This window comes from Diabrotica virgifera, chromosome 7 (assembly GCF_917563875.1).
Source record: "Diabrotica virgifera virgifera chromosome 7, PGI_DIABVI_V3a".
Classification (NCBI taxonomy): Eukaryota; Metazoa; Arthropoda; class Insecta; order Coleoptera; family Chrysomelidae; genus Diabrotica; species Diabrotica virgifera.
This window is the reverse complement of record NC_065449.1, coordinates 13,782,138-13,854,226: the sequence shown is the minus strand read 5'-3', so window position 1 is coordinate 13,854,226 and position 72,089 is coordinate 13,782,138. Positions and strand designations below refer to the sequence as shown.

Genomic DNA, 72,089 nt, shown 5'->3' with positions numbered 1-72,089 from the left:
ATACCTTGGACACGAAATAAAGATCACAAGAGACAACAAAACATGCGAATTACGAAGAAGAAAAACCTAGCATGGGCAGCCTATGGAAAACTCAAAGACATCTGAAGAGTGGATATATATAACGGGCCAAGTGACAAAAAAATCAATATTTCTGTTTTTCCATTGTAATGGTCTATGCAACAATGCCGTTAATCTGTATTATGGGCCAAGTAACAGTTGCATTGGAAACAGCTCTAAATAAAGTCAACAAATAGCGCCCGCCGTTAAGTATAGTGTTCCGTTTCCTGATAAAAACTAATTTTTCTCGATTGTGTATTTTTGTCACTTGTCCCATATATATCTCCACTCTTCATCTTTAAAAGCGATATACATACCAATTTCTTTAAAACGTAAAACATTTGACCAATGTTTGTTGCCTGTGATGACTTACGGTGCCGAAACTTTGACATTGACAGCTACAACTTCTAAAATGCTGCAAATAGACCAGAGAAAAATGGAAAGGTCAATGCTAAGTTACCGGTGTAATTTCCCGAATTGCCACCCTCAAATGGAACTGGGCCGGACACGTCGCTCGAATCAGTGATGGGAGGTGGAGGCCGAGATTAGACAAAAGAAGTAGAGGAAACCACCTACTCGTTGGACTGACGATCTCAAGAAAATGTCAAGAAATTATACGCAAAGTGCACAAAATAGGGCACAATAGACAAAAATGAGGGAGGCCTATGTCCAGCAGTGGACGCAAAGGGCTGGAGGAGGAGGATGATGATGATGAAAACTTAGGATATAAAGGTCTTCGTTTTTTACTGGTACTTATGTCCATACCTTCGTATTTTCCCCATGGTTTCAGGGTTTTTTCGAGGAATATTTTGAACAGGGTAGGAGATGTGGAACAGCCCTGTAGTAGTCCTTTTTTGTTGTCTTAAATGGGTTGCATATTCTATTGCCAGTTTAGATAGCTAATTTCTTATTTTTGTAGAGTACTTTTATTAATATTCGTGGAATTTGATGATTTCCATTGCTTCCCATATCTTGGTTCTAGGTATCGAGTCATAGGCGTTCTTAAGATCTACAAAAGCTCGATGGACGAACCTATTTTGGCCATTCTTTTTTCTATTAGTTGTTTGACCATGTAGATATGATCTAAGCATGCTTTTCCTGCTATGAACCCTGCCTAGTCTTCTTCGTATTCAAATGGATTATGTACAACATTGAATAGATTACAGAAATAAATGCTGTAAAACTGAATAGACATTAAATAGCAACTGAAATGGCGTAAATACACTGTCGAAGAAAAAAAAAGTAAATATTGGCAGCAATTTTGTACTGATAAATCTTTCATTCAATGATAAAATCAGTAGCTGCGCGCCACTGGTTCTTGACAAACTCGAATGGTAATTAGGCTTTGGAAGTCCTCAGCAGCAGCGTCAGAATCTGCCTAATCGCTAATCAAGTTAGCCTACCTGGTCAATCAACCCCTGCAAATATTGGCGGCTTTGCACTCGTGTAATGAATCGATTTTTATACCTTTTTACTCCCATTTTAGTTACGTGTTTGTTCTGATGCTGCTGTGCTGACGGACCTCAGAGACGTAACGAAAACAGAAGACAGATTTTTATCACGTTATCTATTACTTTTTTTACCTCTACATTATTAAACCCATGATTTTACGGCCAACTTTGCTGTGTATTGTTGGGTATTATCTAACCTTTTATTTGCGTTTTGAAGTTAGGTATACTTCTTTAGGCGCGTTGAGAGTAAATTTATATGTGCGCGAATTCATCAAAAGTCTTGGTTCTGGGCGCAGCTCAAACGTTATACGTGCTCTGATTGGGTAATTACAATGACCTGTCAATAATTGTTCAATATGTCGGTATAAACAAATGTAGTGTATATTAGTTTTTATTGTTGTGAGGGCAGAGAAAAAAGCAAGATTATAATTGTAGTGATTTTTTAAATAGTTTTTAAAAGCAACAGGTAAGTACGTAATTGTAAATGTTTCAGTATAGTAATAAAAAATTACATAGGTACCTACCTATTTGGAAAGTGTAAAATAAACCTACCTAGTATGTATAGCTTTGATTTACATAATTTGATTACCAACAAAATTTCTACCAATATTCATCTAATATTGTTTTCTTACTCTATGTTTTGTTGTATTTTAATATTTCAATTCCACAAAAATCAAACTAATTTGGCTAAATTCAGAACTGTCAAAAGTTTAAAACGTTCAGTTAGTCTACCTTCCAACATGATGTCGCCGTAGCCAAAATCTAAAGATGCTTGAATTTCAAAACTAACCGCGCCAATGTACGCTAGTTCAATCCCCAATACAAACTTTTATTTTCTATTTTTTTTATACATTTTAATATTATTTTTAAGTACATTACTTATTATATAATTTTTTTTTCAGAAAATACGTATTTAGTTAAAATTTTTCCAACAATTATTGTTCAGAAATCATTTGTGGCATGTTTCAATGTGTTTGTGTGTGTTTTATTCTTTTATTTTTTAATTTTTGGTGTTGTTTTAATAAAAAATTTTGAAAAGTAGTAAGTATTAAAATTAGTTTAATATTTAAATAAAATATAAATAAACTGTTTAAAGTATATTAATTTCGTTGAAATCGTAATAATAGAAGTATAACTTCTTACGTGCGTACAAAGTACACACACATTCTTTCTTTATTTTAACACAAACGTCTAAAAGCAAATTATCGTTTATAATTTTGCTTAGTTTTGTTTTCTTTATGATTCAGAACAGACCATAAGCCTCTCTGAAGAGCCCAAAATGGTGAAACGTAAGAAGATGATGGTCGTCTCTGACACAGAATGAAATATTAACTATCTTTAGATGAATTGTCAAGTTATGGAATCCAATATTAGATTCCCCAAGTCTGCTTTGTTTATCGTTCGTTTGCTTTGAAAATTTTAGAATGATGAAAGAGGCAACAAGAGCTTGAAAAACTATGTAGATATTAACGGATATAGACCAAGAAAAATTTAATGAAGAACAAAATATGGACGATTATTCACAAAATTCAATAAACGATGACGAACAAGAACAAGCAATAAAAACGATGACATATGGAGCACCTGGAGTGCCTAGAATAACAACATAAATTAAAAAAAAACATGAAAAAATAAAGAACAAATATTACTAAAAATAATGAATAAAATACAGATAATAATAAAAATGAATATATCCCAGAAGATAGTATCACTAAGAAGTGTCACTAATAACTAATAGTATCCATATACAAAAAGGAGATAGGAGAGAATGTAATAATTACCAAGGATTGAAGTTGCTATGGAAATGTGTGAATCTACAAAAAATAGACAAACGTTTAAGAATAATGATAGAACCTACATTAAACGAAATACAGACTGGATTTAGAAGTGGTAGGAGTACCTATAGACTAAGAGCCGCTATAGGTGAAATTTCTTAATCATTTTAGGCACGACGGGACCCTATAACTTAAATAGTAGAACCTAAAAGAAAAGGTTTGAACACTGTGCCGTCACTTTTCAGTGGCACATGCGTCGACAGTGGCGCATCAAACTTTCCACTTATGGACGGGATACATAAATTAAAAAATACCTTCCCTCACTACCAGGATTAAATTTTTTTCATTTATTTAAGTTCTATGTGATTGAGACATAAGATTCATCGTAATTTTAACCCACCACCCCCTTCTCCCTGCCCCCACCATCAAAAACTTTATTTTTCGATTTTATTTTTTTTGGTGGGATGCAATCAATTTTAAAATTTCAAAAAATTCACACGCATAGTTAAGGCTTTTATAAAACACGTCTATTTTTTATAGACCTGTAGGTTATGTTTACATAACCTCAAAAAAATTTAAAAATTTTTTTTTGGAAAAAAATATATAACTTTTTTTGGGGATAGCTACAGATCTAATTTTTTCTTAGTCTTGTGTATTTTATCAAACACTATATTTTTAAAATTTTTCAGATTTTTCTGTAACGCTGGTCACCTTCAAAAATCCAAAAAACTGTTTTTTAAGGGGGTTTTGGGGGGTTTGAACGTGTTTCTCCCAATTTTAAATATTTTAAAGGACTCACTTACTTCAAGTTACATATATCCTATAAAATCGAAATTGATTTGATATATTATGAAGTCTATAAAATAGGGAAAATCCCCCAAAACCCCCCAAAAAGCAGTTTTTCGGATTCTTGAAGGTGGCGAGCATTACGGAAAAATCTAAAAAAAATTAGAAATATAGTGTTTGATAAAACACACAAGATTAAGAAAAAATTAGACCTGCAGCTATTTCCCAAAAAAAGTTAAACGCTTTTTTCAAAAAAAATTTTTTTTAAATTTTTTGTGGTTATGTACACTCTACCTACGTGGGGGCAGGGGGAAGGGGGTGGTGGGTTAAAATTACGCTGAATCTTATGTGTTAATCACATAGAACTTAAAAAAATAAAAAAAATTGAATTCTGTTATTAAGGGAGGGTACCTTTAAATTTATTTATCCCGTCCATAAGTGGAAAGTTTGATGCGCCACTGTCGACGCATGTGCTACTGAAAAGTGACGGCACAGTGTTCAAACCTTTTGTTTTAGGTTCTACTATTTAAGTTATAGGGTTCATCGTGCCTAAAATGATTAAGAAATTTCACCTATAGCGGCTCTTAGTCTACTACTTACACAGGATCATAATATATATGTATTTACTTTAAAACATTTCATTACCTACAAAAAGTCTTCGAAGTACAAAGACAGAAATAAAGAAAGGAATGGAAAACAAGTTACTAAGAATGATACAAAGAATATACAACAATATCAATAATGCGGTAATCGGTAATTAGTATAATAATTGAACGTCAGTAACGTTTACAATAAATGACAGTTTAGTGCGATGTCCCATTGTGCGTTTTGACTGGATGCGGTGGAAACCATGATAAATACTACGACAACCAGTATGTCAACTACGACAACCTGGTTGTCGTAGTATCATGGGTGGAAACGCATCCGGTCAAAACGCATAATGTGACATCGCACTTAGACGGGAGGAGCCCTTAGCCCAACACTATTTCTAATATTTGTCGAAGAAATTATTAAGAAATTCACAACAAGGATTGAAAAATTGAAGTAGAGTACCTATAAAAATCTGCAAGGACTATAAATCTCGGAAGGAGTATTTGGTGCTAATAGCAGAGTAATTTGGAAATATGGAAAGAAGTACTTACTGGAAAAGGAATGAAGGTTAATATTAATTAAATAAAAGTAATCCAAATAGGATAGGAGAAATAAAAGAAGAACTTAGTAGAGAAATTAAAGGAACAAAAAGAGAAAAAGTTAAAGATTTTGCATGGGAGTATTAATAGAAGAAACAGGATCTCTAGACGCAGAAATCTCTAATAGAGTATAGAAAACGTTACAACTGTTTCATACTATGAAAAAACAATTTATATGCAGAAAAGAAATATCATTGTTATGATACAACAAACCCAACAACAATATAACCAGAAATACTTCTTCGTTCTCTCCATTCTTCATGTCTTAAAAATTCAAACCATAGCCTGCGTTTTTTATGAATGAAATCAAAAGTTAAAAAGCCCAGCTACACACCACATAAGCTCCCGAATATTGGACAAAGAAACTAATAAATCAAAACGTATGATACTGCTGAAGTAGAATAGCCTTATGTGTTCCGCAAAACATAAAAATTTTCTAAAAAGTTATAGAAACGTCCAAAACTGAGGTACTACCACTACCCAATTCTTCAATATAAATATTTGAGGTAGAAAAGTAAATGCTAAGCTCGTATAAATATATATTTGACTTGTCTGGTCAATGTGATTTAGATCCATCCGGTCTTTTAGTTTGCTGCTCCTCATTATTGTGATTTTCACATAATAAAGTTGGTTAGAATGTTTATATTTATCACGGTCACAAAACACAATAGAAGAATAATAGGCGAATCCGCTAAAATTTTTGTAGAACTTTTGTCTGATACAGATAGCAGATTCTGTTGAGTTTACATTTTTGTTTTGTATTGAACATAAGAAATTAAAAACTTAAACAATATCTTTTGAAATCTCTGCATGCTTTTAATAATGTTACAACAAATATAATTTTGGAAAATCAGATTACCTTACCTAGAAATCAAAGAAATGGTTGCCGATAAAATACAATGCGGAAGAGCAATCTTCCGATTGAGGAAAGGAAGAAGAAGGAAGAAAGACACCCAAAGGTTACAAAGTAAAATACAAAAACACATAGAATAATCTATAAACAGATACTTAACAGAGTTGTCGAATGACAAAAAACTGAATGTACTTTGACTACCCATCTATTAGAAAAACATTCCAATTACAAGGAAACCTACACCTACAAAGTTCTTTTATCCTGCAAGAAAGAACCAAAACATACACAGAAGACATCATGGAATTATCAATCCAGATTTAGAACGGGATGCTCTACTATTGACCAGAGGTTTACAATAAATCAGATATCGGAAAAATGCTAGGAGTTTGATAGTGAGTTTCATCAGATGTCTATAGATTTCAAATAGCCATTTGATAGAGTGTCTATTATAAGTAGCAGGATTAGATTGTGGACAGCGACGCAAGAGCTTGGCTGTCCAAAAAAACTAAACAATTTTACACAGACATTCCAGTCAAAGGTCAAACCAGCAAACAGGTGAATGTTCTCAAAAAAATTGATAGTGTGTAAAAAATGTTTATTAAAATTAGCTGAGTACTTTCATCACATCACGTATCGTCATCAGAGCTTTGTCCTATAGTTATAAATCCTTCATAGAAGAGTAATTGCCAAACAACATATTAAAAATGGATACCTACTGGGCTAAGCCTCAGAGCTAGGGTGTAAAAACCCTTTACAATTATTAAAATCACATCTAAATTCTTTTTAAAGACAATATGGCTGCGCTACACCATTGTCCATCAAAATAGAAAATGAGATATTAAAAGCAATAGAAATACGTAGAGGAGTACGACAGGGATGCATTTTGTCACCACTGCTATTTAATGTATATAGTGAAAGCATCTGCCAGGAAGCCCTTTTGCAAGCAAATGAAGGAATCGTAATCAATGGAGAGGTTGTAAATAATAATCGATTACGCGGACGACACTGTACTAGTTGCAAGCATAGTAGAAGAGTTACAACGATTACTTACAAACATAAATATTGCTTGCAACAATTATGGCATAAACAATAATATAAAAAAAAACCAAGTATAATCTTCAGTAAAATAATGACACAACCAGCACATATTAGTATAAACGGTATTCAAATTGAAAAAGTATCAAGTTACAAATACTTGAGAACTTTATTAAACGAAACTGGAGACCAAAACAATGAAATAAAAAGACGTATCGAAATTGCCAGGGCCACCTTCATAAAGATGAGAAAATTCTTCTGCAACAGAGATATAAGCATCCCTCTACGATTAAGAATGCTAAGAGGCTACGTATTTAACATACTATTATACGGTGTAGAGGCCTGGACTCTCAAACAGAACAACATAAAAAATATTGAAAGTTTCGAGATGTGGTGCTACCGTCGAATGCTGAAGATAACTTGGGTTGAAAGAATCACAAACCTTGAAGTAATACGAAGGATAGGAAGAGACCCAGAAATTTTGTTAACGATAAAACGAAGAAAACTCGAATATTTGGGTCACTTAATGAGAGGTCATAAATACGCATTAGTTCAAAATATAATGCAAGGAAAAATAGAAGAAATCGGAATCCAGGCCGTAGAAGAATGTCATGGTTGCGGAATTTGAGAGAGTGGTTTGGCTGCACCACTAATGAACTTTTTAGGTCAGCTGTAAACAAGGTCAGAATAGCCTTGATGATTTCCAATCTCCGATAGGAGTGGCACAAGAAGAAGAAGGCACCATTGTATATTCAAGTGAACACTGCTGTTAGAGGACCCCGACTCCGGTGGTGAGATAATATAGCAGGAGACGTTAAAGCTATGGGAGTGAATAATTGGATGGAGATTGCTCAAGACACAGAGGAATGGAGGCATGTTGTCAATTGCCTAATAAGTGAAATTTGTTTATTTATTTAGAAAGTACCAATTTTTTCCATAAATTTAGTTTAATAATATTTTTAAACGCTTTTATTTAGTTCAATAGATTGCGTCAAATCTTTGGATGTTAATTTGACTACCTTTTCTTCCATGCAAATGAATGAAAATTTGCAGACATATGCATTCGCGGGAACAATACACGAATAGACAACAAAAAATTTTTGTTTATGTTTATTAATTGTTTAAATAAAAAAGAACGATTATAATGGAAAACGGCTTAAATTCTCTTGTTTTTTACAATGTAGAAACTTGAAACTTTTACGGATTGTAGGTAATGATATAACCTATTCATAATTTCACTTTTTAAGTTAACTGTTTACGTTATGCGTCATAAATAAACAATAAAGTTTTAAATTTTGAACACTCATATATTAGTTTATACAGTACGATGCAAATGAAAGGAATAAATTCGTTATTTCGTAAAAAGGCGACTTTAAGGAAAAATCCCGAAAGAGGTCGATTTTTATTTTTAAATTACGATATTTTGGCATATATGTCATACTAGTGACGTCATCCATTTGGGCGCGATGACGTAATGGATGATTTTTTTAAATGAGAATAGGGGACATGCGATAGCTCATTTGAAAGGTCATTCAATTCTTTATTCAGTATTATAAAAATTTATATAATTATTTTTACAGAGTGTCCAAAAATAATTTTTTAATTAAATTATTTGACTAAAAAGAAGAATATATGTAATTTATTAACCCAGAATACATTTTACAGTTGCCCGTAAACAGAAAAAAATGTGTATTTCAGAAATAAACATTGCTTTTCGATTAAATTAAATATTCAAGCCAGCTCCCGCCAGCCACCTGCCTCTTGGAAGTTTTAACATTCAATTTAAGCGAAAAGCAATTATTATTTGTGATATAAACATTTTTGTCTGGTTTCTGACAGCAGTAAAATGTATTTTAATTTAAATTTAATAAGTTACACACATTCTTCTTCTTTTTAAACGCTTTTCTTTAGTTCAATAGTTTGCGTCAAATCTTTAGAGGTTAATTTGACTGCCTTTTCTTTAATGCAAATGAGTGAAAATTTGCAGACATATGCATTCGCGGGAACAATATAGGAATAGTCAATAAAAATTATTTTTTTATGTTTATTAATTGTTTAAATAAAAATAAACGATTTTAATGGAAATTGCTTAAATTCTCTTGTTTTTTACAATGTAGAAACTAAAAACTTTTACGGATTGTAGCTAATGATATGAACTATACATAATTTTACTTTTTACGTTAATTGTTTACGTTGTGCTTCATAAATAAACAATAAAGGTTCAAATTTTGAACGCTTATAACGAAATATTGAACGAAAATATATTTGTTTATATAAAAATCGGCGGTTATTCGTGTCAAATTTGAATACAATACAAAACAGAACCTCACCCAAAACTCGAATTCAAAAAATTCGTGTTTTTATCGTAGTCTTAGAAAAACCACCGGTAGAGACGTTTTGTGCTACAATTAACATTAGAATTCGTTTTGGCGTATTAATTAAACGCTTTTCTTTAGTTCAATCGTTTGGGTCAAATCTTTGGACGTTAATTTTACTGCCTTTTCTTCAATACAAATGACTAAAAATTTGCAGACATATGCATTCGCGGGAACAATACACGCATAGTCAATCATTTTTTTATGTTTGTTAATTGTTTAACTATAAAAACGATTTTACCAGAAAATGCTTAAATTTTCTTGTTTTTTACAATGAAGAAACTTGAAACTTTTACAGATTGTAGCTAATTATATGAACTATACATAATTTCACTTTTTACGTTAATTGTTTACGTTATGTTTCATAAATAAACAATACAGATTGTAGCTAATTATATGAACTATACATAATTTCACTTTTTACGTTAATTGTTTACGTTATGTTTCATAAATAAACAATAGAGTTTCAAATTTTTTGCCGATTCCGACTACTTTTCATGTTTGTACATCATATGTTTTATACATATTTTAATAAACATGACGATATATTTTAATGTTTGAAAAGTGTAAGACTAAAAAGTAAAAAATAAAAAAATATGAAAAAAAAATTTTAGGAAACGCTTTTCTTTAGTTCCGAGTGACTAAAATTAAAAATATTAAAAAATCAACTAAAAAGCAAAAAATAAATAAAATTGAAAAAATCCAACACATTCGTCAAAGAAAAGCGTGCGGCGAAAACCATTTATTCGATGAAGACTTGCCACGCTTTTCTTTGACGAATGTGTTGGATTTTTTCAATTTTATTTATTTTTTGCTTTTTAGTTGATTTTTTAATATTTTTAATTTTAGTCACTCGGAACTAAAGAAAAGCGTTTCCTAAAATTTTTTTTTCATATTTTTTTATTCTTTTAACTGAGAAAAAGATATTCTAAATGTCTTAGGAAAAATATGTAAATTCTCTTAAACTATTGTTTTTTAAATGCCAATTATTCATAATATTCATTATACTGATCCTACAAATTGAGCATTGATCCTCTTAGTCATATGGATTGTATAAACTGTTTCTACCTTCCCTCAATTTTGTCCAAGCGAAAACTATAGAAAAATCTTGTGAATGGTCGCTGGAATCCAACCACAAGTGTAATGAGATTTATTATCGAATATCCTCAAATATTTATTTTAAGGATGACATCTCTAACAATTCAGGTGTGCTTCGAGCCTCTCGCCAAAGAAAGATGTGAAATTTTTGTTTATTCGAACCATTTAGTTTGAGCAAAAGGCGTTACCGACACATTATAGAGCTTTTTTGTCAACGGAAGAGAAGAATACAAAGCGAAATTTATAGTCTTGGAGGATTGTAAGGATATTGTACATGGTCGTTTTGATAAAGTCGTTAGAAAGTCTAACATGTTTGGCTTTTGAACGGATTTCAATGGTTTTCGTCTTTTGCAACTAAGATAATGAAAACGGTAGGTTCACATGGGTTTAAAAGTCTTTAGAAGAAATAAAAGTGGGCACAATGTGTTTGTTTATAATGAAAGAATCGTAAATATTTTTCTTAGGTCTTTCTTTTTCTGTGATGCTAATATTAGTTCAAGTCAAAATGTTTGGTGGAACTACTTACATGCCTGAAAAGAGCAATGTTGTTTCATTTAAGACTACATATTTTTATCTTTTTTCTAAAAAGATTTTTTTTCAACGCAGTAAAATATGTATAAGCCAAAGCAAAGAAAAAAGAAGATATTCTAATTGGAGATTTTAACAGCTACGTAAAAAAGGAAGATGAGGATATAGTGGGACGATGAAGACGGCAAAAAGACAATATTCAGAGAGATGAGAAGATGCAAAAAATCGTAAATACGAGTTATAAAGTAAAAGGGGGGGTGGGTTACAACTTCAAATTGAATATCCATAATGGTGTTAAGCGTATAGAGCTCATAATACATCCCCCCCCTATGTGTTATAACCCCCTATGGACAAAGCATTATAGAATATTATTGCAAGAGAATAGACCGGAGTATTTCTAACAAGACTCTGTGACATTAATGACGGAGGAAGTCGAAATTACAGAGGAAGGTATAACTAAAGCACTAAAGAAAACCATAAACAAGAAAGCACCATGACCAGGTAACATAAAATGGAACTGCAGTAATATTGAGGCGGAAAGATTGTATCCTTTATACGATACGAGTGTAGTTCAATAAAATTAAAGCAGGAGAGGAAATTGCAGATAAGTAGAATCATACATATCCTTAATTTTCAAAAGAGCTGAAAAAAAGAGCACGAAATAACTATAATGGGATCAGTGTAATGCCTCCAATACACGAATTTTTCCACAGTTATAAAAGAATAAAAAAAATATAAAAAAAAATTTTTAGGAAACGCTTTTCTTTAGTTACGAGTGACTCAAATTAAAAATATAAAAAAATCAACTAAAAAGCAAAAAATAAAAAAAAACGAAAAAATCTCAATTTTTTTTTATTTTTTGCTTTTTAGTTGATTTTTTTATATTTTTAATTTTAGTCACTCGTAACTAAAGAAAAGCGTTTCCTAAAATTTTTTTTATATTTTTTTATTTTTTACTTTTTAGTCTTACACTTTTCAAACATTAAAATATATCGTCATGTTTATTAAAATATGTATAAAACATATGATGTACTAACATGAAAAGTAGTCGGAATCGGCAAAAATTTGAAACTTTATTGTTTATTTATGAAGCATAACGTAAACAATTAACGTAAAAAGTGAAATTATGTATAGTTCATATCATTAGCTACAATCCGTAAAAGTTTCAAGTTTTTACATTGTAAAAAACAAGAGAATTTGAGCATTTTCCATTAAAATCGTATTTTTTTTATTTTAACAATTATTAAACATAAAAAAAAAATTTTTAATGACTATTCGTGTATTGTTCCCGCGAATGCATATGTCTGCAAATTTTCATTCATTTGCATTGGAGAAAAGGCAGTCAAATTAACGTCAGAAGATTTGACGCAAACTATTGAACTAAATAAAAGCGTTTAAAAATAGAACAGCACTCGGACCATTATAGTTTACAAGCCAGATTCGAAAAAGCCAGATCATGTCTAGATAATATATTCATCATGGTGTTAAGCGTATAGAGCTCAAAGTACATCCCAAAGGGGGGTGTTATTAGCCCCTATAGACAAATGATAGAAAAGAACAAAGAGAAAAATATTAAAACACAATATGACCTTTATAGACTTGGAGAAGGCATACGAAGCAGGAAACAACTGTGGGAAGCAATGAAAATAATGCACATAATTAGAGAAAAATGGGTGAATATAACACAAAGACTGTATAAAGAAAAACAGATCCAAATGAAGTTAAAGTTAATTCAATGAAATAAAATAACAAAATAATCATTGCAAAAAAAGCCTCATTACATTAACTATTTTTTGCAGATGACTAAGTCATCTTTTTGCACAAGACAGGGAATCAATAGGGCTCAAAATAAATATGTGTACCTAAGACCGAGTATTTATGTATTAGATCAGAGGTTGCAGATTTCAACTTAAAGGACATCGCACACATCTTATGGAAAATATAATGTCACTCAAATTCAATAAAATTTATACGAATAGATTCGTTTTAAATTAACGGTCAAATCTTATCATTGCGCCAACTCTTAATTATGATTAATTACGGCGCAAATTGCAATTAAAGTTTATCGAAATCAAATTTTTTAGTCAGTAAAAGTGTCAGTTACAATCACTATTGCTTTGGGTACTATTTAAAAGAGCTTAAACCCCGCTGGTCCTAAGCGGATTAGTGAAACTAATCCGCTGATTTATGGAGTACCGACAATTTGGGTATTATAAAATATTTTTTCTCTCTCTAACTTATGTACGTATCCATTTGATTTCAGATTTATTTATATCAATTTCTGCTCTTATTATTGAAAATATGGAGTTGACGCAATGATAAGATTTGACCGTTAATTTAAAACGAATCTATTCGTATAAATTTTATTGAATTCGAGTGACATTAAATTTTCCATAAGATGTGTGCGATGTCCTTTACAAAGAGAGTATTAGGATTTGTAGACTTTTAATTATTTAGGCTCACTGATAAGCCGAGATGCTACTTGTCTTGAAAGATATATAAATGAAAATAACACGGAGAAAATAAGCCACAAAAACATTCCATGGACTGATATGGAACAACACTCTAGCCAAAGAAAACAAAAAAAGATCTTTTAGAGTTTAGAGCATAGTTCTGAATATTACCCTATTTGGAGCGGAAGTATGGCAAATTATAACAATACGGAATAAAATAAGGAGAGATTAACTGGATTTTATGAGAAGATGTCTACAAATCACTAGAAAAGATAGAAAAAGAACGGAAGAAATATGGAACAGAGCCTTGCTGTGGTACGGGCATGTACAAAGAATGCCAGAGCACAAGTGGCGGAAAAGAATATTGGACTGGGACTCACCTGGAAGAATATGCAGAGGTAGGCCTACTACAAGATGGAAAATGCACATAGAAAACACTATGATAGATAAATACGAGTCATAATGGGAAAAAGTCGAAGAAGAAGAAGAAGGATATAGCTCAGCCCAAGCATTTTCATAGTATTTTTTCTTCAATAAGAAGTTTCTACGTATAATTTCTGTATGTCCTTTCCCTATATTATTATTGCCTTTGTATTAAATACTAACACTTGTTTGTGTCCCTTAGATTTTCTGTCCTTTACAGTTTATATCAACGTCATAAATTTTCAGCAACGTTCCGAATCAAGTTATTTTCTATTTTTCCGTAGTGTAATATAGAATAACATCGATTCCAAAATAATTATTGGAAAAGTAATTTGAACCTTACTTCAAAGTTTGCATTATTCACTGTCAACCCTATTTTTCGATGCCATTCAAATCCATCTCATAACAAAAATCAAACTATCCCGACTAATACTCGAACAATACCGCATAATCTCAAATCTCCAAATGTTGGAATCACTTTTTTAACTACACCCCTCTTTTGCTGTGTAGAGGTGGTCTGCGAAGGGTGAAATTGCCTTCGCCTTCAGTAACCCACAGACTGAAACAGGAACAAATATTTTATACAAATATTTTTTAGAAGTATCTGTTGTATTTTTTAGAGGTATGAGTCCACGAAAAAAGTTTGAAAGTTTTATTGTTAAATATTGTTACCCTTCTTTAAAATCATTTTTATTGAACCATATCTTGATGCGATGTTGTTACGAATACTTCTGTAGTTGCTTCTTGATAAGAAAGTGGTGCAATTTTAGGCAATTTTGAAAAATATTTCATTGAGACCATTACGAACTTGTTTGCTCTCTCTGTTTTCCGAAGTGGACCGAGAATATCCACTGCAAGTCGGCTATCAGGAAAAATATTATGCCATTTTATCACGACTTCTTGTTCTAGAATCTTTCCTACCACTATATAATTCGCCTGATCGCAGACTTCTACATTTCTGTAAAAATACATCAAATAAAATCTGTCTCAAACTCTGGCAAGTATTCTTTTGATTCCAAAATATCCTCCAAAATGTATGATTTTGACAGTAAAAATTTTTGAACGGTACGTACGTAGGTACTTCATCGATACTTTCCCACTTCTGATATAACAGAACATTGGAAAGATACAGAGATTCCCATTAAGCCCAGTACGCCTTTATAGTTCCACTATAATTTGTTATTTCCTATCAAACACCAAATAGGTCTTCCTCCATTTTTAAGCGATTCTCGTATGACTTTTAAGTCATTATCTTCCCTTTGGTTATTTTTAAGGATTTCTAAGAAAGTCTGGTCATTATCTTCTTCCCATTTGTGGTCATCTGGAGACTTTTTCTGTTACATTCTCCTTTTCCTCAAGCTGACACTAGCTTTGAACCTGTAATTCGTATAAAATATCTACGAGTTCTTGTAATAATTATTCATTTAACGCATTCTTCTCCTTCATGTTACATTTATATAACAGATTGGACAGTATAGTCTTTACATTATTTGCATGTTATTCTGTAGTCCATCTATGACTATATACCATCTAGGACGAAATAATAAAAAAGTAAGAACTAAAAAAGGATACCAAATGGGAGAAAAAATCTCTCAAAGTGAAGATGATTTACAACGTATGCTGCACCAATTTTACATAACCGCCAGAAAATTTAACACGTTAGTTTCCTCAAAAAGGCAAAATGCATGGTTATAACAGCAGATCCAATAAGATGTAAATTGGAGCTGGAAAGTCAGATAATAGAACAAGTGATGGAGTTTAAATACCTAGGCATCACACTATCTAGCAACGGGAGGCTCTAAACAGAAGTGGAAGATCAAGTGAATAGAGCAAACAGAGCCACAGGTTGCCTGAATGACACAATTTGGAGAAATGAAAATATCGGAAAAGAAATGAAAGACAGAATTTACAAAACAGTCATCAGACCAATATATAATGACATACGCGGCAGAAACACGACCCAACACAGAGAGGACAAAAAGATTGCTCGAAACAACGGAGATGGAAACCCTTCGAAAAATTGTTGGTAGGACTCTATGGAAGAGAGCTAGAAGTACAGATATACGACGGAGATGCAAGGTAGATAACAATAATAACTGGGTAAGAAACAGGAGAATAGAATGGAATGGCCACATAAGCCGAATGACAACAAATAAGGTAGTAAGGACAGCGAGAAACGGTTCCCCAATGGGAAGACGATCAGTGGGAAGACCACGAAAACGATGGAATGACAACTTACTGGAGGCACATTGAAAAAACAGACAGAGTCATGTATATATAAAAAGAAGAAGAAGAAGAAGATCTTTGAATTCCTGTATACAAATTTGTTCCAGAAACTCTTTAGGTGACTGAGGTACACCAAATGCAATAATCTTTTAATATTGCCTTAAATTCATGCAGGTTCACTTTATGTTCTGATATCGAACTTTTCGCTAACTTTGAAAAATCTTCTTTAAATGCTGGTGGCTACATCTTGTCGATAAAGCTTGAATGAGAGATAAACAGCTAGATGCATCCTGAGAAAGAAATTGCAAGACGGTTGCTGGCTGTCGTCGAAGCGAATCTACTAAAGAAGCTGCCATTTCTTACTAAGTTCAGATATTGGGTCTAGCTGCAGCTTCGAATCAAGAACGTTGTGTTTCCCATGCTTTTTGGCAATCGAATGTGGGCGGTTTTAAAATGTTGCTGGTTCTAATTGCACCTAGTTTAACTATGGAAAATTATGATGTTTGTTCAGATTCGACAATAGTTACGGAAAGAATATTAGATACAGAAGCTTGGGCACCAATTTTTCTTTATAACTCAACTATTGGTCTTTCTAAATTTTCACCGGTGTTTTTCTACCAATTTTGATAGATTGTTGATAGTTTTTGTTGTTTTCGTGGAAAATCTACAGTTTATCTTAACTCTAGATTTAGGCTTAAAAACAAATCAGAAATAAAGATTTTTAAACGAAGAATAAAATGACCCTTTTGCATGGTGCCTAGATGTGAAGAATTAATGAGAAAAACAATAAACGAGAGAAAACAGTGAATATGGATCCAACGAGAAGATTTTTAAGTATTTTCTGACGAGACATAATAAGAAATGACGTAATAAAATAATTTAAAAGTATATAAATAACTATATTACAAGACAAACATAGGAACCAGTTAATATGATAAAACCATGTTGAACGTATAGTAGAAAGAAGACTTTCCTAACAAGTATTAGCAATAGCAACACATAGTACCTAGTATGATCGTAACAGAACAAATTGATATAAAGTTAGGAAAAGTAGGGCAATAACCTGATAACTGTTATCAATGGATTTAACTGAATAGCGAAGAAGACATAACAAAACAAAACAATATTTCAACTGAAAATAATGTATTTAGAAAACCGCATATGGAATCATGTGGAAACCCAAACGTGCGTCCATAAATAACTAATTCATAGTATATTTAACTAATATCATCACAACATCCGAATTTCCATCTCTCCCATCTCTACTTATTCTTTTTTGATAATTCCCGATTCTGCGACCCCTGTTCACATGTAAACGGGGGCAAGTCGCCTTTTGTGAATGTGTGCATCCTTCGTCCATGGGGTTTTCTCGCACATGACTCACCCCGTGAGAGCTAACTAGCAGCATCAACTGAGGCTGTGTTGTAAATCAAAAGGACCGGACTTTGACGAAAACAACAATAGCAGGCCGAAACAAAAGCAATAGTGAATGACATACACAATTAATTAAGTATCTCCATGATATTATGTTTAAGAGAAAAATCAATATATAAAAACAAGTCCAAATTCTTATAAAAAATTTGATTTGACTCTCCTAAAAGTCCACACACAAATAAAAATAATCTTGCGATCATCATTTTCTTTATCTTACTTGTTTGGAAAACTTCTTTCTTGCGACGTCTAACAGTATTTCAATTTTAGTATCTTTAAAAGTCTAAACTATGTTTTTCTAAATAGTATTAGAACTTCCTTTCATGTTGCAAATAACTTTTCTACCATTTTTATCCCGAATAAACATTCTTTGTCATTCTTTACCATCCAATATTAGACTGATTGGACCGTGCTGAACATAGATGTACGAAACAAAAAGAAAAGTAATATAGATAAAATGTAATTAAACATCAAAATAGTGTATGAGAAAAACCAATCTCAACAGAACAGAAGAGGGACGAGGATAAAACGAAAACCAGGATGAAAACAGGAAAAGGCAATAAAAATCATTCACTTAGAATTTATTCAAAATAAAAGAAAAAGTATATGACAAAGTAAATTAAATTCCCACAAGTCAATCTTATAGGCAAGGTCCTCAAAACTTTACGGAGATGGTATGTCCGTAATAATAAATTGACAGGCAGAATAGGACACAAATAGTCAGGCTTCAAAGCAGGTTATAACACAAATGACCACTTGCATACCATAAAGATATTATAGGGGAGTGCATATAGATTTTCACTTCGGAAAAAATCAAACAAGATAGAACTTTTTGTAATTTCATTAAGAATGTTTATAGGTCTGGATCCCGCGTATGAAAAAAAGTTTATTACTAGCAAGCTGAAAATTTGTTAATACCTTAAGGGTGTCTAGTCGGACAAACTTTGATATATGGGAACACTGGAACAGGGGCAGTTTTAATTGTGGAACAGGTTAAAAATTTGGAACGGTCAGACCACGAAAACAGCACATGTATTTTGTCCGACAGAACAGACTTAAACTCTCTGAACAGAGATTAAACTCTCATGCAAAAATCAGACTGCTATTTATCACCAAATGGGCGTTTTAATGAGTGGAACATGTAGAATATGTCAAATGACAGGATTTATGACAGGTAATAAATAGAAGTCTGATTTTTGCATGAGAGTTTAATCTCTGTTCGGAGAGTTTAAGTCTGTTCTGTCGGACAAAATAAATGTGCCGTTTTCGTGGTCTGACCGTTCCAAATTTATAACCTGTTCCAAAATTAAAACTCCCCTGTTCCAGTGTTCCCATATATCAAAGTTTATCCGACTAGACACCCTTAAGCTATTAACAAATTTTCAGCTTGCTATTAATCAACTTTTTTTTCATACGCTGGATCCAGACCTATTAATAAACAACATATGAAAAAGTTCTACTCGAGAAGTGGTTGCTTCATTTTTTATTAAACAAATTAACTGCGAAATTAGATGTTTTTTAAATTACTCCGAAAATATCAATTTTAGAAAAAAATTATCGTTATAGTTTACGAAAAAAAGTTATTCTTTATAAAATACTCTGCATTCTATATAATCTAAGATGCAATCATCAAAAATTTTATTAATTTTATACTAGGTATGTCAAAAAATATAAATTTCACTTACGAGTAAAGTACCTTTATATTTCACAATATCGAAAATTGTTAATAAGAAAAGTTGTTTGGAATTAAAAAATATGTTTCAGTGTTCAATTACATCCTTCTAATTAAAATATTGTGAATAATAAAGGAAGGCACTTGACTCTTAAGAAAAATTCATATTTTTGAAGTTATACTTCTTTACCGGCGATAGAGGGTGAATGTTTATATGGTAAAACCTAGCGACCGGGCGCATGCTCATTATAACTTTGTTCTGATTGGATGTTCAAATGACATGTCAAAAATTATTCAATATGGCGGCTGTGGCACAGCTGTAGTTAGATTATTTATGGTTGTTGCGTTTTAAAATTTGTGTGAAAAGAAACAACAAACAAAAGTTAGTTAATAGTTATACTGCCTTTTTAAATAGTTTTCATATACCTATATTTTTGGACTTTTGGACTATTTTGGACAAGGAAAACTCATTCTAATTTGGTAAGTAGTTTTTATTATAATCATATTGTAATTATACATTTGGATTAGGTTGAAATACATACATTTATTTTCTCAAGAATGCGGATTTTAGAGAGAAATCCCAAATTAGGTTCGATTTTTATTTTTAAATTATGATTTTTTGGCGTAGATTTATTTATCTAGTAGGTATGTAATGCTTTGATTTACATACTTAATTAGATAACCAACAAAAGTTCTACCAATCTTCATCTAATATATTGTTTTCTTACTGTTTTGTTATATTTTTATATTTTCTTCCACAAAATTTAAACTACATAATTTAATTTTCAAAACAACTGTCAAACAGTAAAACGTTCAGTTACCGTATTTTTCCACATGATAAAAATAATGTGGGATTGGACGAGTTAGTCTACGCTTCGATTACGAATCAAAGCGCCACGAAATTCACGGGTTCAATTCCCGATGCAAGTTTTATTTTTTTTATTTTTTTATGCATGTTATGATTGTAAGTATATTTGTTATATAATTTTTTTTTTCAGAAAATGCGTATTTAAAATTTTTGCCAACAATTATTATCGTTCAGAAATCATTTTTTCTTTGTGGCATTTTTCAATGTGTTTGTGTGCGTTTTATTCTTTTATTTTATTAAATTTTTGGTATTGTCTTAAAAATCACATAATATGTAGTAGAAGTGTAACTTATTACGTGCGTACAAAGTACACACACATTCTTTTTTACATACCTCGTATAAAATTGAAAAAAGTTTGATATATGATGGTTGTATCTTAGATTGTAGACCAGTTAAGGCATTTTATGAACAATAACTATTTTCGTAAAATTGATAATAAAAAAGTTTTCCATGTGGTACCTAGCTACGCAAACATACTGTATAAGAATTTTTAAATTGTAATGCCATATTCGGATTCAGCATAACCAAAAACAAAATAGAAACATATTTGTCAAAGTAAAATGATGAATTCAACGATATTTTTAAAATTATTTATACAAAACAATTGTTATTGTTTAAACAATTAATAAACAATTAGCGGCCAAATCTTCGTGTAGAACTTTTTACTTTAACATGTATATAAACTAACAAAAGGTTTTAGAAAAATATAAGCTAGTTTGAATTTTTTCGAAACAATGCATGTTTTCGTTCTAATTGCACTCCACTAAATAATAAAAATATAAGTTAACTATTCCCATTAATATTATTAGTACAAAATGTCAGTAACCAAGTAACCTTGAACTTACCTAGGACCTAAAATGAAAATGTTACAAATTTATTGCATTGTCAAGAAAACGGTTAATAAGAAAAACCGTAAAATCATCAAAAGCAAATGAACAAATCAGAAAAAAATATTAATATTTAACTATGTGTTTTTAAATCATACATTAATTGTATTATGTCCTCTGGAATAGTTACATTTAGAGACTTGTTGAAGATGTTAATCCCAGCAAGTCCATCCCTGATCGTATGGAAAAGCGGACGCGTGGCGTCCATCGCCTTGGGGTATCCCACAACGTTCCCACTGAGCAACCACCCTGCTGGCCAAAAGCTCCGAGAGTGCGGTGCTACGGCTCGACCCAAAATTCACCCCATTCGAAGGGGGTAGTCGACGTACAGGGGTGAGTTTCGTCCTCTTTGTCACCGGACTTGATTTGACGAATGTGTTTGGGTTTCAGTTTGATTTTGAGCTAATCATCAATTCTCATGTTACAATAAAAAAAATAAGGGCTCTCCTTTGGATCGGGGAAAAATATTCAATTCGAGACATTTGATGCATGAAGCTACAAAAAATGACATTTTTTCGAAAATAAACCATGTAAAGTAGAAAAAGTTCAAAGAAGTTATGAAATAGCAAATCCGAAATGAAAACAAAAAATAAATAAATAAAAGTGTATAAGAATATTTAAATACCTCAATTTAATAGCAAAGAGAAGAAAAGTTTGTAAAATAAATGGCAAAATAAAATTACAATTTCACTTTAAAAGCCCAAAATTTATAATTTATTGCTCCAATCAGTCAAATAAAAATTTATAAATTAGCCTCTTAATAGTCTAGGACAGAGGTTCCCAACCAGTGTGCCGAGCCACACTGGTGTGCCCTGAAGTCCCTGTAGGTGTGCCGCGAAATTTGATTATAGTCACTATCATTATAGTGATTATTTACCCAAGTGTGCCGTGGCTGAACCAGTTTTTAAGTTAGTGTGCCTCAAGCTAAAAAAGGTTGGAAACCGCTGGTCTAGGAGCTAGAACTTCTTCGTAGCCGATCAAAATCTAATACAGTTTATTCCATAAGCTATGCAGGAGATGTAAACATTGATTTACAGCGATGACGTCATAAGCAACACGAAGATGGCTATTTTTGAAAACTTTCAGTTTTTTAATATTTTTGGATAACAGTTACTTTTATAATTGCATAAATTATTCTTTAATTTAATTAATAGGAATATATTTCACCCATTTTTGTTTATAATTGTAGATTCATCCTTTCTCAGGTTTTATGTAAAGTTTTTAATTTGTCGTTGTCTCAAGGTGTTTTTCCTGATTAATGGAAAGATAGTTATTTTACCCCGATACACAAAAATAACGATAAGAAATCTATTGAGAACTACAGAACAGTTTCAAAAATCTCTATTTTTGCCAAAATCTTTGAAATGTTAATAACTGAAAAAATATATCCAAAAATAAAATCCATACTAATAAATGAACAACATGGTTTTATGTCAGGTAGATCTACATCTACAAACCTACTTGTATTGGAGGAATTCATTTTAGAGGCCTTGGAGAGCCGGTGGCAGGTGGATGTGATCTACACCGATTTCTCGGTGTAGATCATTTGACAGAGTGAATAAGGATATACTAGTTAAAAAATTATCTGCATTAGGAATTCATGGATCATTATTATCATGGCTTGAAAGTTACTTAACAAATAGAAGACAATTTGTCAAAATTCATGATTGCTTATGATCAGAAATTAAAGTCTTATCAGGAGTTCCTCAAGGAAGACATCTCTCTCCAATGCTTTTTAATTGTTTTGTCAACGATGTTTTAAACTGTTTTTTCCGATTGTAAAATATTACTGTATGCTGATGATTTAAAGATATTTAGGGTAGTTAAAGATGTAAATGACTGTCTTCTAATACAACAGAATCTTGATAATTTTTTCAGGTGGTGTTGTGACAATAAACTGAATTTAAATATTGATAAATGTAAAATAATGAGATATCACAGAATCTTACAACCTACACTCTTTAACTATTCTGTTGACAACAAAAACTTAGAAATTTTAACATCCATTAAAGATTTAGGCATTATTTTTGACTCATCTTTGAGTTTTACTAAGCACTTTGAGTTTGTTGTTAATAGAGCTTTGAAGATGCTTGGTTTTGTAAAACGTAGTCTTTCTGATTTTAATAATATAAATTGTCTTAAATCTGTCTATTGTGCATTAGTTAGATCAATATTAGAATATTCAAGCTGCATATGGACACCCTACTACAGATGCCACATCGATAATATAGAGAAAGTCCAAAAAAAAATTCTAAGATTCATTGCATATAAACTAAATATACCATCTGAAAATATCAATTATAGTGAAATTCTCAACTTATTAGATTTATCATCACTGGAAAATAGAAGATCATTTCTTGATCTAGTTTTCTTATATAAGATTGCTAATGGATTGGTTGATTGCTCAACACTTCTTGAGAAGATAAAATATAGAGTTCCTCAATGTAATACTCGTAGTAAAGAACTATTTTTTGTAGACTTTCATTGCACCAATTATGCACAGAACAAAGCAATTGGAAGAATGTCTAAGGGGGCCAATAATATCGATATTGACTTTTTGACTGTTCATTGACTAGTTTTAAGAAAAAATTGAAAAAAAATGCTAAATTGTATTTAAAATATATGTATATTTTTAATTTTTCAGTTTATATAGTGATATTGTTCTATATTTTAATATGTATTTATGATTGTGATACTACCTATACCTATTGTGATATCTGGTATTTTTGTAAATGGTATTTTTGGCCGTAAATAAACTATTTAATTTAATTTTTTAATTTAATTTCATTCATAGGAGATTCTGACCAATAGAAAGCTACAGAAATAAAAAGTGATACTATTTGATAATATCCCGACGCGTCGTCAAGTATATTACGTCAGATGCCCCTCGTTGCTACGAAAAAATACATTCAGTGACATTAATGACAATTAATGTTTTAAAAATTATAAAAGTGATGACTTTAAACCGTCAAATATTTATAACAACTGTGTGTTAAATTGTGCTAATTTGTACTTACATAAATAAATTACAATAGAATTTTGGTTTTGAACAGTTTTATTCATGAAATAATCGCAGCAAATTGCACTCGATCTCTAAAATTATTATCGAATTTTTGCCCTCGTGGCACTTTGACATAATTTCACTCCCCTTCGGGTCGTGAAATGAAAACTGTAAAAATATCACTCAGGAAAAATTCGATAATATTAGAGCTGTTGTGCAATTACTACTGATTATTTATTCACTGTTTATGTATTCAGTGATTACAATAATTTATATACTATAGAATAAAAACTAATAATCGAGAAAAGAGAAAAAGTGATAAAGTGATTTTAATAATATACTGTTACTAAGGAACGAGTAGATACATTTTGGACATATTTAACAACAGAAACCGTTGTTTACATACATGCACTGCACCTCTCATTATTAATAGTCTGTTCACTCACGGTAAAATGTTATAAAACCTCCAGATTTTAAATAACCTCTTGGATTGACATGAAATTTGGCACACACATAGATAACATGTCAATGAAAAAAAGTGATATTGTGTCGATGTGTGATTTTGCCCTGGGGATAAATTTCACCCCTTCTTGGAGGTGAAGAAACACGTTCAAAAAAGTCCGGAAATGGATAAACTGACTATCCTAAGCAACTTTTGTTGTTACAGAGTGTTTGACTAAATCAATACTTTCTGAGTTATTTTTTAGTAAAAATGTTCATTTTTCAACAAAAATACCGCGCTTTTAGACAATTTTTTGCAAATACATAGCTCAAAAAGTATTTTATCCAAAAAAATATTCTTAACGAAAATATATCTCATAAAAAAATTTTCCCCGAACAGTGCTTCATTTTTTGGTTATTTCACGTTGAAATATTCGATCTGGAATTTGACGAATAAGAACCTACTTTCATAAGCTATAATTCTGCTTATGGGTACTGGGTCTACAGACTTCATGTATACACCATTTTTTTTGTAAACTGTATTTTTGCTAACAATATTTTTTTCGATAAAATACTTACGTTTTAAGTAATTTGCGAAAAAGTGTCTAAAAACGTGTTTTTTTTTAATGAGCGTACTCACTCGCAAATAACTCAAAGAGTATTGACTTAAATTAAAGACAAGAATATTATAATATAAGACAAATTACTATTAGATGATTCGTATAATTTTATGACAAGAAACAGAGACAATCTTGCATAGTGTTAGTTAGGTTAATCTTCTTAGTAGAGAAGAGGCTAAAACAAGGGGTAGAAAAAAACTGCGAGAAGAATCACCAGCGTTTAGACCAGAATGACAGAGAAGCGATAACATTTACATCATTAGAAATATAGTCCAGGGCGCATCTGTTTTGAGATGGACGTTGAGAGGTGACTCAATTTTTTTTGCAGAAATTGCTTGAAAATAACTCAAATAATAATATTTGAGTTATCCTCTAATTCAAAAAGGTCCAGAACATTGTTTAAATATTCAAAATGTCAAAAATTGAACGAAAAATTCGATTTTTTCCTTCGTTTTTTGATTATAACTTTAAAAGTATTCATTTCCGAGAAAAGTTGTACTAACATAAAAGTTGCGTAATTAAATTTCCTACAATATAGAATTGGTTAAAAATTTAAAAAATAGTCACCCTAGTTGCAAAATAGCAATAATTGCGAAAAAAACATACAAAAACAAGTATTCGCATTTTACGTTTTTCAACCATTTATGCTACACTTAGGACCTTCATATTTCACCCAGTAAAACTTTATGATACAATAAAACAATACTGTGAATTTCTTTAAGATCGGTTTAAGAGATTTTGCAAAATAAATTTTGCAATCCAGCTTTCGCAAAAAAAATTCATTTTTTCAAAATGTTACAGGACTGAAAATAAAGCAGATAGCAAGTTGAATTTTTTTTGCTTATAGAAGTTTACTGTACCTTTTATCTGCAATTTTCAAAATTAAAATCGATTAATTATCACGGCGTCAGAAAATTTTTGAAATAAACAATAATTTTTGGTGCTACGCGCAGGACAGCGGTGTTCGATTCACACAGGTTGATTTCCACCAAAATTTCTTCCAATCTTTATCTAATATATTATTTTCTTACTCTATATTTTGTTGTATTTTAATTTTTTAATTCCACAAAAATCAAACTAATTTTATTATTGTTTGTGAAATATTGTTTAAACAATTGCATATGTTTAAAAATAATAAACTTTTATTATTTAAGTTAAAATATATGAACAAAGAAAGTTTTTGCTAATAAAAGTGTTATTTGAAAGGATAGAGTATGTGTTTTTATTTTGCAATAAACAAATTTATTTATTTATATCGAAATGTCATAAAAATTAAAATGTATCAATCATTATCAAAGGTCATTGGAATGCCCAATCATAGCAACCTATCCGCTGTCCTGCGCGTAGCACCAATAATTATTGTTTATTTAAAAAAATTCCTGACGCCGTGGTGTTAAGCGATTTTAATTTTGCAAAGTTGAAAATGAAAGGTACAGTTCACTTCTATATGCAAAAAAATTTTCAACTTGCTATCTGCTTTATTTTCAGTCCTGTAACATTTTGAAAAAATGCATATTTGGAAAAGGTATTTAGTGACTTTTCTCTAAAAATGATAGTTTTTGACATATAAGCGATTAAAAATTGAAAAATTGAGAAATCGGCCATTTTTAACCCTCAAAAACTATGTGAAAAACTGAAAATTTTAATGTTTCCAAGGTAGGTAGATATTCTTTAAACATCGATTGATGAAATCTCGAAGAGTTTTTTGCAATACAATATTCAAAACTCCTTTGTTTTTGAATTGCTAATCAAGCGTGCGCGACACTATTTTCCACCGACGACAGTATGGTGCAAATGAAAGGAATAAATTCGTTATTTCGTAAACCGGCGACTGTAAGGAAAAATTCAGAAACAGGTCAATTTTTATTTTTAAGTTATGATATTGTGGCATATATGGTATACTAGTGACGTCATCCGTCTGGGCGTGATGACGTAGTCGATGATTTTTTTAAATGAGAATAGGGGTCGTGTGTTAGCTCATTTGAAAGGTTCTTCAATTCTCTATTCAGTAATGTAAACATTTACATAATTATTTATACAGGGTGTCGTTCTACTTCTTTTTTTGTAAAATAATTTAATTTAATAAAAATTGTTTGGACACCCTGTATAAATAATTATGTAAATGTTTATATTACTGAATAGAGAATTGAAGAACCTTTCAAATGAGCTAGCACACGACCCCTATTCTCGTTTAAAAAAATCATCGATTACGTCATCACGTCCAGATGGATGACGTCTCTAGTATACCATATATGCCACAATATCATAACTTAAAAATAAAAATCGACCTGTTTCGGGATTTTTCCTTAAAGTCGCCGGTTTACGAAATATCGAATTTATTCCTTTCATTTGCACCATACTGTCGGTGGAAAATAGTGTCGCGCACGCTTGATTAGCAATTAAAAAACAAAGGAGTTTTGAATATTGTATTGCAAAAAAACTTCGGGATTTCAACAATCGATGTTTAAAGAATATCTACCTACCTCGGCAACATTAAAATTTTTAGTTTTTCACATATTTAGTTTTTGAGGGTTAAAAATGGCCGATTTCGCAATGTTTCAATTTTTAATCGCTTATATGTCAAAAACTATCATTTTTAGAGAAAAGTTACTAAAGACCTTTTCTGTTTAAAATAATCCAAAAAATCTAAAAAAACTTTTTTCCATGCAAAAAAAATAATTTTAGGAAAAAAACAAAAAAAAACGTTTAAAAAATTTTTGACCACCTTTTGGTCCTGGCAACATGCAAATTTGTTAAAAGGAGTCCTTTTCGAGTAAGATTGCGCAAAAAATCCGAATTAGAATATTTTTCCTAGCGGATGCGCAATGCGCAGTGGCTTTCTGGACTATTACAATTTATTTTACGTTAGGCACATCAGGGTTTTAAAACTACATAAGTCTTTCCAAAGATATATGTAGAGCATTTGGTTTAAACAGGGTGCCAGTCATGAACTGAGCTCTACATGTTCAAGCACCCCGTTCGATTTTTATCGGTAAAAACGAAATTTCAAAGCAAAAAACCCAAAAAACGCGAAGGTTACAACAACTGAATCTTTTGGGAGTAAGCAACAAATGATGCATACTGTAATTAAACAGTTGAGATAACTTTTTGTCGGCTACTATTGGGTATACCAGTAAGTACCAGTTGGTGCATACCTTAATGTAATACATAATAAATATACCTATAGTGTTTAAATGGAATATTTTTCAAGTAAACGGTACATAAAAAATATATTAGTAATATAAAACCCATGACTCATTCCCTACTCACCGGCCACATTGTACCATTTGTACTGTAAAAGAAACAAAATGACATTAATTTTACTCTATGGGCATTTAAGGGCGTAGTCGCAAAATTTCCGAGGGCCGAAAGTCTTTTAGCATAAACAAAAAGTTTATTTTAAATGAATTTTGAAATTAAAAATCACACTAAGTTGTCTCTTTTTCTTTCACCCATGTAACTTATTAAAATAAACACTATAAAAAGTTTTCAGGGACTTTTGGACCTCGGTAATAACGTAATATTTCATTCCGCTTTTAAATTTTTCAAAAATACTTACTAGTTTTCTCAGGATTCGAAAAAAAATTAATGCATTTAAAAGGCATTGAAGCCAAAATTTTGCACCCACCCCCGTAATATATTTTAATACAAAAAATTAAAGTTAAGAAACGCAAACGTGAAGAAACGACCAATCAAATTAGATACAAAAAAGTAACTATGCTTTTAGTAATAGGAATATATTAATTAGAAATCCACAAAGAAAATAGCTACAAATATTAACTAATTAACTTTTCCTATATTTTCGTAAGGTTACTTAAATGGTTAAGGGCAGGCTAAGTCCAAAAATTGAATATTTTAAGTTTTTTGGTTTATGATTGAAAATTATTCTCTGAAATCTTCTCTTTTCAACGATATATACAGGGTGGTTCATCTTATTCGCCTCGGTCTCTGTACGGAAAACCACTTGATATTTTAAAAAAATTTCTTCACAGAAATATACTGGGCCTTTAATACTATAACCTAAAAATAATGTGAATTATACAGGGTGTTCCAAAAAAGAGTGGTATATCAAAGTTATATTTGTTCTTATGGAATGCCCTAAATCTGATGACATTATTAAATTGACCTTAAAAAATAAGCTATACTTTCATAAGGGTTCCCTATACCTAAATACAGAGTGTTTTGATTTATTTCGATTTTTATAAAAATGTAAGGTTTTAGAAAAAAATAAATATCTACGCATCTAAGAAGCAGTAACAAATTCTTTCTTGGATCTTAATAATAGACTATTTAGCATACTGAAACAGATGCTTATTGCAACAAAATTTTATACAGGGTGGTCAAAATATGAGATTGTTCTATTAACAAATTCAAGCTGTAATAACTTACTTATTTTAAATGGAACACCCGGTATCTTACTAGTCTATCGCGTAGAAAATTTGCTTAGCTTTAAATTTGTATTAGGGTTTCCTATACCTATCTTTTTACAGGGTGGTCAAAATATTAGATTTTTCTGTTAACAAATTCAAGCTGTAATAACTTACTTATTTTAAATGGAACACCCTGTAGCTTACTAGTCTATCGAGTAGAAAGTTTACTTAGCTTTCAATTCTTATTAGGGTTTCTTATACCTATCTCCCTTCATTTTTTAAATATTTAAAGATTTCCTAATTTGTAAGCTTTAAAAATTAGAATTACATAAGTACCTATGTCGTGTTTATTTTATGTACAACACATCACCAACACCGGCAATATACTTAGACAAGATACTGTCATTAATAATAAAATTTTCATTGTTATCATGTAATCACACAGAGTGTTGTATTATTTTAGTTGATTTTGGCCTACATGTGAAATTGAATAATATGTTTATTTTAAACCGCATACCCTATATTAGATGCCGTATTCTGGAAGATATTTAAATTATATTTCATTCCGTATAAGTATTTTCCATATCTTAACCCAACGGTTATTAAGTAAATTTAAGAACGCCACTTTTTGTTTGAATCTTTAAATCGCAATTATAAACAATTAAATGCAATGGCTACTTTGACGAAAACGAGGCTATTGTACAAAAATATGTAAAAATGGGTATTTACAGAATAACATGAGAATTTATATTTACAGAATAACATGTGTATTGAGAATGTTAACATGGAATTGAAGAGATTTTAAATATCTTCCATTATAAAGAATAGAATATCGAGTATGTCATTTAAAATAAGAACACTCTGTGTGATTAAATGATAAAAATGTGAATTTTATTAATGAAACTATCTTGACTAAGATATTTAAGTATATTGCCGGTGTTGGTGATGTGTTGTACATAACCACGACATAGGTACTTAATTCTAATTTTTAAAGCTTACAAATTAGGAAATCTTTAAATATTTAAAAAATGAAGCTAGATAGGTATAGGAAACTCTAATAAGAATTAAAAGCTAAGTAAATTTTCTACTCGATAGACTAGTAAGATACAGGGTGTTCCATTTAAAATAAGTAAGTTATTACAGCTTGAATTTGTTAATAGAACAATCTCATATTTTGACCACCCTGTAAGAAATTTTGTTGCAATAATCATCTGTTTAAGTATGCTAAATAGTCTATTATTAAGATCCAAGAAATAATTTGTTACTGCTTCTTAGATTCTTAGATATTTATTTTTTTCTAAAACCTTACATTTTTATAAAAATCGAAATAAATCAAAACAATCTGTATTTAGGTATAGGTAACCTTTATGAAAGTATAGCTTATTTTTTAAGGTCAATTCAATAATGTCATCAGATATAGGGCATTCCATAAGAAAAAATATAACTTTGATATACCACTCTTTTTTGGAACACCCTGTATAATTCACATTATTTTTAGGTTGTAGTATGAAAGGCCCTGTATATTTCTGTGAAGAAAATTTTTTAAAATATCAAGTGGTTTTCCGTACAGAGACCGAGGCGAATAAGATGAACCACCCTGTATAACACGTTATAGCAGAAAATATTCATGGTTACAAAATTATTTGTTTTTTAAACATCAGGGCCTCGATTTTTGACAATTCGCTTCGTTATCGAACGTATTCGCTTCGTATCCTGTTTTGTATACGTAGCGAATGCGTTCGATAACGAAGCGAATGGTCAAAAATCGAGGCCCTGGCACTCAGCTTATCGTGTACCGGTAGCTTTTTTATATTAGAGTGTTTTATGTTTTTGCTATTTCCCCGATACTAGGTTTTTAACACTTGATGTCAAATATCTCTGGATCCTTAGATGATAGATAGTCTAAATTTTTACAATAGTTGTAGATAAAACGTTTAAAAGTTTTATTGAAAACTTTACAAAAACAAGTAAAATAAAAAATAAAATCTAAATTTTTTCAGTTTTTTTTGTAAAGGTATTTTAAATTTTTTTTAAATAAACGTTATTTCATTCGCGGACCTATACATTACATCTAGTTTGAAAATAAAAAAAAATGAGGTCTCTAAGTGCTTTTGTTACAGAGATATGTAACATAATGTTACCATTGTCGTTAAATGGGACTTCGGGTGCCCTTAACAGAAAACTACGTGATATAGAAAAGTAAATATGCAAATGTAGGAAGGTAGCAAAACTTGATTGCTAAGTAGGTACTTACCAATGCGCCTTAAGAATTATTTTTGTCGAAACTGGAAGACAGCAACTATACTATTCATGGAACTTCATACAAAGGGATGGCACATTATGTTTAGCCTTACGATTATTCATTATCTTCGTCTTCGACAAATACCACATATACGCAATTTATGTATATTATTACATGTTTAAGCAATAAAATAAATAATTTATAATTGTTTTACAATAAAATGGTCTAAATGACTTCAAAACGTGTTATATTGTTAGATATTTTCTAATTTAGGGAATTTCTTTAACTTGATTAACCTGTTAATATTAGAGAATTGTTACTAATTATATAATTCATAATGTAAATAGAAACACTACACAACCGTCACGAACCATTGTTAATAAATACCCAAAAGACCATACACCGACGATAGTCAAAGATTCACTAACTAAAGAATAAAGAATTAAAATCAGGTGATAAATACCTACTGGTGATTTGGCTTGACAAAAAATATGTTACTGATAAGTTGATATAAGTCATGAATCATTTATTTTGATGGGTCTGGTTTATTAGGCCTGTCCGTGAATATTTTAATATTATGTTGATGCAATAACTATTAGATCCGGAGATATTGCCAAATTAGGCAAATTTAAGCGACTTTGAACCTTTAACTCGGCTTGTTTTTTTTTAAGTAAAATAACTATATAGAGTATTGAAATTGAAAAATTATTACTTACTAATAAGTACGGGTACTAATTATTATGTATTTTAAAAGAAAAAATTATTTACACACTTCATTTTATAATATAAAAGCTATAGGTACTTACTGAAATGGAAGGTTGTAAGTAGGACATGATAATATCTATTATATGAAAGTAAACTTGAATTCAGGATTTGATTATAGGTACATATATTATTGGACTATATATTAACAAAAAAAAAATAATTTAATTCATATACCCATGTTAGAAATTTTATTTAGAAAATTAGTTCATATTAAAAAATGGTAAATACTTTTGTTTAGTAACACAAAATAAAAACAGATGGCCGTAAACAAAAAACAAGAAATAAATATAATTATAATATGTTAAAAAGAAACTTATCAAACCTGTCGGGATTCTGGCCTGTCGGGATTTTGGCCTGCCGGGATTCTGGCGTGTCGGGATTTTGGCCGTCGGGATTGTGGCTGACGGGATTTTGGCTGTCGGGATTTTGAGGTTGACCCAGAAAAAAATTATGGGGCAAAAAACAAAATTGCTTTCCATCGTGTTTTTTTTTGCTTGTTTTATATATTTTTGTAACAAAAAATATTTTTGACTTTAAAAGGCATCTTTCGATATAATAGTAAAATTAATTTTGAACAATTTTCCTGTATACGAATATGTACGAAAACTGCATAGAACTCACCCTGTTCACCCTAGTGCATAGAGGATAATTCACCCCTTTCTTAAAAACGCATTCCTTTAAATGGTAGCACTTAGGGGTTTTTTTGATATTTAGATGTCCAGTATGACCATATAAAACAATAAAATCTTTTGAACGTTGTAGTTGCTTTCTTCTTCTTCTTCTTTTACTTCTTGGAGATCTTTCGATCCGTTTAATTCTGAAGCTGCCTCTGGACAATTTCCTGGGAGGTAGATTGTCAACTATCCCTCCATGTTTTAGGTGGTCTTCCAGTAGGTCTTAAACCGGGCGAGTCGTTCTCTAGTCTATTCTCATCCATTCGCCTTACATTGTTGTACCACATCCTCTTGCGCTGTTTTCCTCTTCTTCTTCTTCTTCTTCTTCGTCTAGCCATTCACGTCCACATCTGAACATAAGCCTCTTCAAGTCTTCCTTTCCATTGTTTTTTGTTGTACGCTACTTGTAGCCAATTTTTCCCGGCAGTTCGTTTCAGATCATCTGTCCATCTCATAGGAGGTCTGCCTCTGGGTCTTTTGTGTTCGTATGGTCTCCAGGTTAGAATTGTTCTGTGCCATTTGTTAAGATCGCTCCTAGCTACATGTCCAGCGTATTCCCATTTCAATTTTAGTGATCTTTGTACCACATCGGTGACTTTGGTTTTCTGTCTTATCGATGTGTTTGTTTTTCTGTCCTTAAGTGATATGCCAAGCATTGCTCTTTCCATCGCGTGTTGAGTGACTCTGAGTATGTTCATATTCTTTTTTGTGATTGTCCATGTTTGTGCCCCATATGTTAATATCGGAATAATGCATGCATCAAAGACTTTAGATCTAAGATGTACTTGAATTAGCTGATTTCTGAGTATATAGTTCAGTTTGCCGAATGCTGCCCATGCTAACTTTCTTCTTCTTTTTATTTCTTCCGTTTGAATTTCCCTATTTAGTATTATTTTTTGTCCTAAGTATATATATTCTTCAACTTTTTCTATAACTTTGTTGTTTATTATTGTCATCGTTTCTTCGGAGTGCATGACTTTTGTTTTGTTTAAATTAATTTTCAGTCCTATTTTAGAAGATTCTGTGTGTAGTTCTGAAAGCATGGTTTGCAGTTCTTGTAGGTCAGTAGCTATCAGGATTATGTCATTCGCAAATCGTAGATTACTGAGATAGCGGCCATTGATGTTTATTCCCTTATATTTCCAATTTAGATTTTTAAAAACGTCCTCCAAAACTAAGGTGAACAGTTTGGGTGATATAGTGTCTCCCTGTTTGACTCCCCAGTTTAATGGTACAGGGTTCGAGTATTCATTTTCATTTAGGTAGTATGTAGCTGTAGCTTGGTTAATAGTTTCTTTTATTAAGTTAATATTTCTGCTGTCTATTCTACAATTTTGCATTGCGTTTATTACGGCCGTGTGTTCTATAGTGTCGAAAGCTTTTTCGTAGTCTACAAATGCTATAAAAACGGGAAGCTTGTATTCGTTACATTTTTTCTATTAATATTTTTGTGGTTAACAGGTGATCGGAAGTTGAATAGCCTTTTCTAAAACCTGCCTGTTCATATGGTTGGTATTCATCTAATTATCTTGTTAGTCGGGTAGTTATGACTTTGGTGAGTATTTTAAATAGGTGTGACAATAGACTGATGGGCCTGTAGTTTTCTAACTTTCGATTATCACTTTTCTTGTGTAATAAGATTACTTTAGAGTTGTTCCAGCTCTTAGGGACTTTGCCCTGGTGTAAACAACTGTCTATAAGCTTAGTTACAATTGCAATGAGTTCCTTACCTCCTTCTAATATCATATCTGTAATAATACTATCTTCTCCTGCAGCTTTATTTCTCTTCATGTTTCCCAATGCTGTAGTTACCTCTGAAATTGTTACTTTTGGCATTATTTCCGATCCAACATTTTTTATTAATTTCCGTGCTGGTCTCATTTCATCGTCTTGTTGATGTGTTCTGTAGAGTTCCGTGTAAAATTCTTCTATTCGTTTCAGTATGTACTCTTCTTACAATATTTTTCCTTCTTACAATATTCGTTTCCTTTTCTTACAATATCTTAAATTTTGAATTGCTCTCTAATGTTTGTATTTCTCACCCTGTCTCTTCTTGTTTTCCCCTTATTCTTCTAAGGGTTTTCATTTCGGGTCAATACATTCGCCTTACATTGTTGTACCACATCCTCTTGCGCTGCTTTCCCCTTCTTACAATATCTTAAATTTTTGAATTGCTTTCTAATGTTTGTATTTCTCACCCTGTCTCTTCTTGTTTTCCCCATTATTCTTCTAAGGGTTTTCATTTCGGCATCCCTGAGCATCTGTTTCGTTTTGTTGGTGTCTTCGCCTACTTCTATGCCATATGTCATGATCGGTCGTATGCAAGTCTTATAGATTCTTGTAGTTCCTTTCTTAAGTACATAATCAACAGCCTATTAGTCCATTAGATGTTTAATACAATCCAAAAAAATGACTTAGAAAGAAGAAAACCACTAAAAATGTCAATTATTCTTAGATAGTGACGTTTATTGACGTCATTATAATATATTTTATAAAAATATTGGGTTTATATCAAAATTTATAGTACCTACCAATATGGACTGCTTAAGAAATTGTCCAAAACTACCATGGATGATAGATTTTAACAGCAACGAAGCAAAAGATGTTTTAAATAACCAGTACGAGGCAGCGTTCTGTACAAGTAACATCGATTATTGTTCGAAACTCAACATAAGATCAATCCCAGCAAGATTCAAATCAACTCAAATTGTTTGCAGCATCAACCAGAATGTGTCTCTCAATGGCATCGAAGAATTGCTAGCTGGAGGAATGCGGGTAGCTGTATTAGTAGCTCCAAATCTTGAAAAATTAAAGGAAGTACTAGTGAAGGTGCGAACAATGGTTGATATCTTCAGCAGAAAAATTAGAAGGGTAGTTCCGTTGGGTATTGGACTAGAAATAAAAGGACCTGAAATAAGAATCGGTTCGCTGAAAGGAAATAAAAAACAAATATATATGGAAGAAGGGAAAGAGACTAAACTAACCATACAACCAGATTTGGAAGAATTCGTCAATGAAGATATGATATACGTAGACTACGATAATTTGCCCAATGTTGTTCAACCTGGGGATCAAGTTATTCTGGATAATGGATCTGTTACATTGGTAGCTCTGGATTGTGTAGAGAGTATTATTAGATGTATTGTAGAGAGAGCGGGTATGAACTATATGTTTTTCTCTAATTATTCTTTTTTATTTACTACATTAGAAGCATCTTCTTTCAGTACCCTATCCGATTATTGGACGTTGGCGATCATATTGGCAATAATAACTTTTGTCTCTTGATACCACTCTTTGAAATTTTGGAGCCAGGATATTTTTCTTTAGGCTGGGCCCCTTCTTCTGGCGATCTTTCCCTGTATTATGAAATGTAGAACCCAACATAATAATATCTAGCTCTTTATGTCATAGGGGCCGTAAGGGTTCACCTCTATATGCCAAACAGCAATGCGGAGAATATGTAGCAGTGTATTAATCTAATTTTAAGATTCAATCTAATATCTCTATTAATAAATTACAAGTATATCAGTAGATTTTTTAAAGTAGACTTTCTGGTGTTTTAGTCCAGGAACTGAAGCTTTTCACCTCGCAATTTTTACAGAATGGATCGATTTGCTTGAAAATTTGAGAATAAGTAGTGGATAGTTCAAAAATAAAAATCTATACGATGCCTAAAGGCGCTTTTACCATGGGGGTGGTTGCCACCCCATCTCGAGGGTGGAAATTTTTTATTATATTTTGACTGCAAAAGTTGATAAACACATTCATTCTAAGCAAAAAATGTTCAATACATTTTTTTGATAAAATTAATAGTTTTCGATTTATTCGCTATCGAAAATGTTAGTTTTATATCGAGAAAATCAATGTTTTCCATATACTCAATTACAATTCACTCAATTTTTGCCGTAGAAAAATTTTTTTCAAACCAAGCTCTTGAGAATTAAATAACCTACAATTTCATGATTAAACATTTTTCGTATCTCTGATGCTAATCTTGCTATTCTGAAGAAAATGGCATTTTTTACCAAAACTACAAAAACTCGTTATTCGCTTTTAACTTTAGTTTTTTAAAAACTAATCATTCTAAGCCAGTTAAACTTCTAGAATATATTAATAATACATAAATAAAGAAAAATGAATAAGGCCAATGACTAAAAACACCGCTAACTTACATTATTATGCTACAATTAGATTTCTCCATTTTTTTTTTTCAAAAAAATATATTGATTTTTTATCCGTAACTTTTTACTTTTTATCTTAGAACGTTTGGTAAAAAAGAATTTTGTAGGCTTTTACAAGATCCATAAGCTTTTTAATATTAAATCTTTTTAAAATTATCAGTCGCAAAAAGAGGAGGGTTGGTTAAGGTGATTTTTGATTTTTGCATGTTATTACAAGTTTTAATTATCAATAGCTCACTCATTTTTTGCCGTAGAAAACATTTTTGCAAACCAGGTTCTTGGGAATTAAATAAGCTACAATTTTATATTTAAACATTTTTTCGTATCGTTGATGCTAATCTTTTCATTCTGAAGAAAAAACCATTTTTTCCAAACTACAAAAATTCGTTATTTGCTTTTAACTCCATTTTTTTAAACTAATCATTCTACTCCAGTCAAACTTCTAGAACCTATTAATAATATATAAATAAAGAAGACCAAATAAGATCAATGATTAATTTTAATTGGGGTGGTGATAAGGGGGTTACTTCCGATCACTTTTTCGATGAAAAAAATAGGGACTGACATTCTTTTCATTATAAGTCACTTAATTTTTGAGCTAGAGACATTTTTTATTTCTGGAGATAGATATTTTTAAATACTTAAATTAGTTTAAACAAATTTTCCTCGAAAAATGCATAGCTTTTTCGTCTTTTGACTTTGAAACTACAATATTTAGCATTTGACGAAGAAGAACTAACATATAATAAAGTATAACTCGATTACTGTTGGTCTTAAAGAAAATTGAAAAAATCGGTTTTGTATATTTTCTCAAAAGGTACATTTTTGTTAAGTAAAGTTGTTTTGATAAAATGAAAACTTTTTGAGTTATTAGCAGAAAATTATTAAAAACATTGATTTATATTTCTTCGATATAAAACTAACATTTTCGATAGCGAATAAATCGAAAACTATTAATTTCCTCAAAAAAATCTATAAAACGTTTTTTTGCTCAGAATGAATGTTTTTACGAATTTTTGCGGTCAAACTATAATAAAAAATTTCCACCCCCGGGATGGGGTGGTAACCACCTCCATGGTAAAAGCGCCGTTCGGCATCATATAGATTTATCCACTACTTATTCTCAAATTTTCAAGCAAGTTTTGTCCTATTTTAAGCTTCATTACTTGGACTATTTCTTAATCTTTTGATTTTAGTATTTTAATATTCTTATGATTAATTATTTATATGGGAAATAAGCCACAATTAAAATGAAAAAATAATTTTATTAACGTTTCGACGCCCAAATCGGGTGCCGTTGTCAAAATACAAAATATTACTAAAATAAACAAAATTGTTGTTGCTAAGCAAAAAAATTCTTCTAATAATTTATTTAATCTCACTCATTTATATTGGCAATTCAGACATATATTTTACATTTTAAAGTAGAAGACTTTAAAATGATATTGCCAATATTTATGAGTTGCGTTCCTGGGACGACTTACTGAAAGATAGTTCATTCGATTACATGAAATTAACCCCAACTCAAGAATATCCGTCATAAAAAATTATAGCATGTGATATGTCTTTAAAAAGACATCCAAATGCAACGACAGTAAAATTCTAAGTCGCTAACGCGAGAATTTTACTGTCGTTGCATTTGGTTGTCTTTTTAAAGACAGATCACATGCTATAATTTTTTATGACGGATATTCTTGAGTTGGGGTTAATTTCATGTAATCGAATGAACTATCTTTCAGTAAGTCGTCCCAGGAACGCAACTCATAAATATTGGCAATATCATTTTAAAGTCTTCTACTTTAAAATGTATAATATATGTCTGAATTGCCAACAACACTTTTGTTTATTTTAGTAATATTTTGTATTTTGACAACGGCACCCGATTTGGGCGTCGAAACGTTATTAAAATTATTTTTTCATTTTAATTGTGGCTTATTTGCCATATAAATAATTATTCATAAAAATGCCACAAGGAAATAGCTTCAGAACAACTTTAATATTCTTGTCTTTATTTTTGAACACCTGCTTTTTATATATTGCACAACCTGCCATATCCGGACCTGTTATATCCGGACCTCCCCATATCCGGACGGTTCTGCGCCGTCCGGATCTACCGAAACCTACCGAGAAAGGCAATCCTGCTGTTGGACAATGCACTAAAAAAAGAACTAAAATATGACGAAATAATGTATTATAGGATCTATAAAACGTGTCTATCGACGAAAGTTATTGATGGCGTTGATTACTGGAATGTATGAAGGAGAAAACGTTTCAGAGACTGTAAAAGAAGTAGTGGTCTTGATATCCAGATTTTTTCATATCCGGATCGGTCTGTCGCCACATTGATCCGGATATGGCAGGTTTGACTGTAATTCAAATTTGATTTGCTCATTTTCTCTTCGTCTTTCAGGAATGCTTATTAGTAACGCCTCAGTAACAGTACCTAATGCTACCATACCTTTACCAGCGATATCGGCCAGTGACAAAGAACTTTTAAAAATGGCTGTTGGAGAATGTGTTGAGTACCTTTTTGTATCCGGTATTCAGAACAAACAAGGTGAGTGAAAATTTTTTAAACATTTTTTGAAAATTTTGAAGGTCATCTTAAAATATCTTTGAATAATTATATCTATATCTAATCAAACAACAAAAACTGCAATTCTTTTCTGCAATAAATTCTATTTTAAACATTTCAGGTGTTCTCGATGTGAAAGATATTCTAGGTCCTCGTGGTAACACTATCCTAATCGTAGTCAAAATTGACACTGAAATTGCCGTGGAAAATATTGATGAAATAATCAAAACTGCAGATGGAATACTAATCGATGCAGATAGACTTGTTATTGAGTTGCCCAAGGAAAAAGTGTTTTTGATTCAGAAATCTATAGCAGCGAAATGCAATTTGGCAGGTACGCAATCATTTTAAATAGTTTTTTTGTAAAATATATAATTCATGATTTTTTTCAACACGCATCTAAAGGTTTTGTTGAAAGTTTCATTATCAAATTTTTTTTCTGCTTTTATCTTTGCTTTTAATAGCCTTAATGCATTTGATTGCCTTACCCAAGTTATCCTTTTGACACAAAAGCATGTGGAAATTTGCTATGACCACTTCTTCTGTAACCCTCTAATATATAACACCACCTTAGAGGACCTTGACTTCGATAGTCTTGACTAGATTTTTCCACCTTTACGGTGCTTCAATTGTTATCTCCGGTCCATTGTTCTCATTTCTTGTGTCAGGCCAGACGGCATAGAAGCACTTCCTTCGCGGTTTTCCCCTTATTTTCTTCCCTGGTTCTCCTGATTGCAGAACTCTCGAGATGTTTCTTTCCTGCGGCACTCGTGAAACATGTCCTAACCTTCTGACTCTCTGCGTCCTGATTTTCTGTGTTATTTTAAGTCTCTTTTACATCTCTATTAGCTCCTGGCTTGTTCTTCTGCGCTATTCCAAGTCAGCCTTCTTTACACCACCAAAAACTTTTCTTAAGATTTCAAGATTTTTCTCTTCTATATAGTATTTTTCTTCTTTCTGATTCAATGTTCAAGTTTCACATGCATACAACATAGTTGGTCTCGGTCTCACTATTGGCTTATATGTTCGAATCTTGTCTGCCCTGAACACGTTTTTTGCCTTCAATAATGCGTTTAAGACGTTCAGTGCTGATGACACACCGGTGCGTCAAACTAGTTCGTGTAGAGGGACAGATGACGCACCGGTGCGTCATATACCATATCGAATATAATGTTTAGTTAGTTATATATGCTAGCACTTGTAGTGTTTGTATCGTAGGAGTGATAGCACTTGTGGTAATGTGTGTACTTATTTTGTCTTGTTTTTAAATCTTATAATAACACACATATTTACAATAATAGGGAGCCAAAAATTTAAAAAATATGTACAAGGCTGGCAGCAATGTTATACTAATATAAGAGTAGCACTGAACGTGTTAATGATTCTACAGCTTTATTACCTTTCAACAACCGTTTATCTATTTCTCTCTCTCATATCTCTCTCTTCTCTTCGTCTCCTCTATTTATAACTGTCACTCCAAGGTACCCAAATTCCAGTGGCGGCCCGTGAGGTAGTGCCATAGAGACATGGCACTACCTTGTTAACTATGCAGAAACATATTTTTTATCTTCAAAACTTTTTAATTCCTATTAACTTTTTTTTGTGTGTATTTCTTTTGATCTTCATAAATTATATAAAATATGGCAACTATGGGCGTAATACAATCCCTGCCGACAGCGGAGAGTATTCGACAGGAGAATATCCTTCGTGCCGAAGTCAGTACTGGCACGACTAAAGAGAGAAAGATTTTACGAGCATTCTATGTAAGTGACAGAGAAAGAGCCATATTGGACTATTAGTATACCTTAAAATTAGAATCTCTGGGCCAGGCACGAGGGTATGATGCCAGGTCTATTTATTTTGAGTTCCTTTGCATGCTGGTTTGTCGCTTTTATTATGTATATTTTCTGTTAAAAAGTTTTTGTATTTATAATTAAACTTTTAGTGCATCATGATCGTGGGTATTTTGATAATATTTTGATTATTTCTTAAGTTTAATTTATTAATTCACAATGAAGATTAGTATCTTAAAAAATTTTTTGGTGGTTTTTTGCTAGAAAAAAAAACTATAAATGTTATAAGGTGTTGTGGAGCTGTCGAGTTAGCTTTAAGAGGTCACGACGAAAAAGAAAATTCAGAAAATAGAGACATATTTAAGGAGCTGGTCAATTTTAGCGCCGAATTAGACGACTTAAAGGTTCATATTATTCAAAGTACCAGATCTTTCAAAGGTCTACCTTCTCCGGACATTTAGTTGCTTCTAATTTATTTATGTAGGAGAAGTTTTCTGCTTATAAGCATCAGTTTTTCGAATCATTTCTTAATGAAACATGGAGACAATTTTAATTTTTAAGCAAAACTCGGTTTAAAACTGAATAAGAAGTAAGTACTGTATTAGCGAGACGAATTAAGTACTACCTCTGGGGCTGTTTCGCTATCGGTTTTATTGTAGAGGGAAGGTTTAAAAAGCACATTTGAAGAAACTATTAAACTTTTAAAAAGTTTAGTTACCATTCCTATATCAACATCTGAAGCAGAACGCTGTTTTTCCATGTTAAAACATAGTGCTTTAGGTATGCTATCTGCAGAAAAGCATTTTGTAAATTGTATTGATAATTTTAATTATAAAGTCATTGAAAACTTGGCAACCAAAGAATAGAAGAATGAACTTCATATATCGTAAACTTTAAAAGTGACATTACAAAAATGTGTGCATATGTGTGAATAATGAAATGGTATTATTTTTATAAATTGGTAAATAGAGACTAAATCGTAATAACAATTTTCAAGCACTATCACTATCAGCAGTAAATGCTGGTAGTAGGTTAAGAGGTTTTTATTATTAATTCATTTACGGAACTGTTTTGATCAATGTTGACAATTGCTTGGCATCTCAGATCAATAAACTTAAGATACATAAGATAAAAGTATCCGCGCATATTTTTTACTTTATCGTACTATATACGTAGTATAGTATAATAGATAAAGTTATAGGATCGTGCAAAAAAAATTTTTTCAGATTTCACTTTTTTTCGACGTTTTGAGTCCCCCTGAGTCTAAAAAGCAAATAAAAAAAACATGTCGGAAGTATGTACGTACGTACGTATGTCGCCACCGCCCAGCAAAAACTACTGGACCGATTTTGATGAAATTCGGTATGAGTAAGTTTAAGAGAATTTTGTCGAGAAACTAAGCTTTTAAAAAAAACCTCTCAAAGGGGGGCCGAAATAGGGGGGTTATTTTGGGCCCATTTTTGCAAATTTTGACCGAAATGAATGAAATTCAACTCAAAGTAAGCTCATCGATAGGTAAATAAAAATACGGAATTTGACATTTCCAAATTCAAAATGGCGGCCAAAATGGCCTACCGTCCACCCGACACATTTCCCTATCTATCTAAAAACTTGTTGAAAAGTTGATAAGTTTAATTTGAAAAAGTCGTTATATAGTCTAAAGATGGGGCTATAAGAAGGATGTTATCGTTTTTCAGAAAAAGTTACGGGTTGCCTATATTTAAGGGGTCACATTTTGACATAAATTTGAACTAGATTTTCTCAAAAATGGCTCCAAGGAATTTTTTTATTTTTTGATATATCTTTGATATCCTATCAGTAAATTGAATGACATTAGTCATATATCTTAACTCCCCATAGGAGGGGAGTTATGAATTTTTTATAAAAAAATATTCGAGTGCCCGTAACTTCCTTCTTAATAGAAACTAAAATTTGAAATTTTGCAAACATATATGGTACTTTATTATCTATTATCACAATAAATTTTACCAAAAATATGGCTTCCGGTTAAACCGGAAATGAATAAAAAATCTTATTTTTTTTTTAGATATGCCCTGTATATTTTAACATATTTTGAAAGAATGCAAAATTACCTTTCCAATGACATAAAATTCATTGCTGTAGCTCAAAAACTCGAAAAGTTACGGTAAATAGAAATTTTGCTATAATCTTATGTGTGTCCTCTCTCACGCGTTCATAGCAGAGCATTATTGTAGGGCAGTCAATGAGGGTATTTGGCTCCGAATTCCATCCTACTACATTGATGTACTTGATATTTTCACAGTAAGTAGGGAATAGCTCAAGAAACAAAATCTACCCTATATACTATGGCGCTTTTATCTTGGGGCGGTTCCCACTTCTTCAAGGGGGTGGAAAATTTGTTGGTCAAAATAAGCACGAAAGTGGCTAAAGAACCTATTTCTAAGCAAAAACTGGTCTATACTTTTTTTTTGGAACTCAATACTTTTTGAGTTATGCGTAGTTGAAAATTGGCCATTTTCATTGAAAAATGACACCTTTTCGGACGGATTTTTTGTGAATACCTTAAAAACTATGCATCTAACTAAAAACACTATATAAAACATTTTTTAGATTATAAATAATAAAGAGATTCGTTCCTTCGTAAATGTTCTATTTATAATACAAAAAGAGATATGGTAGGTGAAAATAGTTTGTTTTTTGGTGCATGCTCAAATTGGTGTATTCAACTTGAAATAACAGAGGAACGGTAGGTTTTAGGTGTATAATGCTACCAACACCTTTTGTAGTGTTTGAAAAGGCCTTTAAAACGAGCACCGTTAAATGTCGGTTACTTACAAACTAAGCGAGATATGGTGCAAAAAAATATATGACTAATGTACTTTAAGGAAAAATGAAAAGTATATACATTTAACTCCCCATCTACCATAATTTAAATGCATTGTTTTCCTTCTACAATACCTTTTAATATATATATAGTGTTATTTCTACTTTCAAAATGTTGAACGGGTTTAAAATGAATGGTTTTTGTAAAAAATGTGATCAAATTATAGAATGAATTTTTAGATTTTCTTAAAAATCTTCCTTTTTCTCCATGTAATTCGAAAATAAAAATATTTCACCCCTGAGAAGTGGTGGGAACTTCCCCCATGATAAAAGCGCCATAGTATATAGGATAGACTTTGAATTAGGAGATTGGGCTACTCCCAAAATTTCATTAAAATCCATGCAGTAGGATAGAATTTGGAGATAATATCTTGTTCTTAATCTCGCGCATTGACTGGCGTAATCGAAATAGAATGAAATGCAAATATTGTAAACTATTAATTTCTCAGAAAAATGAACTAATTTGAAATGAAAGTATGACTATAATATTCTATTGATTTATGCAATAATCTACACATCTATAGTGTGTCCCCGAAATATGGCATCGAACATTTTCTCAAATGCAGGAATTAATGATGCGTAGAACCATAAAATACTTTTAAGTACAGTAGGTGTTTCTAAAATATCAAAATAACGAGTAACTTTGTTATTTTTATAGAATTCCAGTATCTAGTACCATAACGATAATAGATCGGTACGACAAAGTTCTCGGGCGGCCCTTCCGTCCAGCGTTTTTTTAGTTTTTGTTGTCAGTATACCTTTTTTGACAATATCGTGAATCTGTCACTAAAAATTTTGGCGGCTGCCCGAGTTCTGGCACTACCTTCTTAAAGTGGTACGAGCCGCCACTGCCAAATTCTAGTACCTTCTCAAATTTATTCTCTCTGTTATTCGTTCTTAGAGTGATCCATTTTTTTCTCCTCTTATTTCCATATATTTGTTTTTTTCTTGATTTATAGTCAGACCGTCATTTACAGCTTCTTCAAATTTTGTAAACATGTTTCGAAGTTCTATTCTTGAACGTGTCAGAAACACCAGAATCGTGCCGCTTGTCTGGATCTTGGCTTCTCTAATTATCTTTTCTTCTTCTTCTTGTGCCACTCCTATCGGAGATTGGAAATCATCAAGGCTACCCTGACCTTGTTTACAGCTCACCTAAAAAGTTCATTGGCACGTGGTCCGCATGCATGAGAATAGAATCCCCAGAAAATTGCTAAATGCAAGAATGCAAGAAAAAAGACCTGTTGAAAGACCTAAAAAGAGATGGGAAGACGAAGTCGATGAGGATGCCAGGAACTTCCTGGGAACGCGTTCATGTAAAAGAACAGAGGTAACTCGAAACGATTGGAGAAGCCTGCTGAAGGAGGCCAAGGCTCGATTTGGGCTGTAGTGCCATTGGATGGATGGAAAAAGTTCATTAGTGGTGCAGCCAAACCACTCTCTCAAATTCCGCAACCATGACATTCTTCTACGGCCTGGATTCCGTTTTCCTTCCATTTTTCCTTGCATTAGTACTCATAAGTAATGCGTATTTATGACCTCTCATCAGGTGACCCAAATACTCGAGTTTTCTTCGTTTTATCGTTAACAAAATTTCTGGGTCTCTTCCTATCCTTCGTAATACTTCAAGGTTTGTGATTCTTTCAACCCAACTTATCTACAACATTCGACGGTAGCACAACATCTCGAAACTTTCAATAATTTTTATGTTGTTCTGTTTGAGAGTCCAGGCCTCTACACCGTATAATAGCGTGTTAAATACGTAGCCTCTTAGCATTCTTAATCGTAGAGGGATGCTTATATCTCTGTTTCTCATCTCATCTTTATGAAGGTGGCCCTGGCAATTTCGATACGTCTTTTTAATGCATTGTTTTGGTCTCCAGTTTCGTGTAAGTTCTTTTACTTTTTTATGTATATTGAATGTGTCATACTTTCTTTCATAGTCTTCCATTTCTACACATTATTCTTTAATCCATGATTCTTTGGCCATCTTTATTATTTGCTTTATGTTCTTATTAACCTCTCTGTATTTTTCTGAATTATTCTTCAATTTACGTCTTTCATCCATTAGTTCTAGTATGTCTGGTGTCATCCACACCTTATGTTTCTTTGTAGATTTGGTTCAGTATTTCTTTCCCGTAGTTCTTATTATAGTGTTTATATACTTCAGTTTTTCATCTATGTTGTCTGTTCTGCGGATTTGGTTTTCTGCTACACTGAGGCTGGTGTTGATTTATTCTCGCACTGTTTGTCGTCGGTGTTAACTTTTAAGCTGGCTTAAATCTAACGCTGGAATTATGGTTTTTCTCATTTTCTTTGGTCTAGCTTCTAACACAGATACTACTGGATTATGATCCGAACCGATATCAGTTCCAGGGTAAGTTTTAGTAGATTTCACGACAGGGATGGGAAAAACCTACCGGTTTAAACCTAAAACCGGTTTTTTTACTTCGCAATAACCGGTTTTACCGGTTGTTTTTTTTCCCGGTTATAACCGGTTTTTTCTTTTTAAAGTAAAAACCGGTTATTAGGTTTTTACGGTGATTAGGATTAGGTTAGGTATTATTTTGGATCCCAATCATAATTATTATTCTCAAGTAATTATTCCAAACAAAACCATAATTCAAATTTTATTTTATTTTATAAAATACAGAAGCAAACTGAAAGTGCAATCTCACATCAGCCAGAAACAATTATTAAGTTTTATTATAATATTTCCTTGAAAAGGTATTTGTAATCATAATATTTACATAAGAAGTGATCTGGTTGAATTAGAGGCAAACATCATCTATTTTTCACACTTAACTCTTGACATTCAAAGGGGGTGAATGACTTTTTCTGATTACCAAAAATAATGCTCTGACTATGAATATCGAATTACTGATTACGAATACGAATCTCCAAGAATTTCGCTACGTTTTCAAAACGATACACTCATACAGGAAGTATTAAATGAGTAAAAATGTACCTATTCTACAAATATACAAACGTGTTACATGTTCTTTCGATAGTACTAATTTTGATCATATTGATATCGAGTCGAATGGAGTATCGCAAACTAAAGTGTATTTTAAATGTAACTTTGTAACCTATTGGATTAAAATAACCAAAAACCGGTTTTTCCAAAAACTGGTTTTTTGGCCGGTTATAACCGCCAGGTTAAACCGTAAGCAAAAAAACCGGTATACCCGAAAACCGGTGTTTTGTCAAAAACCGCCATCCCTATTTCACGGCATTACGGTATCTTTTTGTCACCATTATGTACCTATTTGGTTTCTGATTACTTTTTCTTGTGTGTGTTGAGGTGACGTCCACGTATACAGTCGCCTTGGGGGCAATTTAAGAATGTATTAGTTATTATTAAAACTTCGCTTTGACAAAACTGAACTAAACAATCACCCCTTTCATTTCTATTACCTAAGCCGTATTCACCGACATTTTCTCTAACTTTACCCTGACCTACCTTGGCTTTCAGATCACCCATTACTATGTTAATGTGTTGTCTCTTTTTTGTTCTCATCACCTCTTCTAAGTTATTATAGAATTGAGAGTACGTCTGTCTTTTACTTCATTTATTATAGAATTGTTCTATTTCCTCTTCGTCTTTGTCTGCTGTAGGAGCGTACACTATCTTTTCTAGCAATCCCCTAATACCAAGTAATGCTTTCTAGGAAAACCAATAATTAGCTCCTTATCTGTAGCAAACTGTACAGAAATTTCAAAATCAGAAATAATAGATATCACAAACTCAGTGCTTAGTGGTACCGATGCTCTACTCTTACCCAGAAATACAAACAATAGAGATATTATTAAATTTGTTAGTATCATTTGTAAAGAAGCGGAACCAGCAATTCATCAAAAGCAACTGTTTTCCGACCTAGTGAGTCATTTTCCCGCTCCAATGGAACCTATATACAGCCTTGGAATTTCTGTTGTGGAGGCGGCTTCAGGTAGCAATGCAGCTGCTATCGTGTGCCTGACGTCGTCGGGCAGAACTGCGAGAATTATATCCAGGTATATAGATTTATTCAGACTCTACTTATTCTGCTTTAGATTAATCTTGAATTAGATTATGTGGCCAACTTCTGTCTTCTATTGACTGGACCATTTTTGTATAGATCCATAACTATTTCTTCTTCGTGGTGTTGTAACGGAACGTTACTTAATGAAAATAATTTTATTAAAATCATAATTAAATTTAATGCTTATAAAATGCTACTTTTCTATCTGGCAACATCGCCAACACCGCATATTAGTTCCACGAGTAGCCACTGTCGCTAGTACCAAGGACTGTCAAAATTTTTAAAAAGTTACTGTTAGCACAGAATAACTAACCATACAGAAGCGAAACTCAGGCCCAAAATGGTAACATAATTTTCATGCTCATGTGTCAACGTAACTGGTATAACCTCACTTTTAGACTGACAGTGACAGTTGTTTTTAGTTAAATTTTATATTTATATATGTTTTATTTTATAGTTTATTTATATTTTATAGTTAAATTTTATATTTCAAAATTAATTAATAACTACTTGTCAAAAATATCACATCATATGAATTGGTCTATTCCTTAGAACATCAAGTTCCATTCTGTAACTAGGGCTCAAGGTCAAATATTTCGGTTCCCACACAATCAATGGAAACGACAGTCAGTTTCGCTTCTGTATGGTTAGTTATTCTGTGCTGTTAGCTTAATCTTCAAAGAAGAAAGACTTAATTTCCAAGTGGCCGATGGCTGTTTGAAAAAAAAAAAGGAAATCTGATTTTAGTTATTACTTTAATGAAAAATATATGTGAATTTAGTTGAAGGAGGAAAAAGTGTTGTTTTGGTTATTGGTTTTAAGAAGAAAAGTATATTAATTTGGTAGAATTTCGACAATCGCTGTCGGGTGAGTTATCTTAGAGTTCATTCATGTAGGAAGGCATATTGATGACCGGAAAATTTATAATTTTCATAAATTCTTTTCATTTCTTCTTGTCATTATTATATATTTCGACTAACTATTTATAGATAAAACTTCTAATATCATTCTCAGCTTCAAATAGACATGTTTCTATATATACCTCGTCCAATTTACTTACCGTTGCACGTCATCCGCGCCATAGCCTGTGACACGATACCAACACGAAATATCTAGGCGGTAGGTGTGTTCCCCTTTAGAATCATTTTGATTCTAAAAAAGAACACACCCACCGCCTAAATATTTCGTGTTGGTATCGTGTCACAGGCTATGGCGCGGATGACGTGCAACGGTAAGTAAATTGGACGAGGTATACAATTCCATAAAGTTATTCAAGGTCAAGTTGTACCAATTTTTTGCACAAGAAAAAAACAATACTTCTTTTAATCGATCCTGACCAGTTTTTATTGGAGGTTTAACTCCCAACTTATTTCCTGTTTTCATAAGATTGATTACCCAAATTAACAATGGGTTTGTATATTTTAACCACTTGGAAACACTTACATATCTTCATCCCAAGACCATCAGGGGATGAATAAGGGGATCTAGCAGCAGTCTGTTACTTGCCATAAAGTCATCGAAATGTAAACAACTCAATTTTTTGCATCCCACATGTTGGGAATTTAAATACCTTACCTTAGGGCATTATTCCTGTTGCCATTTGCCCATCACAAGGCATTTTAAGTAAATATGCATCTGTAAAGCATAAATTTTATATTTGAAGGGTTATTACCCTTATATTTCTTTTGTGGCTCAGCTAGCATCCAGACTGTCTTACACTGATGATGATTTTGTAATAAAATCGAAAACGTTTTGTTCTGATGTAGCCCTTTAGGGATTTTAATAAATTTTATACCTTTTACAAAGGATTTATTCCAATTTTTATAAATAATTAACCTTGGCTTTCCTCCCCCTCAGGGTAGATTGACCATTTAACTTGCTTTTATTATTGTAACCGCACGTGAAGATCAGGAGTTCTATCTCGAGTAGCGTGTCGGTTCATTTTTATATCATAAATTGGATTTGCCATTTCAAACCAATTTTTAGGGCTGGACTTTTTTCTCTTGTGTTTAAACTTTATTCTAGCTGTAGGCTGTACATACTATATTAGTAAAATATTTTTTCTTTTTTATTAATTTTAGGGTATACATTATTGGTGTATTAATTTATTGTACATAGATAAAAGTTAAATATACTATTGATTGGGTTGTATAATATTTCTTTTGTTACCTAGTTGTTGTCATATTTTACTATATTTACTAATTTTATTCTCCTAGCAACCAATTAGTACTAGTGCAGCAGTATAGGATAGAGCCATCGTCTACGCTCTACTGGCGCCCACGAGTTATTGTTATTCTTCTATATTTTCTAGCCTCTGTTCATCTTAATATTCTCCTTATAGACATCATCTATATTCTGCATATTTACTGTCTTTGACGGCATGAAAATTGGCCGAAACCATCCTTGAGTATCAAGTGCTCATTCTCTTCTATACCCTGCTAGCCTAACTACATTTAGTTTCATCCTTCTACTTCTGTTTCTGTCAATAGTTCATGAGCTGACTCTTTTCAATTCACATTCCCATACAAGTACTACTGCAAGGGTAGTATTTTGTTACATCAGCTTCCCAACGTAGAAGCCCCTTCATTCTAATACACTTGCTTTCCCTTTCTTTTCCTACTTCTGTTGGAGTTTATATATTTCAATATTTCAACCAACTTTTATTCCAACAGAAGTTTATCATATTTGTTACAGTACACCAGGCCTCACGTTGGGCGCCACTGTAACAAATATGATGAACTTCTGTTGGAGTTTATATATTTCAACCAACTTTTATTCCAACAGATGTTCATCATATTTGTTACAGTGTATGATTCACTTATTTTATGTCTTCGTAGCTCGCTGAATTTCTCTCTCATGAATATAGTCTTAAAAGATAAATCTACAAAATTCATATACAAGATAATACTGGTTGCAAAGCTAGAAACTGATGATGAACTAGAAACAGCAGAGAAGTACCAGTTATAGTCGATTCGCTAATCTGAGACACAACTGTCTACACTACAATCACAAAAAAGATGCACTAGAAATAAACAAGCACGAAGAGCACTCCCAAATCATGATATGGGAGTGCTCCTCGAACATTCAACGTGTCTTGGTTTGTTTATTTCTATATAGTCGAAGAAATGAAGCATTTTGGCTCGCAATTTTTTCGTCCAGCATGGATTTACTTGAAATTTTCACAGAAGGTAGGGAATAGTCCAAGGATCATTTTCTATATCATGCCGCTGTACGCTAAAACCTTGGGGGTGGTTGCCACCCCATCTCGGGGGCGGGAATTTTTTATGACATTTTAACCCTTAAAATCGATGTAAAAAGTAATTCTAAGAAAAAAATGTTTTTTACATTTTCTTCGTAAAACTAATATTTTTCGAGTTATTCGCGCTTGAAAGTAACAGTTTTTCGACAAAAACATCGACTTTTTAAGAGGAAACAGTAGCGATCAACAGGTAGCGAAAACGCGTTCCAAGATTGCGGCTGTAATTTTAAATATTTTTTCGAGATATTTGGCACACGTATTCGTAATATAATAAAGAATGGCGGTACAGAGCCCAATTTGAAAAATATATTAATATGTGGAAATTACTCTGTAATTAAATACAACATTAAAAAAACGAGCCTGTACCGCCATTAAGAAGAACAAAAAAATACACTTTCTTCAAATAAACTTTTTTATCCGATGCCTAGATTTTGTGTCATTTTGGAACTACTAAAAATTTTAATTTCATTAGTAGTTCCAAAATGACACAAAATCTAGGCATCGGATAAAAAAGTTTATTTGAAGAAAGTGTATTTTTTTGTTCTTCTTAATGGCGGTACAGGCTCGTTTTTTTAATATTGTACTTAATTACAGAGTAATTTCCACATATTAATATATTTTTCAAATTGGGCTCTGTATCGCCATTCTTTATTATATTACGAATATGTGTGCCAAATATCTCGAAAAAATATTCAAAATTACAGCCGCAATCTTGGAACGCGTTTTGGCTACCTGTTGATCGCTACTATATCACCTTAAGAGGGTTTTTTGAGAATACCTCGAAAAATATGCATTTAATCAAAAAAACTGCAGGTATCAAAATTGTATCTTTTAGTAATACAGACCAAATTCTTTTTCTCTAATATCTTTAAGACCAATACAAACCGATATACGGCATGTTAAAAGTTAGCTTTTTTCGTCAAATGCATAACTTGAAATATTCAAAGCCAGAAAACCGGAAAACTTTGCATTTTTCGGGGAAAACTTAAACAATATTTTTTTAAGCATACAGTTAGAACTTTTAAAAAATAATAATGAAAAGTTTCTAGCCTGACAATTAAGCGACTTATGATCAAAAAAAAGTCGGTACCTGCTTTTCTCTATGAAAAAATCAGTGAAAACAACCCCCTAACTACCCTCCTAATTAAAAATTTGTCTTCACCTTTCTGTAGTTCCTTTTATATTTGTATTATCAATACAGCCAAGAAGTTTGACCTATATAAAAGGCCTAATTTTAGAAAAATTTGAGTTTAAAGAAAAAATTATTTTTTGCAATTTCCCATTTTTCGCTTTTACTTCAAAATATCTCCGAAAATACTGGAGACACGAAAAAAATGATTAATTAGGAAATTGTAGCTTTTTTAATGACTAACATTTTATTGTGCATATATTTTCATCACAGTGAACAGTTAGCGAGATATAGCTGTTTAAATCCTCTATTTACGAGCAAACACCCTCTTATTCGAGCCCTTCAAACCCACCCTAATTAAAAACTAAGGGATCTTACGAAATTTAGTTTACACAGTCTTATAACCCTTCAAAAATCCTACAAAGTCATGTTTAAAAACACTTTTTATCGAAAAAAAAACAAGGAGCTATGTTTATAAGACGAATTTTTTTTTTTCGAAAAATTCGAATAGTCCGCTCATGGATAATTTTCAATGTATGTATAATACCACAAAACCGGTTCGTATACTGGAAGATGACTAAAAAACTATTTGTATTTGTATTTTTACATATTTGTAAATTCGTATTTTTGTGCAAATAAATGTTTTTGTAATTCCTCAATTATACTTTTTTTCTGTATAGATCTACAGTGGAACCCCGATAAGTCGGCCTCCGATAACCCGGAAGTCCGGTTAACCCGGACCGATTTTCATCAGAGAAAACAAACATTTTTTCACTTTGTCCTAGTTTTTTACCAAGAAATAAACAATACTGTATACAACTGTACGTAATTTAGATGTATTGGCCATATGTATTTCTTGTTTTTGTAATTATAATGTGTATTTGTTTATTATTTATATGTATTTTATTAATTTTTACCATATTCTCTGGCTAACCCGGATTTTCAATAACCCGGATCGGCCGCGGTCCCGACTAATCCGACTTATTGAGGTTTCACTGTATTAAAATGTATACTTATAAAAACTGTAATGTTATTAAGGTGGTTTTTAAGGGATGAAATATTATGATATAGCCTAAAGTATAAAATAATCATTATTTAACCAATCAAAACCAAATTTTACCCATATTAAAGTTTACAATGTTTTTATATAATTTTTGAAAATAAGGGGTAGTTTACACCCCTAAAAATAATCAACGCCCTTAAGCATGATATAGAATATGAAGTACAGGGTGAGATGATCCTAATCCCAAATTTTTATGTAAATCGATGCAAGCCGAAATTATTCTTTTAGGATAAGTAAATTTTTTATATATAGCTCCAACAAGGGTGGTTTTAAGGGTTGAAATATTATAATATTATATCTTAAAGCATAAAACTATCATTATGTAACTAATAAGAACCAAATGTTGGCAATATTAAAGTTTAAAATGTTATTTTTTAATTTTTTACAATTAGGGGTAGTTTTCACCCTTAAAAAACCAAAAGCGTACAACGGTTCGATATAGAAAATAAACTAGAGGGTTTAATGACCCTAATCCCAACTTTTTGTACGAATCGATGCTGGACGAAAAAATTGCGAGGTTTTGCCATTTTTTCAGCTTCATTTCCTCGACTAATATACGAGTAGTGCATTTTTATTGTGATTGTAGGTGTGGGCAGTTGTGTCTCAGATTAGCGAATCGACATAGTAATGCATACACCCGTCAATAAGGGAGACTTTGGTATATTTGGACAAAATCACAAAAAAAATGGAGATGAGGTAAAAGAAACAGGCATTCAATAATTAGAAATCTAAAGAAATGGGCATGGGCATTGTTTGAAAAAAAAAAAGATCCAAAAGACAGAGAAACCTACCTATCATTGAACCAAAAAACGAAATGAAAACTGTGAGAAAAGAAAAATGTACTTTGGAAGAGAGAATATAATAAAAATGTAGGAGGATATCTAGGAGGTAGTAAAGTAGCTCAGGCCAGAAAATTTATTAATGAACGAAAAGGAAGGAAGGAAACAGTAAATATAGACCTAATCCAGACCAAAAAGTATGATATTCATCGTAAGCAACTACTGATAGAAAGCAGGAAAGAAATTCTTGGAGAAATTAACGAAGTTAACATTAATCAAGAAGAGGCGGTACAGATACGCAACAAATAAAATTTTGTGTATTTTAAATAAGAACAGATTCAACACATAAGTCATCATCATATCATCTTTGGCTTCGTTGCAATTCTTGGTTCCAATCCTGTACTACTATTTTCCATGGCCTCACCTCCATCTTCTCCAGGTCGTCTCTGACTGTATCTTTCTACCTTTTATAGGCCGTCTTGTCGGTCTTCTACCGTCTGGTCTTTCCCAAAACACATTGCTTATGAGTCTGTCGTCATCATTCCGTACCACATGGCCTGTCCATCTTAGTCTATTGGCTTTTATGTATCTGACAATGTTTCCCTACCCGAAGAAAGTCTCTAATTCATTTTATCTGCTCCTCCATTCATTTATCATACTCTCACTGAAGGACCATAATATAACTCGCAGGATTCAATACATAAGTGCAAATGTTTAACTCTAAAAATTGGCTCTCAGTTTTGATATGAAATTTTAATATTTTTCACAATTTTTAGGTGCAGACCACGATGTCCTATAATAGTTATAACTCGATATCCCAGAGTAGCAAGACAACTTTGTCTTTACAGAGGTGCTGAACCTTTAATCTACCTCAGACCATTCTGTGGCGAATGGAGCAGAGATGTTGATAATAGGGTGCAGCTGGGAGTGACTTATGGAAAGTTAATGGGTAATTTCATTCAAAGAGATCACTACAAATACAAATACAGTGATGAGTGCACTAAGAACCAGTGATATAATGCAAAAAGATGGTAAAACATAATACGTTGTGAAATATAAAGATATGAAACTAGTAGAGTTGGAAAAATACTGGTATAAATTTAATTTAAATTTAATTACCACTATCGAGAGTTTCCACCTTTAGACATTAGTTTAAAAGCTAGTTGATTTCAGTCATAATTGTACGTATGACGTTCTTCCTAACCTAGTTTTTTAGGTTATGTATGTCTTCTTATTCTTCTTCTTTGGTTTATTGGGCTCCACCTACTCGAGTATTTGGCGAGGTCATCATCGTCTCGGAATAGAGTAAAAATCCCTTATTCAACTACAATTTGGGGTTGACATGGCACAAACACAACAAAGGCAAACACTTTTCTTGCTGAGGGATGACTGCCGGCTGTTACACAATCTGCTTTAATAAGCCACAATTTTAGTTTGGAATTAAATTTGCTTGACCTGTCTATTTCAATTTGACGTTTATTTGTGTAAACCGAAACGAATATGGGACAAAAAATAAAATGTTTTTATGTTTTAAACTTAATATGTTCCATATTTTGCGTTATTTTCCAGTTATTAGGACACTCATCACTATACACATTATTTGTTTTAAATTTATATATACAGAGAATGGCAAAGATCTGGAATATCCTCAATAAGAGACATCCATAATCCATACTATTTATGAAAAAATTCCTCAGCCAGGTCCCTCATTAATCTCAATATTTACTTTTTTTAGGTTATATTAAAATGGGAGATGTCGTCGTAACTGTAACATCTTCAAGACCAGAATGCGGAATGGCAAATTGCATGAAAGTAATATATGCTACTGAGTTCGATAGTTTACCCCATCAAACTCGAAAACAAAGTCAACAAAGTAAACGTTTTAGTAAACATTGAAGTACCTAACTGTTTTGAGTGTAACTAAAAACTTATAATGTCAGCGAGTTTTCATATTAAACTTTTTAATAACCGAGTTTATAGAAATTTTTAGTACAATCTGTTGAAACCTATGAAAAAGATAGTGACTTATTATGCTCAAGTAGTGGGCTAAAAGTAAGCAAAAAAAGTGAACATATTAGGACAGGATCCCGCATACCAAAAAAGTGTATTAATAGCAAGCTGAAAATTTGTTAATAGGCTTCCTAGGCAACTGAAGGCCTTCTTTGTTGTGGTATGTAATTTAAAGCTTTCTTTGGCCATCTATCTTCAATCATTTTCACGTCATCATACCAATACTATTTGCCTCGTTTTAATTCTATCTACACTGAGATATACAGTAGAGATATTATGTACCAAAAAAGTTACTGGAGAATAACCTTATTTTTTTTTAGTTAGTTAAAACAGTAACGTTACTTTAAATTCTTCGTGGATTTTTTAAATTTTTTTCTCCTTTAGTTTTTCTAATCTGTTTTTTTTATCTTTTTTTTTTGGTTTTTGTTCAGTATTGTTTGACATTTCAGCATGGAAAGACTTGGCACGGCACAGCATCTAGAAATAATTCAGCTGTATTACGAAAATGGGCGTTCTACGAGGAATATGTTTTATGCGCTTAGATCAACTTATGGTTACATAGTTGGCCTACTGAACACACAGTTCGCCATACTATCAGTATGTTTGAAACCCAGTTTTCATTGTTGGATAACACGCAACCAAGTAGTCCACATTCAGTAAGTACTGAAGAAAATATCGCGGCGGTAGCGGATAATGTACGCGAAAATAATGAAGAATCGATCCGTCGCATTGGCTTGGCTTGTTGTATGTAACAACTTAGCGTATTTTCCGTAAGAATCTTGGTAAAACATACAAAACTCAATTAGTGTAAGACCTGAAGCCGATTGACCTTCCAAGTCGTCACCGTTTCAGTCGATTGGCCCTTGATAAACTTGAAGAAGATCCACTGCTTTTTTAAAAAAAAATTGTGTTCTGAAAGCCATTTTTGGCTTAATGGGTACGTAAATAAACAAAATACCTGTCTTTGTGGTGATAAGCAATCCGAATAGGTTCAAAAGTTGCCGTTACATCCAGAAAAAACAACTGTTTGGTGTGGTTTATGGACCGGTGGAATCGTCGGTCCATATTTTCTTAAAACAGAGGCCAGCCAGAATGTTACTGTGAATGGAGATGGAGACCGTTATCGCGCTATGATAAAGGACTATTTGGCGCCTGAAAATGAAGCTCGTGGTCTCAACGACAGTTGGTTACACTTCCATACAGCTTGCGAAATCATGGCTTTACTGCGAAAACAATTGGGTGAACAATTTATTTCAGGCTTCGAGCCAGTCAGTGCCGGATTAACCATTAGGCAAAGTAGGCAGTTGTCTAGGGGCCTCGGCCCCAAAGGGGGTCTCGCATGGCCCAAAACGAAAAAATAATAATTAGAATTAAATAAAAACTACAAATCATATTATGTTGAAAAAATCAAATATCGCGCAATACCATAAAATTGATAGACGTATAAAACTACATTACACTGCATACTTTTGTTCACATAGAAAGTCTATGTTGTGAGAACAAATCGCTAATGAATATTCTTTGGTAGAAGTAACAGTACTACAGATAGAAATAAGAAAAAAAGATTCGAGAGTGTAGCAGAAAAACACAAGAACAAGCAGAAAAAAGAAAAAAGAAACAGAAAAAGAAAAAGAAAAAAAAAGAAAAGACCCATTCATTATTTAAAGAAAAGATCCTTAAGCAAGATCTAAAACAGAAGCAAAACTTATTTAAACTCAGTTTCACACGGAAATCCATAGCTAATGAAGCTGCAACCAATGAAAATGCACATGATGAAATAAAAATAACTGAGGGAAACATATCTTCCGTAACTGAAGAAGATGAAAAAACATGTAGTTTAAAAGCCATTTAAGTTAAAAAGCTATTCTAATTCAAGAAGTTAAAGAATCAGAAACCGAAACTAAGTTAGAAATTGAAGGTAAAGATAAATTGGGTCCTAAATTTGGAACACGACATAGGATTAGGGAATACAATATACAATAACCATAGAAGTAAGAATATTTTGGATTGGGAAAGGTCTTCAGAATGTAAAAACCTTGAAAGTGTTTCAGCATCAAAAATAAATTTTGAAGGCATTACAGGATATTTACACAATCTATGGTTTTTCGAAAACAAATCAGTGGAACAAAAATTAAAAGCGATTGGCTGACATATTCTCCTTCAAACAGAATATCGTATTTTGAGTTTGTTCAGTCCCTGTACAACTTTTTTTCAGCCCCTACTCACCGTTGGGAAGTTATGATCAAATGCTTAAATGAAACTCCACTAAGCGATCTCATTCGTCACGATCTAGTCCTTAAAAGAACAAGCAGCAACAAGATGGACTATAAGGGCACATGCAACAGGACCTTTGTCTAAAGATTACAACGCTTTCAAATCTGCTCTTCATACTCTTGCTGAAGACACTAATCAGAAAGCTGAAACAGTTCATAAGAATAAGTGTTTGTTGAAAGAAATGTCAAAATAAAAAAAATTCATAATGAATTAGTTTTGGGCAACAATTTTAGAATGCATCAACGCTGTCAGTAAATGATTACAGAGAAAAGAGATTAAACTTTAAACTGCAGTTCAGCTTCTAAATTCATTTTTGGAGTTCTTAAAATTCCAAAGAGATAATTTTGCTTACTGCGACCATAAGACCTGCGAGTAAACGAAAGCGAGCAAGAAAACTACATTTTGATGATGCTAATTCCAATGAAGTTTTTCTACAGGGTAGACAAAAGTTAAAAGCTGAAACGTTTCTACCAATGTTCGATAAGCTAATTACTGAGCTGAGTCGTCGGTTGACAGTGTACGGGTCAGTGAACTCAGTGATTGGTCTTTTGTGATTTTACAAAATTGAGTGATACTCACATAAAGGAGTGTGCTTCAAAACTACATGAAAACTATCCTGATGATATTGAATCGGAACTTGAAGATGAACTAGATAGAAGAGTTCTAATATTTTATAGCCCAGCTTCAAGACTTGCAGGGAAAAAAATTTATTCCTGCTTCACAGGCGTTTTGACTGTGTTTTAAAACTTGAGAAAGCCTAGGATTGTTAAGAGGCCTCATAGCCTGGGTTGCCTAGGGGCCTCAAGATTCTGAATCCGGGACTGCGGGCCAGTGAATTGGCCGCCTAGATCCTGTGACATGACATCCTTTAAGGCTATCTAAACTCCAAAGTCTATACAAATTAAACTGGCTATTACTATTGAAGCGTTGGAGGCCAATATTACTCGATTCATTGGTCAAATACCAATCGAAATGCTCGAACGTGTCATCGAGAACTGGAACTTTAGAATGGACCATCTTAACTACTAGACCAGGGCGGATCTGTAAAAATATTAGTACATTTGGACGTTGAGAGGTGACTCAAATTTTTTTGCAGAAATTGCTTGAAAATAAATCAAATAATAATATTTGAGTTATCCTCCCTCTCAAAAAGGTCCGGAACATTGTTTAAATAAACAAAATGTCAAAAAATTAGGGAAAAATTCGATTTTTTTCTTGGTTTTTTGATTATAACTTTAAAAGTATTCATTTCCGAGAAAAGTTGTACTGACATAAAAGTTGCGTAATTAAATTTGCTATAATATAGAATTAGTTAAAAATTTAAGAAATACTCACAATTGTTGCAAAATAGCAATAATTTTGAATAAAACATACAAAAACAAGTATTCGCATTTTACGTTTTTCAACCATTTATGCTACACTTAGGACCTTCATATTTCACCTTGAAAAATTTTATGATACAGTAAAACAATACTGTAAATTTCATTAAGATCGGTTCAATAGATTTTGCAAAATAAATTTTGCAATCCAGCTTTCGTAAAAAAAATTCATTTTTTCAAAATGTTACAGGACTGAAAATAAAGCAGATAGCAAGTTGAAAATTTTTTTGCACATATAAGTGTACTGTACCATTCATTTGCAATTTTGCAAAATTAAAATCGCTTAACACCACGGCGTCAGGAATTTTTTTAAATAAGCATTAATTATTGGTGCTACGCGCAGGACAGCGGATAGGTTGCTCTGATTGGGCATTTCAATGACCTTTTATAATGATTGATACATTTTAATTTTTATGACATTTTGATATAAATAAATAAATTTGTTTATTGCAAAATAAGAACACATACTCTATCCTTTGAAATAACACTTTTATTAGCAAAAACTTTCTTTGTTCATATATTTTAACTTAAATAATAAAAGTTTATTATCTTTAAACATATTCAATTGTTTAAACAATATTTCACAAACAATAATAAAATTAGTTTGATTTTTGTGGAATTAAAATATTAAAATACAACAAAATATAGAGTAAGAAAGTAATATATTAGATAAAGATTAGAAGAAATTTTGGTGGAAATCAACCTGTGTGAATCGAGCACAGCTGTCCTGCGCGTAGCACCAAAAATTATTGTTTATTTCATAAATTTTCTGACGCCGTGGTAATTAATCGATTTTAATTTTGAAAATTGCAAATGAAAGGTAGAGTACATTTCTATAAGCAAAAAAAATTCAACTTGCTATCTGCTTTACTTTCAGTCCTGTAACATTTTGAAAAAATGAATTTTTTTTGCGAAAGCTGTATTGTAAAATTTATTTTGCAAAATCTATTGAACCGATCTTAATGAAATTTACAGTATTGTTTTACTGTATCATAAAGTTTTTCAGGGAGAAATATGAAGCTCCTAAGTGTAGCATAAATGGTTGAAAAACGTAAAATGCGAATACTTGTTTTTGTATGGTTTTTTCGCAATTATTGCTATTTTGCAACTAGGGTTACTATTTTTTAAATTTTTAACCAATTCTATATTATAGTAAATTGAATTACGCAACTTTTATGTCAGTACAACCTTTCTCGGAAATGAATACTTTTAAAGTTATAATCAAAAAACAAAGAAAAAAATCGAATTTTTCCTTCAATTTTTGACATTTTGATTATTTAAACAATGTTCCGGACCTTTTTGAGAGGGAGGATAACTCAAATATTATTATTTGATTTATTTTCAAGCAATTTCTGCAAAAAAATTTGAGTCACCTCTCAACGTCCATCTCAAAACAGATCCGCACTGGACTATACAGTCACGGCCAACATTTTAAAGGAAATTATCTTTAAGAAACAATAATTGTAAAGAAGGTACTTTTGTATAATAATAATGATTTTCAAATAAAATTCATTTTTTTATTTTTCTTTTTGAGAATAGTACGTCTAAATGAATCACCATTCTAAGAGACTTTTTGAACCCTACACATGAGACTTTTTGAACATTTAACCTACAGAGTTAAGCTGGATCAATAATTTCTTTCATTGCTTTAATTTTAAATTTTATCTATGGTTTTATATATCTGTGATTTATTTATATTACAATTTCCATTTATTTGCTTAAATTTTCGTCACATATTTACAATACGATAAAAACGAAGTGCAAACATAATACATAAAGAAAGAAATCTTCGGATTGAAATCAAATACAAACAAAGAGACAGCTTGAGCTAAGGCTTGAACATAATACAGAACGCATTTGACAGAAGGAAGCGGGGTAAATATTATCATAGATTTTTCGATTACAACCCTTAAAGAGCACCCCCTAACGCGTCAGCTTGTTCCGGCTTCGGTTGACCCAGGAGGCCTACCCTTGATCCGGGAGATTCCGGGGGCTACAATCCAGTGGCGTATTTCTCCATAAAAGAACAAAAAAAATAGAATATTAAATTGAAGAACTGTTGGTAATTTTTTCTACTCTCATAATTTAAAGGTTCGGACCAATGACGCGTTGAAGCGCGTGTTGAAGCGCGGTACACCAGTTTACCAATTTAAACGTCGGCATATAATCCGGTCAACTTAGACATCAAAATAGTTGGCAAATAACAAAAATTGCCGGAGAGCCAAATTTTGGTGGAGAGCTAGAGTTTACTATAACAAATAAAGTTTTAAGATTCCTCACCGATCCCATGTGTGCAACAAAAGTTATTCGGGGTCAAAGGTCAAAATTTGAGATTTTTTGGATTTTTCTCGAAAACGGTAAGTTTTATCAAAAAAAAATATCAAACCAAAGTTGTAGATCTTAACATTCTCTACAAAAATAGTTCTTACAATTTTTTTTCTAAGAGTTACCATTCCCGAGATATCGCGATTTTAAAAGTTACTTTATACATTATATGCACATATAAGCCACGTATATACATAATGTGGCACTTAAGAAAAGTATAAATGCCTATGTTTGTCTCTTTTATATAATATATTATACTATTCTGACAATATTTCTTCAAAAGATAATCAGTCCCAAACTGAATTTTCTCTATCCACGTGGCCTTGAAAAACATTTGGCTATACCATTGTTTAAAAAAAAAGAACAGATTGTCTATTGTAAACAATGGCTACAGTATTGTCCGTAGGTCTTGTTCATATTATCTGTTTCTTTTAGTGCTAAAGGTTCAGTTCAAGTGAATATAAGTACTTATTACAAGCGTCTACCATTTAGCAGACATTACGGGCTTACAGTGACAGTGGTATTTGACGGCTACAGTGACTCGACAAAGAATATTAAGGCCTAAGGCTAAGGCTACGGCTCCACGGGCGACCAATTTACGCTAGCAGTAGCCGTAAAACGAACTTAGGTTCCGCGGAACGAAATAGGAATAGCCGAACTGAACCGACTACGCAAGGCTCCACGGGCGACAATTTTACGGCAGCAGTAGCCGTAAAACGAACTTAAGGTTCCGCGGAACGGAATAGGAATAGCCGAACTGAACTGACTACAGGACTTGTGCGTAGTCGGTTCAGTTCGGCTATTCCTATCCCGTTCCGCGGAACCTTAAGTTCGTTTTACGGCTACGGCTGGCGTAAAATTGTCGCCCGTGGAGCATTAGCCTAAAGCTGCGGAACAACGTCGTCGAACTACAAAAATATCATCGGGTTCCGAGATTATCTTTGATGAAAATATAACAGTTCCAGCGAATCAACAACAATTTTTCTTTAACATTAATAATAAATCTCGTTTCATTTTCATGTTAACTGACAAATTAACAGCTGCGGTGCGGATATTGAAGTGAAACAAGCTAAAAATGACGCAAATGTCCTTATAATTGAGACAGCAATTGATAAATTTAAGGCAACAAACACAACAATAGTAGTTGGTGAAGATGTTGATTTGTTAGTACTGCTTACTGCAAGGACTCCAGTAGATAAAGTTATTTATTTTCTGAAACCTGGAAGGGCTCAACAGCGAACAGAGATGTATTCTTCGAAAAGTTTATATATATTATCGGCTTATCCCAAATGCCAAAAGTACATTTTATTTTTACAAGCGATAACCGGCTGCGACACTATATACGTCAGCAATGTACAGAACGGGCAAAACGTCAGTACTTAAATTATTCGAAAAAAAAAAAGATTTGACTGACTGCTGTAAAGTTTTTACAGAACTTGATTCCACACCGTAAACAATAATTACGGAAGGAATTCACTTTTTGTGAATTTCTTCTTGTTGTTTATGGAGCTCCAAAAAAATTAGTTGTCTTGATAAATACCGATACTTAACTTTTGTAAAAAATACGCGAAACAAGAAACAAGTATAACTATCATGTCTTCCTCCAACATCAGCATCTGCTTTTCAACATTTGTATCGAGTATATTATCAAGTTCAAGCATGGCTAGGCAATGAACTGAATCCAGAAGACTGGGGTTGGAAATTAATAGATATTACTCTGGAACCGATTAAAACCTTACTCCCACCTGCTCAAGAAAAACTCCTTAACACTATTTTTTCTTCTTCTTCTTAAAGTCCGTCTCCTATCGGAGGTTGGAAATCATCACAGCTATTCTTATTTTACTGGCGGCTGCCCTAAACAAGTCGATGGAACTGCAGCCGAACCATTCCCTCAGATTTCTTAACCAAGATATTCTGCGCCTACCGATACTTCTCTTACCCCTGTTTTTACCCTGGATGATCAGTCTCAGCAGCGAGTATTTGTCACCTCTCATAACATGGCCAAAGTATTCAAGCTTTCTTCTTTTAACAGTAAGTACAACTTCACATCCTTTTCCGATCCGACGTAAAATTTCGGCATTCGTCATGTGGTCCACCCGAGATACACGGAGCATTCTACGGTAACACCACATCTCAAAAGTTTCAATGTTTTTAATGCTGCCCATCTTCATGGTCCATGACTCAACTCCGTATAATAAAGTAGAGAAGATATAACACCGCAGCATACGCACTCTCAGATCAAGATTTATGTCACGACTACAGAGAAATATTTTCATCTTGTTAAATGCTGATCTAGCTATTTCTATTCTTGCTCTTATTTCTTTTGTTTGATCGCCTGTATGATCCAGGCAAGCTCCGAGGTATTTGTAGGAGGATACCCTTTCTATAACGGTGTTATTGACAACCAAATCATTCCTGGCGTGTGGATCTTTTGTTATTACTATCCATTTAGTTTTTCTGAGGTTTAATGTAAGTCCGTAGCTGTTGCAGTAGTGGTTAGTGCGTTCCATCAGTCGTTGCAGATCTGCAAGATTGTCTGCTAATATCACTGTGTCGTCAGCGTATCTCACATTATTGATTGTATTTCCGTTGATCACTACACCACAACTAACCTCCGACAGAGCTTCTTTAAATATGACTTCTATAAAAATTAAACAAAAGAGGAGACAGAATACACCCCTGTCTTACTCCTCTACATATTTTGATCTCCTCAGTCATTTCATCATCGACATTGACTTGTGCTGTTTAATTCCAATACAAATTAGTTATTATTCTGATATCTTTTTCATCAATGTTCTTTTCGATTAGAAGTTGTCTCAGTCGGTCGTGTCGGACTCTATCGAAGGCCTTCTCAAAGTCTATAAAGCAGGCGTATACATCCTGATTGATATCCAAACACCGCTGAAATAGTACGCCCATACCAAAGAGCGCTTCCCTCGTACCAAGGCCGTTCCTGAAGCCCATTTGTGTTTCACTTATATCTTCTTCAAGTTTGCGGAAAAACTATTTTTTGCAATTGCAAAAAAGGTTGTAGTGCCAAATGTGGATGTAAAAAAGTCGGGTTGCTGTGTTCTCTAGCGTGTACCAACTGCCAAGGTCAGTCTTGCTCAAATGTCCAGTTTAGTACAACAGAGGAAGACTCCTGTGATTTCAATGAAAAGACCAATGACTCAGTCACATTTGAACAATTTTTGAACATTCAGCAAGAGGAAGAGGAAGAAGATGAAATCGAAGAAGACTTGACTGTTGAAGTAGATTTTCAAGAATATGAATCTGATTAAAATATCTAAAGAAATCAAAACAATAGTTAACCTAATAATCAATAGCAATATCAATAATAAGGTAATATCTAGAACTTGACCGGTATTGTTTCCTTAAATTATCCTAAATTTGTCAAAACAGTTAGTGGAGTAGGCCTACAGGGGAAACCACGGTAAAAAAACGCGCCGAGTACACTACCTCACAGGTGGTGTGGAAACGTGTGTGCATTGTGCATATCATGTATAATGTGACTCTTAGAATCGCGATATCTCAGGAATGGCAACTCTTAGGAAAAAAATAGTAAGGACTATTTTTGTAGAGAAATTTAAGATCTACAACTTTGGTTAAGGTTCTTTTATGATAAAACTTACCGTTTTCGAAAAAAATCCAAAAAATCTCAAATTCTGACCTTTGACCCCGAATAATTCTCTCCACCAAAATTTGGCTCTCCGGCAATTTTTGTTATTTCAAATGTCTAATATAGACCGGGTTAATAGAGAAACGTCGTGGAATAGAGATAGAAAATATATAATAGTGCAAAGGAAAGAAAACGTAGTTGGCATCCCAAAATACTGTAAAATTAATACGTATTTACTTTTATGATAAAATCTGTCGCACCATCATGTCCCCAGCAATATCAAAAGGAAATTCGACAGAACGTGACGCGGCAAGCTTTGTTACAGAAAAATGTAACAAAAAAAACTGAAGACGGGATCCAACGCAACGTTGAGCGAAATTTGTCTCAAAATTTGTTATATAATATATGGTCCTAAAGCTAATACCGAACCCTAATTTATGTCCTCTGTGTCTTATTTTTATGGTCCTGTGCAGCGTCGCGCTTTTTCCTGTGAATTGTGGGTAAAATGACACGGTTCAAAGAAATTTAGCATACAGGTACTACAGCGTTCCCCTTTCGATGGAGCTAAGGTGCTGATATGATCATTGACGTGGTAATTTTATAGTCCAGGGCGCATCTGTTTTGAGATGGACGTTAAGAGGTGACTCAAATATTTTTGCCAAAATTGCTTGAAAATAACTCAAATAATAATATTTGAGTTAATAACAATTAAGCTCTTCAATGTCTTGTTCTTCCCCATGCATTTCTATGAGGTCATCAATAGTTAGCTCCCGATTGTGGGAATTCAACAGTTCTTCAACGTCATCACTAGAAACAACTTCTTTAATCGCATTACTAATTTCATAAAAATAACAAACTTCAACTCGCAGACCAAACTGTAGATAAGAAATACCTAAAACGCCGTCTACACTCTCGCCGAAGTCGATCGAAGTTCAACAAGTACGAAAGTGTAGACGGCCACCTTGTGCAACTTTGCCTCACTTCGTTCTACTTCCATTCTCTGTCGGTCTGGCGCGTCCGAGTCAAAGGGATCTTTGTCGGTATCGCATCGCTTGAATGTGTTCCTCGCGAAGTAGAATGAGTGTGTAGAGAGGCACTTCGGACTTCGGTCAACTTTGGCCAAGTAACTTCGTTGAGAGTGTGGACCTCGCATAATATGACAAAATAAATTCTAGTGATGTGCTGATTTCGTGCGAAATGTTCCAAATATCTACATTGAATGAGCAATAATATGTGGGCGGTAATTCTATTTCATCGATAATCGAGTGATTGTGTGGCGCTCAAATGACTAATTGGGAAGATTTGAAAATCACGTAACTCTGGGTTCGCGTAAGTCGAGGTATTACTGTATATTATTCATTTCACTTCCTGTCTGAACTATGGATTTATTGACAATCTTGTTCTTTTACCAATATCAACAATTATATCTGAAAGTCGTGATTTATATGCATACGTATATTTTTTATTCATATGTTCATGAATTCCCTTTATGATTTTTATAATGTACTTTCATATTCTGTACATTTTAATATCCCCAAAGTATTTTTATTTGATCCTAATTCCTCCTTGAAATTCATTTAAGATCCGTTCATGCAGCTCTGAAGGGTCGCGTGCACCCCCTCAATCATATCGCACCCTCTAATATCCTCTGACGTCCTTGATAATGCAACAACACCCCCGCTGGTTCCTGCATTGCATGCGAAAACAGATATGTTCGCCATTCGGTAATGTTTTGTCTAAGGATTTAACAACTAAGGGTTATGCAGTGGTTAATTATTAGGCCAAGAAGGTATGTATAGAGTTGGTCTTTGAGCTTTTTCTTAGACCAGAACAAATATAGGTAAGTCCAAAATATCCAAACTAAGATAAATGTGTATCAAAGAATTATATAATATTTTATTCTCACTAAACTTTATTTGGTATTTAGTGAGGGTCAGTAATACATCGGTGTTAGATAGACGTTCCTGAGTCGTATCTGCTCATAGGTGTAGAGTTTATAATAATAAATTGTATTGCCAATTTAAATCTTTTTAATCATCTTCAGTTTGAGAGATTAGTATTGCTTCGTTTGCATAGCAGATTATTGTTTTCATCCATTTTGAAAAAGATAGACATGTCTGTCTGTCCCAGAAAGCTTTGTAAATACAAATCCACTGACATTAGACCAGATAGAATGACAAACGAGATATCGAATGAAAGCTTATAACTCACGGGTGGTATTAAATGTGAGAAATTTGACCTCGGACTTCCGGTTTTAGAGTTGCAACTGGAAGTACGGTTTCAAAGTCGCTGAAATAGTACAACCGATATATTATTCGACGCGTCTTAGCAAGACAAGCACAAATATATACTTCCCGTTTCATGCCTGTCTGTCTGTCCGTCTGTCTGTCCCATTTCAACAACTCTATAACTCTTGAAATGGCCTTTTCTTTTAAATCTAACAAGTGTAGAACTAACTCTGTTTATAAATACATATTCAGATGAATTTGCTATTACTTGTAGGTATATTCAATTAATTCAAATATCATTAAGTCATCATCACCTCACAAATGTTTATCTTAACGTTTAATTGTCTACGTGTACATCATCTGTTGTCTCTTTACACCTTGGAGGACGGACGGGGCTAAAGAAGTTAGTCCTGAGGATTGCAACACTTAACGTCGGAAGTAAAGGAAGAGCTCACCAATTTAATACGGAGGAGAAGAATTTAATATGGAGGCAATAATTGTACTTTCGGGGCATGAAATTCGTTGGAAAAGTAATAAGTCGAGAGATCTGGGAGATGGATGCAAGTTAATAATGCAGTGCTCTTCAGATAAAACTATCCACCTTAAATAACTTCTGGACCACTGATTTTTAGAAAAAACGTAAAAACACGTCAGATAATAATCGAAGGGTGAGACATTATGCCATATTTAAGCTTGATGGGAAAGGCACCCTCTCACCTCCGTATCAATCCCTTATTTTTTTTAATTACTACCCCCTTTTTTATTTCATATTTGGATTCTACTCTTTGTACTGATTTCAAAAATGTATAACACTTGATGCACTTGATAACACGTGATTAGTTTATGAGAAAAATAAATACAAATTCAAGAAAACTGGATTGAATAAAAATGATTTTTTTAACAATTTTATAACATTTAGAGTGAACATTTCACTACCAAAAATGTTAACAATAATAATTTTTCTAGCTTTCAAAAATCATTTTGAATAATTATTGTTAAAATTTTTGGTATTTAGTGAAATGTTTATATGTAATAAATTCTAAATGTTTGTATGTAATAAAATTGTTAAAGAAATAATTCTTTCAATCCAGTTTTCTTGCTCTTGTATTTATTTTTCTCATAAACTAATCACTTTAAGCTTCAAGTGTTATACATTTTTGAAATCAGTACAAAGAGGAGAATCCAAATCTAAAATAGAAAAAGGGGGTAGTAATAAAAAAAAATAAGCGTTGATACGTGGGGTGAGAGGGTGCCTTTCCCGTCAAGCTTAAATGTGGCATAATGTTTTCCCTTCAAGTATCATTTGACGTGTTTTGCGTTTTTTTAAAAATCAGTGGTTCAAAAGTTATTTAAATGAAGAGCATTGTATACAGTAGATCGAACGATCATGTAAGAAATGGAGTAAATAGAATATTTTGAACAACTAGCGGAAAGAACATCTTTTAAGGGTAAATAAAAGAAGTGATAGGATAATGAGTTTCCAACTGAATGCAGGCAATGGCACCGGAACATCATAATGTGCCTACGCCCCACAGGTAGGGTGTGAAGAACAGGAAAAATAAAGACAAGAGTGCAAAAAATCTTAGTGCACATATATCTTGAATCGCTAATAAATACAACAAACACGAAAAGCGACAAAGTAAAAACTTTAACCTTTACAAGACCTTAATAAGACCGGTTTGGATATACGAGGCTGAAACATGGATTTTAGCTCAAAACGACGAGATACTATTCGATGTCTTTGAGAGAAAAATACTTAGAACATTTTTTTGGGGTCGTACAAGAGATTGACATTTTCAAACCCAGAGGGTAGGAGCAGTAGAGAACGAACACGTAGAAGATAGATTAATGATGTGGTAGAAAACCTTTAGATTCTAAGTGCCAGAAGATGGAGGCAAGATGTTAAGAATCGACGGCAGCAAGTTCGAGTTCTTCGCGAGCACGACAAGATTGACAAAGGATTGTCGATGCAAGTAGTAGTATGAGAATGATGAAAATGATAAATTTAAGTTTTGCTTAAACGTATATTAATCCGAGACATATAGACCAGGACTAATCTGTAAAAAAACGTCTATTTTTGGATGTGAGAGGTGGCATTCGGATTTTTGCAGATAAAGTTAGGTGACACCTCCAGTAATAATAATTGACTTATGCTCCTTCTCAAATATGCCCGGAACATTAATAAAAAAATTAAAATATTTAAAAATTTCGAAAAACATCGATTTTTTTCTTCTTTCTTTGCTTATCACTTTAAAATGATTCGTTTTGGAACAAAGTCGTAGAAAAATAAAATAAAGATAATTAAATTTTGTATGATATACAACTGGTCAAAAATGTCTTAAGGTATTACCTTTTCTGCAATATAGCAATAAATACAAAATAAAGGGGCAAAATACGCCTGTTGTTATTCAATGTTTCTTAACCCCTTTGGTGGCACTTAGAACCTTAGCAATTCGCTTAGAAAATTTTTATAACTTACTTAAACGGTCTACCAAATTTCATTAAAATCGACCTAATAGATTTTGCATAATAAATTTGCAATCTAAATGTTTTTAAAAAAGTTAAAATTTTCTAAAATCTTTCTGAACAAAAAGTAGACCATTTAGAAGTTGGCTAATTTTTTTACATATAAAGAGGTGTTTTGACCTATCTAATACCATCTAAATGTCCATCTAAATAAAGGAGCCCGTAGCATCCCCTCCTGGCCACAGCACTAATTTGTTTATAAGCCAAAAAATTGTTTATAACTTTAAAACATTGCTGAGGCTGCTTAAATAATCCGATTTCAATTCTGTAAAGTGCATTAGATAGGTGGAGTTCTTCTTTATAATATGTAAAAAAATTGACAAATCTTTGTATGTTCTAGTTTTTGTTGTGCAAGATTTTAAAAAATTTAAATTTAAAAAAAAAAGTTTAGATTGCAAAATTATTATGCAAAATTTAGTAAGTTAATTTTAAGGAAATTTGGTAGACAGTTTTAGCACATTACAAAAATGTTCTAAGCGAATTAGGAAGGTTCCAGGTGTAGCCTAAGTGATGGAAAACATTGAATAAGGACAGGCTTGTTTTGCCCCCTTATTTTATATTTATTGCTATTTTGCAGCAAGGGTGATAAATTTAGACATTTTTAACCAATCGTATCTCATAGAAAATGTAATTATCTTTGTTTTATTTCTATACGACTTTGTTCCAAAATGAATCGTTTTAAAGTTATAAGCAAGGAAAGTAGAAATAAAAACGAAATTTTTTGAAATTTTTAAATATTTTATTTTTTTATTAATGTTCCGGGCATATTTAAGAAGGAGCATAATTCAATTAGTATTAACGAAGTTGTCACCTTCCTGGTCTAATATGCATACACTCCACG

At 32.4% G+C, this 72,089-nt stretch overlaps 1 protein-coding gene across 1 annotated transcript; it reads left to right on the top strand.

The window, feature by feature from the left end:
* The first annotated feature begins 35,685 nt into the window (after nucleotides 1-35,685).
* LOC126887909 (pyruvate kinase-like) lies at nucleotides 35,686-56,859 on the top strand. The gene is made up of 6 exons (XM_050655826.1): nucleotides 35,686-36,378; nucleotides 39,813-39,959; nucleotides 40,099-40,311; nucleotides 48,307-48,649; nucleotides 55,664-55,836; nucleotides 56,623-56,859. Exons 1-6 carry the CDS (start codon nucleotides 35,757-35,759, stop codon nucleotides 56,781-56,783), a joined length of 1,659 nt encoding a protein of 552 aa, XP_050511783.1. The 5' UTR covers nucleotides 35,686-35,756; the 3' UTR covers nucleotides 56,784-56,859.
* Nucleotides 56,860-72,089: the final 15,230 nt, after the last annotated feature.

Excerpts from the sequence above, each read along its gene's own strand:
- LOC126887909 (XM_050655826.1), top strand. The coding sequence starts at position 35,757 with ATGGACTGCTTAAGAAATTGTCCAAAACTACCATGGATGATAGATTTT. Across the intron at positions 39,960-40,098 it reads CGGTATTCAGAACAAACAAG|GTGTTCTCGATGTGAAAGAT; the intron begins GTGAGTGAAAAT and ends TAAACATTTCAG. Across the intron at positions 55,837-56,622 it reads GACTTATGGAAAGTTAATGG|GTTATATTAAAATGGGAGAT; the intron begins GTAATTTCATTC and ends TACTTTTTTTAG.